Source organism: Saccopteryx leptura, chromosome X, assembly GCF_036850995.1.
Source record: "Saccopteryx leptura isolate mSacLep1 chromosome X, mSacLep1_pri_phased_curated, whole genome shotgun sequence".
NCBI classification, from domain to species: domain Eukaryota; kingdom Metazoa; phylum Chordata; class Mammalia; order Chiroptera; family Emballonuridae; genus Saccopteryx; species Saccopteryx leptura.
This window is the reverse complement of record NC_089516.1, coordinates 35,081,582-35,142,511: the sequence shown is the minus strand read 5'-3', so window position 1 is coordinate 35,142,511 and position 60,930 is coordinate 35,081,582. Positions and strand designations below refer to the sequence as shown.

The following is a 60,930-nucleotide window of genomic DNA, read 5'->3' as shown; positions in this document are numbered from 1 at the left end:
TTTTTTTTACAGTGATTAAAGCCTTTAAGCAAACTCTTGGCCAATACAGCAAGAATCCATAAAAGAGTAGTGTCCTTAACATGTTCACCAAGTCCAAGTTGGCACCAACACCATTCCAAATCCCTGCAAATGCAACCCAACCCCAGTTCAGTCCGTTAGAAGCTGTCACAAGGAGCAGGAGTCCAGGAAAAGTCCACATCCAGGAAAAGTCCGCATGGCACTGGAATTGTTGTCACAATTCTATACTTTGCAGCTCACGTCCAAGTCCCAATGACCGCTGCTTCTAGCTGGTAATGATTCAGGTAGACTGGAAAAGCCATTTGCAGCATGTGTGGAGATGGAGCTTCTGTTCTCCTCTGCCTGGAGAGATGAGACCAGGTTGCTTTTCCCTGGAGCTCTGTGACTGTGGCGTGGTAAAGAGAACCTTGGGATACACTAAGCCGGGTGGCAAAGGTAAATTCATAATAGAAGTTGGCAAAAGGGGGAAAGAGAGCTCTACATTAGGAGTAGGTCCCAGCCTGAAATATGAGTGGGGCATTGAGGTAGGAGGAATAAAGGAAACACTATATATTAAACAAAGCAGCAGAAAATAGGACTATCAACACCCACAACAGAGATCTTCGAGGGAAGAATAAAAAACCTGACTATTCAGGCAAGACATAGTTAAGTGGCCCTTGTGCAAGTGAGATCAGTTTACCTGCTTCTTGGAAGAAATACCCTAGGCTCGTCCACAGTGTCGTAGATGGGGCTGACGGCCCTGGGCCCCTCATGTTTTTGCTTGGTTAAAAGGTAGTGCATTGCCTGACCAGGCGGTGGCGCAGTGGATAGAGCGTCGGACTGGGATGCGGAAGGACCCGGGTTCGAGACCCTGAGGTCACCAGCTTGAGTGTGGGCTCATCTGGTTTGGGCAAGGCTCACCAGCTTGAACCCAAGGTCGCTGGTTCCAGCAAGGGGTTACTCGGTCTGCTGAAGGCCCGTGGTCAAGGCACATGTGAGAAAGCAATCAATGAACAACTAAGGTGTTGCAACGCGCAATGAAAAACTAATGATCGATGCTTCTCATCTCTCTGTTCCTGTCTATCCCTCTCTCTGACTCACTCTCTGTCTCTGTAATAAATAAATAAATAAATAAATAAATAAATAAATAAAATTTAAAAAAAAAGGTAGTGCATTGAAATTTTTTGTTGATACTCTTGACTCAAGAAAAATCCTGCCCTTATGAATGCTCCTACTTGCAAGAGTACATGAGTGCTCACTCACATCCTCACCCACATTGGATATTGTTAGCCTTTTTAACGTATGGCATTCTGAAGGATGAGAAAATTATATATTTTTTTTGTATTTTTTGTATTTTTCTGAAGCTGGAAACGGGGAGGCAGTCAGACTCCCGCTTGCGCCCGACCGGGATCCACCCGGCACGCCCACCAGGGGGCGATGCTCTGCCGCGACCAGAGCCACTCTAGCACCTGGGGCAGAGGCCAAGGAGCCATCCCCAGCGCCGGGGCCATCTTTGCTCCAATGGAGCCTCAGCTGCGGGAGGGGAAGAGAGAGACAGAGAGGAAGGAGAGGGGGAGGGGTGGAGAAGAAGATGGGCGCCTCTCCTGTGTGCCCTGGCCGGGAATCGAACCCGGGACTTCTGCACGCCAGGCCGACGCTCTACCACTGAACCAACCGGCCAGGGCCGAGAAAATCATATTTAATCATTGCTTTGATTTATGTTTGCCCAAGCTGCTGGCGGTTTGTACATTTATCATATGCTTATTGCCATTCATAGCCCATCCTTTCTAATGGGCTAGTGCTCTCTCTTATTGTTTTTATATTGGATTATTTCTCTTTAACTTCCTAATTTGTAAGACTTCTTTGTGTTGATTAGCCTTTTATTGATTAGAGATATTACAAATCTTTTCTTCTCAATCTATTGCCTTTTAAAAACATGTTAACAGAAATACAGTGTGTCTGTAAAGTCATGGTGCACTTTTGACCGGTCACAGGAACAACAAAAGACGATAGAAATGTGAAATCTGCACCAAACAAAAGGAAAACCCTCCCAGTTTCTGAAGGATGACGTGGCAGCATGTGCGCATGTGCAGATGATGATGTAACACTGTGTATACAGCGGAGCAGCCCACGGCCGTGCCAGTCGAGATGTGGACGGTACAGAAGAAAGTTCAGTGTGTTCTGTGGCTCGCTAAATTCGAATCCGTGACCAAAGTGCAACGTGAATATCGGCGCGTTTATAACGAAGTGCCACCACATAGGAATAACATTACTCGGTGGGATAAGCAGTTGAAGGAAACCGGCAGTTTGGTGGAGAAACCCCGTTCTGGTAGGCCATCAGTCAGTGACGAGTCTGTAGAGGCTATACGGGATAGCTACCTAAGGAGCCCTAAAAAATCTGTAGGTAGGTGGGATATAAAAGTGAGACTAAGAGACATTGATAAGAGTGTGGTGGTTACGGGGGGAGGGGGGAGAGGGAGAGGTAAAGGGGGAGGGGGAGGGGCACAAAGAAAACTAGATAGAAGGTGACAGAGGACAATCTGACTTTGGGTGATGGGTATGCAACATAATTGAACGACAAGATAACCTGGATATGTTATCTTTGAATATATGTATCCTGATTTATTGATGTCGCCCCATTAAAAAAAATTATTAAAAAAAAAAATCTGTGCGTGAGCCCACATCGAACTGCACTGAATAGGTATGAAACTGGGAATTTTCCTTTTATTTGGTGCAGATTTCACATTTCTGTCACCTTTTGTTGCTTTCCTGTGACCAGTCAAAAGTGCACCATGACTTTACGGACACACTGTATATGAATATAGTTTATTTATTTATTAATATTTTATTTATTGATTTTACAGAGAGAAGACGGGGTAGAGGGGAAGCAAGAAGTATAGTTCCTTCACTTTAGTTGTCCATTGCTTGCTTGTTGCTTGTCATATGTGCCTTGACTGGGCAAGCCCAGGGTTTCGAACCTGTGACCTCAGAATTCTGGGTTGGTACTCTGTCCACTGTGCCACCACAGGCCAGGCTGAACATATTTTAAAGCAGGGGTCAGCAAAATTTTCCTGTGAAGAGCCAGATAGTAAATATTTGAGATCATGGGAGCTCTGTTGCAGCTCTTCAACTCTGCTATTTTGGTGGCACAAGTGCAACCGTGGATGATATGTAAATTAACAAGAGCAGGCTGTGTGCCAATCACACTTTGTTTATGGACATTGAATTTTGAATCTCAGCCCTGGCAGGTTTGCTCAGTGGTAGAGCGCTGGCCTGGCATGTGGAAGTCCCGGGTTAGATTCCTGGTCAGGGCATACAGGAAAAGCAACCATATGCTTCTCCACCTCTCCCCTTATCTCTTGCTCTCTCTCTTCTCTCACAGCCATGGCTCGAATGGTTCAAGCAAGTTGGATGGCTCTATGGCCTTGCTTCAGGCACTGAAATAGCTCAGTTGCCAAGCAATGGAGCAGCGACCCTAGATGGGCAGAGCATCACCCGATAGGGGTCTTGCCGGATGGATCCTGGTAGGGGCACATGTGGGAGTCTGTCTCTATGCCTCCCCACCTCTCACTTAATAAAAAAGTAAAGTTAAAAAAAATTTTTTGAATCTCATATAATTTTCACATGTCAAAAGATACTGTTTTTCTGATTTTTCTTTCTCTTTTTTTTTAAATGATAGGAGGGCAGATAGTGAGATAGATTCCTGCATGTCCCCCAACCAGGATCCACCTGGCACCCCCCCCCCCCAATCTGGGGCTGATGCTCAAATCAATAGAGCTAGCCTCAGTGCTACAGGCCGATGCTTGGACCAACCAAGCCACTGGCTTTGAGAGGGGAAGAGAGACAGAGGGGAGAGAGAGGGGAAGAGAAGCAGATGGTCGCTTCTTATGTGTTCTCTGACTGGGGATCGAACCGAGGACTTTGCACACCAGGCTGACACTCTATCCACTGAGCCAACCAGCCAAGGGCCTGATTTTTCTTAAAAACCTTTTTTTAATTTATTGACTTTAGAGAGAGGAAGGAAGGGAGAGAGAGAGAAACTTCAATTTGTTCTGCTTATTTATGTGTCATTGGTTCATTCTTATATGTGCCCTGACTGGGACTGAACCCACAACCTTGGTTTATAGGGACGATGCTCTAATCAACCAAGCTACCCAGCCAGGGCCTTTCTGGTTTTTTCAACCATTTAAAAATGTAAAAACTATTCTAACCTCCCACTTGTACAAAACCAGGCCACAATTTTCCAGCCCTCCAGTCCAAATAGTTAAATGGTTATAAGGTTTATAACAAAAAATAGCAACCCTTGGCTTTCATCCACTCAATTGTCCACTCTCCAGAATCAACCACTTTCTTCTACTCCTTTAGCTGTTTCTTTTGGCGTTTACCTCCAGTTCTCTAAATAAACTGTTTATGGTGCTATTTCTTTATTTTTTTACATTTTAGAAATTATTGAATGACTTCTAACTAAAGGACAATGAGGTAGCTCTTTCAATCCCCATCCTTCCAGTACGATATACAATGATTTGAGTTCAATCATTCCGTGGTGTTTACATTATCAAGTCCATGAAAACATTTGTCACAGCTGAGTCATTACTCTGATATGTTTCCTTTCTCTCCCAATGCTTTGTTTTCCTTAGAGTTAACACTTGTCTCCGCCACCCCTGTGTTGCTTGTTCTCTGCTACATAGGTCAGCACTTTTACCAACTGTCAATATCTCCTCTCCAGCTGGTCAGAGATGTCTGACAATTCATTCATTTCATTCCCTTGCAGTGCTCTCTCCTGGAGCCTTTGGATTTGCCCGCCAAGCCCTCTGCCCAGCTGCCAGCCTAGGCTCCCCTGCCATCGTCCTGGAGATTGCATTTGCCTTTCTTTTGGCTCGGGGCCCCTGTTTCATAGATTTCATCTCTACCTCCTTCGAAGGTTCTTCTCTGGTTTTGGTGAAGTACCTTCTCTGGTAGTTTCCAGAGAAAGAATGCACAGGAGATAAACTATCTGAGTATTTTCATATTGGAAAATTGACATTTGGATGTAGCACTTAAAGTTGGAAATTGTTTTCCCCCCAGATTTGGAAGGCATTAGCTCATTGTTTTCTAGTTCCTAGTGTTTTGCTAAAAAGTTTGAAGACATTCTGACTTCTGATTTTTTCAATGTGATCAATTATTTTCTCTCTGACTGTTATTCTCTCAGCATATTGAAGATGTTATTCAACTATTTTCTAGATCTCGTTGATACCAGTAAAAAGTCAGCTCTCAGCCTGACCAGGTGGTGGCGCAGTGGATAGAGAATCGACCTGGGATGCTGAGGACACAGGCTTAAAACTCTGAGGTCGCCAGCTTGAGTGCGGGCTGATCTGGCTTGAGTGCAGGCCACCAGCTTGAGTGTGGGGTTGCCAGCTTGAGCATGGGATCATAGAAATGAACCCATGGTCACTGGCTTGAGCCTAAAGGTTGCTGACTTAAAGCCCAAAGTCGGTGTCTTGAGTAAAGGGTCATTGGCTCAGTTGGAGTCCCCTGGTCAAGGCACATATGAGAAGCAATCAATGAACAACTAAAGTGCCACAACTAAGAGTTGATGTTTCCCGTCTTTCTACCTTCTTGTTTTTCTCTCTCTTTCACTAAAAAGATAAAGAGAGAGAGAGAGGAAAAGAAAAAAGAAATAAAAGTCAGCTCTCGGTCTAAAAGTCATGGTTTTAAATGTAATAAGCTTTGCCCTAGCCAAGTATCTCAGTTGTTTGGAACATCATCTCCATATGCCAGGGTTGCAAGTTCGATCCCTAGTCAGGGCACATACAAGAATCAGCCAATGAATGCATAAATAAGTGAAACAACACAATTGATGTTTCTCCCTCTCTCTCACTCTCTCTCTCTCTTGCTTGCTCTCCCTTCCTCTCTCTAAAAATCAACCAATAAATAAAAACTTTAAAGGCCCTGGCAAGGTGCTCAGTGGATAGAGCATTGTCCCCATGTGCCAGGGCCATAGGTTTGATCCCCAATCAGGGCACATATGAGAAGCAACCAATGAGTGCACAATTAAATGGAACAACGAAGTAAAACAATGAGTTGATGCCTCTCTCCTTCTCTCTCTCTCTCTCTCTCTTAAATCAATGTGAAAAAGATTTTTTTCGTTAAAAAATATAAAGGTACTGGTAATCAGTTTTTTTCCTTTTTATTGAATTTACTGTGGCGACATTAGTTAATAAACATATAAGTTTCAGGTGTACAGTTCTATACTACATCATCTATGTTCACCACCCCAAGTAGTAATCAGATTTTTTAATCTGACAGCTGTTAAGATTTTATGTGTAGATGTAGATCTTTTTCTGTTCTTCCTGTTTGGGATTTATTGGGCTTCTTGAATTTGTGGATTTGTGTTTTTCATCAGTTCTGGAAAATTCTTAGTGAATATCTCTTAAAATCTTGCCACTGCCTCATTCTGTCTGTCTTTTCCCTGTGGGATGGCAGATCAATTTTTGTTAGACTTTCTGTCTTTCGTGTCTTCTATTAAATTTTTTTTTTCAAAAATTCTGTTTCTTTGTGCCTCTGTGCTACATTCTGAATGCTTTCTTTAGCTGTTTTACAATTAATTTTCTCTCCAGCCATTTCTGATTTGCTGTTAAATCCATCTATTGAACATTTTAAAACTTTCAAAAATTGTGAAATCTGGCATATTTACATAAAGTACAGAGAGCATCAACATACAGTTTAGAAAATAATGATAAGGTGAACACACATTTAACTACTACTCATGTAAAGCACTCTGGCCATGTGTCTCTTCCAATCCCCATCCCCTTCTCCAGCCCTAGTGGGAACCACTATCCTGACGTTTGTGCTACCAGCACACCTGCTTTTCTTTATAGCTTTACTGATTTTGTATATATCTCTAAACAACATCATTTTTTTTTTGTATTTTTCTGAAGCTGGAAACGGGGAGAGACAGTCAGACAGACTCCCGCATGCGCCCGACCGGGATCCACCCGGCACGCCCACCAGGGGCGATGCTCTGCCCACCAGGGGGCAATGCTCTGCCCCTCCGGGGCGTCCCTCTGCCTCGACCAGAGCCACTCTAACGCCTGGGGCAGAGGCCAAGGAGCCATCCCCAGCGCCCCGGCCATCTTTGCTCCAATGGAGCCTTGGCTGCGGGAGGGGGAGAGAGACAGAGAGGAAGGAGGGGGGGTGGAGAAGCAAATGGGCGCCTCTCCTATGTGCCCTGGCCGGGAATCGAACCCGGGTCCCCCGCACGCCAGGCCGACGCTCCACCGCTGAGCCAACCGGCCAGGGCCAACAACATCATTTTTTTGTGTGAGAGAGAGGTAGTCAGACACGGAGAGAGATGAGAAGCATCAACTTGTAGTTGTGGCACTTGGAGTTCATTGATTGCTTTCTCATATGTGCCTTGGCTGGGGAGTTCCAGCCGAGCAGTGACCCCTTGCTCAAGCCAGTGACCTTGGGCTTCAAACCAGTGACCTTTGGGCTCAAGAAAACGACCATGGGGTCATGTCTGTGATCTCATGCTCAAGCCAGTGTCCCATGTGCACCCAAGCTGGATGAGCCCATTATCAATCTGATGAACTCGGGGTTTCAAACCTGGGTCCTCAGTATCCCAGATCAACACTCTATCCACTGTGGCACCACCTGGTCGGGCAACACATCATTTTGTTTTGCCTACTCTTAAACTTTATTTTATTACTGTTATTTTTTATTAAGTGTGTGGCAGGGAGGCAGGGAGTCAGAGAGACAGACTCCCACATGTGCCCCTACAGGGATCCACCCAACAAGCCCCCTACAGGGCAATCCTATGCCCATCTGGCGCTGCTGCTCTGTAGCTTGGCAACCGAGCTATTTCAGTGCCTGAGGCAAGGCCATCCTCAGCGCTTGGGGCCAAATTGCTGAAGCATTTGAGCCATAGCTGCAGGAGGGAAGGAGAAAGAGAGAGAGGGGGAGAGATAGAGAAAGAGGAAGAGAGAGAAGTAGAGGGTAGAGAAGCAGATGGTAGCTTTTCCTGTGTGCCCCGACTGCAAATTGAACCTGAGACTTCCACATGCCAGGCTGACGCTCTACCGCTGAGCCAACTGGCCAGGACCCCTGCTCTTTAAACTTTATATGAATGGAGCTATATATAGTATGGATTCTTTTGTGTTTGGCTTCTTTCATTCAACATTATACTTGTTCATTCATGTTTTTTTTTGTTTGTTTGTTTTTTGTATTTTTCCGAAGCTGGAAATGGGGAGGCAGTCAGACAGACTCCCGCATGCGCCCTACCGGGATCCACCCGGCACGCCCACCAGGGGGCGATGCTCTGCCCATCTGGGGGCGTCGCTCTGTGGCAATCAGAGCCACTCTAGCGCCTGAGGCAGAGGCCACAGAGCCATCCTCAGCACCCAGGCAAACTTTGCTCCAGTGGAGCCTTGGCTGCGAGAGGGGAAGAGAGAGATAGAGAGAAAGGAGAGGGGGAGGGGTGGAGAAGCAGATGGGCGCTTCTTCTGTGTGCCCTGGCTGGGAATCGAACCCGGAACTCCTGCACGCCAGGCGGACGCTCTACCACTGAGCCAACCGGCCCAGGGCCTGTTCATTCATGTTTTTAAGGCTGTAGTTTCTTTTCATTGCTGTATAGTAGTATATTGTTAAATATATTACAGTTTGTTTACACATTCTACTATCAATGGGCAAATGGATTGCTTCTAGCATTTGGTTATTGGAAACATTCGTGTCCCTGTCTTCCAGGGACATACCTAGGACTGCAATGCCTTCAACTTTATAGTATTACCAAATGCTTTTCCAAAGTGCTTGGACCAATTTCTCTCCCACCAGAAGTGATTGAGAGTTTCTGTTGCTCCTTATCTTGGCTAACATTTATTATTGTTAGTCTAAGTTCTGCCAACCTCCTAGGTGCATAGTGGTATCACTTTGTATTTTTTAAAACTGAGCTATAATTTGCATATAATAAAATACACAGAACCTAGCTATCTATTATAATATAATCACTCCTGACTTTCCACTGGGAGAACATTTTCAAATCAAAAACAGCCATGAAGGCACTTATGGTTAAAAAGTAGGAACAAAACAGGGGCTCTACCTTTTCAGATCCCATTGACCTCTCCTAGTTTACCACCATTTACTCTGCCCTGGTCCACTGTGTTCCAGCTACGCTGCTATGGCCATATTTATTTTAAAATTTTTATTGGCCCTAGCCGGTGGCTCAGTGGATAGAGTGTTGGCCCAGTGTATGGATATTCCAGGTTCGATTCCTGGTCAGAGCACACAGGAGAAGCAACCATCTGCTTCTCTCCTTCTCCCCTTCTTGCCCTCTTCCCTTCCCTCAGCCAGTGGCTCAATTGGTTTGAGTGCGGCCCTGGGAGCTGACAATAGCTTGATTGGTCTGAGTACATCAGCCTCAGGTGCTAAAAATAGGTCAGTACTCAAGCATTGGCTCCAGAAGGGGTTGCCAGGTGGATCCCAGTTTGGACACATGCAAGAGTCTTTCTCACTATCTCCCCTCCTCTCACTTTTATTTATTAATTTTTAGAGAGAGGAGAGAGAGAGAAAGTGGGGAAGGAGTGGGAAGCATCAACTTGTAGTTGCTTCTTGTATGTGCCTTGACTGGACAAACCTGGGGTTTCAAAGCAGTGACCTCTCAGCACTCCAGGTCAAGGTTTTATCCATTGCACCACCACAGATCAGGCTTTATTTTATTTTATTTTATTTTATTTATTTATTTATTTTGTATTTTTCCGAAGCTGGAAACAGGGAGAGACAGTCAGATAGACTCCCGCATGCACCCGACCGGGATCCACCTGGCACGCCCACCAGGGGGCATCGCTCTGTTGCGACCAGAGCCACTCTAGCGCCTGGGACAGAGGCCAAAGAGCCATCCCCAGCACCCGGGCCATCTTTGCTCCAATGGAGCCTCCGCTGCGGGAGGTGAAGAGAGAGACAGAGAGGAAGGAGAGGGGGAGGGGTGGAGAAGCTGATGGGCGCTTCTCCTGTGTGCCCTGGCCGGGAATCGAACCTGGGACCCCTTGCACGCCAGGCCGACGCTCTACCACTGAGCCAACCGGCCAGGGCCAGGCTTTATTTTAGATATGAGAAAACTAACCCTCTGAGCAGTTTGTTTTTTTGTTTGTTTGTTTGTTTGTTTGTTTTGTATTTTTCTGAAGCTGGAAATGGGGAGAGACAGTCAGACTCCTGCATGCGCCCGACCGGGATCCACCCGGCACGTCCACCAGGGGCGATGCTCTGCCCACCAGGGGGCGATGCTCTGCCCCTCCGGGGCGTTGCTCTGCCACGACCAGAGCCACTCTAGCGCCTGGGGCAGCGGCCAAGGAGCCATCCCCAGCGCCCGGGCCATCTTTGCTCCAATGGAGCCTTGGCTGCGGGAGGGGAAGAGAGAGACAGAGAGGAAGGGGGGGGGTGGAGAAGCAAATGGGCGCTTCTCCTATGTGCCCTGGCTGGGAACCGAACCCGGGTCACCCGCATGCCAGGCCGACGCTCCACCACTGAGCCAACTGGCCAGGGCCTCTGAGCAGTTTATTAACTTGCCCAAAGTTCCAGAGTGGTATAGTCAAGATTTGAGCTGGGGTCTGTCTCAAAGACAGTTCTCTTTCTGTTATTCTTCACCATCTGAGAGACTCATTCATTTGTGTCACAAAAGAAATTTCCAACCTGGACTGTGAGCAATATGAGAGCAATGAGTGTGTCTGGCTTCTGTACCACATGATAGACAATCAGGAAGTATGTGTTGAGTGAATGATTGGATAAAGGAACAAACCTGTTAAGTTGCAAAGCTCTGCCTATCTCTTTTGTCTGCCCGGCAGTAGCAATATAGCAAGGTGTATGGCTTAATGGGAATGAGTTTATTCCATACTTTATAAGAATAGGTTTTTAAAATTTTTAAATTCTTATTTTTTTTTCCAAGTGAGAGGAGGAGAGATAGAGTGACAGACTCCTCCTGCATGTGCCCTGACCAGGTTCCACCTGGTAACCCCCATCTGGGGCTGATGCTCTACCCATCTGGGACCATGCTCAGAACTGAGCTATTTTTAGTGCCTGAGGCAGAGAGGCATCATGTAGCCATCCTCGGCTCCCAGGGCCAATGTGCTTGCACCAATCGAGCTATGGCTGTGGGAGGAAAAGAGAAAGAGAGAGAAGAAGAAGAGGGAGGAGTGGAGAAGCAGATGGTTGCTTCTTTTGTGTGCCCTGAGCAGGAATTGAACTTGGGACATCCACATGCTGGGCCAATGCTCTACCACTGAGCCAACCGGCCAGGGCCAAGAACAGGTTTTTTTTTTGTTTTTTGTTTGTTTTTTTTTGTATTTTTCTGAAGCCAGAAACAGGGAGAGACAGTCAGACAGACTCCCGCATGCACCCGACCAGGATCCACCCGGCACGCTCACCAGGGGGCGACGCTCTGCCCACCAGGGGGCAATGCTCTGCCCCTCCGGGGCGTCGCTCTGTTGTGACCAGAGCCACTCTAGCGCCTGGGGCAGAGGCCAAGGAGCCATCCCCAGCGCCCGGGCCATCTTTGCTCCAATGGAGCCTCGGCTGAGGGAGAGGAAGAGAGAGGCAGAGAGGAAGGAGAGGGGTAGGGGTGGAGAAGCAGATGGGCGCTTCTCCTGTGTGCCCTGGCTGGGAATTGAACCCGGGACTTCTGCACGCCAGGCCGATGCTCTACCACTGAGCCAACTGGCCAGGGCCAAGAACAGTTTTTAATAAAATGAGATGCACAGTTGGTAACTCTTGGAAGAGAGGAAGCCCCAAAACAGAAGAGGTAGGTGTGGAGGGGGATCTACCCATCTGGGCGTCATAATGAGATATACCCATGGAGGAAGAAGTTGGGTGCTGAAAAGGATCCAGAGATAGGGGTCCAGAAGATGAACTTGACTTCTCTGGTTGAATGCATAAATCTTGCATATATATTTGTGCATATGTGTAAGTATTTTTTTCTTTTCTTTTCTTTTTTTCTTTTTCTTTTCTTTTCTTTTTTTTTTTTTTTTATTCAGTGAGAGGAAGGGAGGCAGAGACAGAATCCTGCATGTGCCCTGACTGGGATTCACCTGGCAAGCCCACTTGGGGGCAATGTGATGCCCATGTGGGACATTGCTTCATTACTCAGCAACCAGCTCTTCTTAACACCCGAGACCATGGAGCCATCCTCAGTGACTGGGGCCAACTTGCTCCAACCAAGCCATGGCTGCAGGAAGGGAAGAGAGAGAGAAGTGAGAGAGGGAGGGGAGGAGTGGAGAAGCAGATGGGTGCTTCTCTGTATGTCCTGACTGGGAACTGATCCCAGGACATCCACATGCTGGACTGACACTCTACCACTGAGCCAACTGGCCAGAGCCTGTGTAAGTATTTTTATAGAGTGAGACAACAACGTGTTCAATGCTCCTGTTTGCAGCTTACAGAAAAGGACTAGTTTTTTTATTTGTTTTCCAATGCAGGCAGAATACACCAAAATCCCAAGTGCAACCCTCACCCCCAACCTTTCCTTGTACAGGTCCCTGCCATCCAGCAAGGAGGGCCCTATTGTCCACTTCAACCTCTTGGATGGCAAGATGGCCAAGAACTTAAAAGATAGCATCAAGCTCCGCATCTTCTACCTCTCAGAACAGCTAAGAGTGGAGAAGGTCAGCCGAGATAAGAACATTGTGGGCTACCTCAGGCTAGTTTCCAAGGCCAATTGGCGTCAGGCCCCTCACATCCGGCAGGTCTTTGAGAAGGTGAACCAGCGTGCCTCTGCCACCATTGCCCAGATCGAGCGAAAGCTCCGCCAGTGTCACCAGCAGCTACAGGAATTGGAGGTGGGCTGCGGGTCCAAGGACTTAGCGCTGAAGGTGGAAAGCAGCCCGGACAACTGTCAGCAGCCCAGTGAGAAAGGCTCATCTTTAGAGCCCCCCAAGCCAGGTGGGAAAGACTGCATGTCCACCAACCTGTCCGACAGACACCTCCTTCTAGAGAGACCCTTCCCAGCCTTACAGCAGGGGAAGTCCTTAGCGACAAAGCGAAACTTGCTATTGCAGAAGGTGAAGGAAGAGCTGAAAGAAGTCGAGGAGTCCCACTTCAGCCTCCGGGAGTCCTATCAGAGCCTAAAGGAGAGGTACCTGGCAGACCTGCCGGTATCACTGCAGTCCCTTCAGGAGCAGAGATGCAGGTAAGGTGGAGCCCCCTTCAGCTACCTTGGCTCTGGGGACAGCCCCCAGAACTGTCTGTAGGACGGTGAAGGGGTGCCAGGGAGGGGTGAAGGAACAGCTCAGCGTGTCTCTTGGTGACTAGGACCGCCTACCTACCCTCCCACACACACACACATAGTGAAGAGACTTATCCCCCGCCTGCTGTTGCATACCAGACTGCCCCTCCGCTGGTAAATGAGGTTCCAGATTCAGGCCCCACCAGGTGGCTCTAACTGGAATGGCAGGAGACAGCCAAGGTGGTGGTGAGCCCAGCCCGACACCCATCATCAGTTAGGGAGGTGGTTTGTCATCCTGTCTGCCGGAATGCTGTGTAGGCAGGACTAGAGTCACATCACCATCCCTGATCCCTTTACCTGTGCTCGTGGCTGAGCCGGGGCACATTGTCACCTATGGAACATTTATTCTGAACATGACTGCCTTCTGGGAAATGCTTTCTCCACACTGTATGGTGAGTTGCTTTTATTTTCATTTAAGGCAAGACTAGTCCCCCCCCCCCCAAAGCAAACTCAAAGGACCTCCTCCATTCCTATTTGCTTACTCTCAGAGTATCACTGGCCCTCAAAGTTGCCACACTCCTTCCTTTGATGTCTGCAGTTTTCATGAACGCTAATCCTTTCTCTCCACTAGACTGAAAAAGAGGCTTTATCATGTCCATTTCTGTGTTCATCATATCTAAAACTGTGCCTGCCAGTTAGCAGGCGCTTAATAGATATTTGTTAAATAAATGGGAGAAAGGGGGAGGGAGGGATTTGCTTAGATGAGCCAAGATTCTCAGCATTTTCATGAAAGCAAGAACTCTGCAGTCCATTCAATCTGTGTTCATGGGGAGATCTTACCTGCATTTACACTGCTTGACAATTCCGTAAAGGGCAATTAAAAGAGTATTATGGGGCAACCCATTGTCAAGTAAGAGAACCAATCAGAATTACAGATTTCTTTTTTTTTTTTTTTCTGAAGCTGGAAACGGGGAGAGACAGTCAGACAGACTCCTGCATGCGCCCAACCGGGATCCACCCGGCACGCCCACCAGGGGTGACGCTCTGCCCACCAGGGGGCGATGCTCTGCCCCTCCGGGGCGTCGCTCTGTTGCGACCAGAGCCACTCTAGCGCCTGGGGCAGAGGCCAAGAAGCCATCCCCAGTGCCCGGGCCATCTTTGCTCCAATGGAGCCTCGGCTGCAGGAGGGGAAGAGAGACAGAGAGGAAGGAGAGGGGGAGGGGTGGAGAAGCAGATGGGCGCTTCTCCTGTGTGCCCTGGCCAGGAATCGAACCTGGGACCTCTGCACTCCAGGCCGACACTCTACCACTGAGCCAACCGGCCAGGGCCAGATTTCTTTTTTTTTAAGTGCAAGAGGGAAGATAGTGAGACAGACTCTTGCATGTACCCCAATCAGAATCCACCTGGCAACCCCCATTTGGGGTCAATATTCAATCAACCCAGCTATTTTTAGAGCCTGAGACTGATGTGCTTGGACCAATCAAGCTGTCTTTAGCGCCTGAGCCAACGCTCGAACCAATCTAGCCACTGGTTGTGGGAAGGGAAGAGGGAGAGTAGGAGGAGAGGGAGGGAGAGAGAAGCAGATGGTCGCTTCTCTTGTGTGTCCTGATTGGGAATTGAACCCAGGATGTCCATATACAGGGCTGACACTCTATCCACTGAGCCAACCAGCCAGGGCCCAGATTTCTTTAAGAGGAGATTTTCATAGGACATAGCAATGCAATCTAAAATCTTGGTACTCTTTTTTTTTTTTTTTTTTTTTAATTTTTTTTTTTTATTTATTCATTTTAGAGAGGAGAGGGAGAGACAGAGAAGAGAGACAGAGAGAGAGAAGTGGGGGAGGAGCTGGACGCATCAACTCCCATATGTGCCTTGACCAGGCAAGCCCAAGGTTTCGAACCGGCGACCTCAGCATTTCCAGGTCGATGCTTTATCCACTGCGCCACCACAGGTCAGGCAAAATCTTGGTACTCTTAAAACCCCTTTTGTCAAAATAACATTTCTGAAGTTGAATTTATATAAAGCAAACCAGAGCTTAGTGGCAGTTATACGTATCCTCATACATTTCCATACTGTCCAGGGCAATTGGACTGTTGTGCTTAACCCCTTAAGCAAATCACAATCTGCCAGCTGTATAGGGGAGTAGGGTGACCTACCTCCCCACCATACTCTGTGTGAATTCCACAAGCTTGCACTGCTGAACCAGCTCCCCTCACCATTGGACTGTGACAGGAGTGTGAAATAAACTTCATGTTCAGCTACTGAGGTTTTTCTGGTTGTTGGCTATAGCAGTTAGTCCACCCTAATTAATATACATTAGAAGCAAAAAAAAAAAAAAAAGACAGGTCTGTAGGACTCAGATTTACCAAGAGAGCCTGACTTGTGGTGGTACAGTGGGTAGACATTGACCCAGAATGCTGAGATCTCTAGTTCAAAACCCTGAGGTCACCAGCTTGAGCGCAGGGTTACTGGCTTGAGCATGGGATTATTGACATGATGCCAAGGACCCTGGCTTGAACCCAAAGGTATGCTGGCTTGAAGCCCAAGGTCGCTGGCTTGACCGAGGGGTCACTGGCTCAGCTTGAGCCCTCTGGTCAAAGCACATGATAAACAATCCAATAAACAACTAAAAGTGAAGCAACTACAAGTTGATGCTTCTCATTTCTTCCCTATCTTTCTCTCTCCCTTCCTGTCTCTCTCTTTATCTCAAAAAAAAAAAAATTTACCAAAAGAAATTGAGAACAGGCCAACGAAAACTTCACATAATAACTGACTACAAGGAGCACATAGCATTGTTCACCTGTAGTGTTCAGACGCCCACTGTACAGATGGGGAGACAGAATGTTAGAGAGGCACAAGGAGGCCACATAGGTAGGAAGTGCAGACCTGAGAGTGTGTCAACATGTCCTGGCCTGGCTATGTGGCTTTCTAAGTTGGTGTGTGTGTGGGGGGGACACACAAGAATTCATTACATTTAAATATATATATCCTTCAAATCTTTTAAAAAACTTTTTAAAAAACCTTTATATGAGTTAGATGCAGGCATAGAAAAGGGAATATGATGTGTGTGTTCAACTCAATGAAGCATCACCCAGTCTCCATGCCTGTGTGTTTACCACCCAGGCCTCTGAGATTGCCATGTCTTTTCTGGTGTGTCACGAATTGAGCTTTCAGACTGAAAAGTCCTATGATGCTTCCCACAGATAGATCTGTTTGTATTCAAGAGGGCTTTTTTAAATTTATTTTTTAACTTAGATGAAATTCACAACACATAAAACATTAAAGTGTATGATTCACTTTAATGGCACTTAGTCTATTCACAGTGTTGTGGAACTATGACTTCTATCTATTTCTAGAACATTTTCATCACTCCAGAAAGAGACCCCATCACTCTCCACCTCTTGCAGTCCCTGATAACCACCAATCTGCTTTCTGTTTCTATGGATTTGTCTGTTCCGACATTTCATGTAAATGGAATCATACAGTATGTTGTTTTTGTGTCTGGCTTCTTTCCCCCAGTGTAATAATTTTCAGATTCATCCAGGTTGTGTGTAGGAGCAGTTCACTCCTTCTCGCTCAGCAGTATTCTGTTGTATGGATGCACCAGAATTTGTTTACCCATTCATCTGCTGCCAGTTGGGGCTGTTATGAATAAAACTGCTATGAACAGTCTGGTACAAGTCTTTTTGTGAACATACAGGGTGGGGCAAAAGTTGTGAGTACGTGAAACACAAGAGTTTATCCTTCTATCATTATTTAATAATTACTGTATTATTTTCCCTATGAACAACTGTAAAACTACTTTTGCCCCACCCTGTACACTTTCATATGTGGAATAATAGGTTAGATGTATATTGTACTTTTAAAGAAGCTGCCAAACTGTTTTCCAATGTTTTATATTCACACCGATAATGTATGAGTATTCCAGTTGCCCCACACTCTGGCCTACACTTGGTATTGTCAGTCTTTGAAATTTTAGTCTCTTAGGCCCTGGCCGGTTGGCTCAGCGGTAGAGCGTCGGCCTGGCGTGCGCGGGACCCGGGTTCGATTCCCGACCAGGGCACACAGGAGAAGCGCCCATTTGCTTCTCCACCCACCACCCCCTCCTTCCTCTCTGTCTCTCTCTTCCCCTCCCGCAGCCGAGGCTCCATTGGAGCAAAGATGGCCCGGGCGCTGGGGATGGCTCCTTGGCCTCTGCCCCAGGCGCTGGAGTGGCTCTGGTGGATGTGCCGGGTGGATCCCGGTCGGGCGCATGCGGGAGTCTATCTGACTGTCTCTCCCCGTTTCCAGCTTCAGAAAAATACAAAAAAAAAAATTTTAGTCTCTTAAATTCAGCCACAACTGATGACCCCTAAATTCCAAATTGTGTCATCCTAGCCCAAGTTTTTCAACTACAATACTATTGACATTTTTTTTTTTTACAGAGACAGAGAGAGAAACAGACAGATAGGAACGGAGAAATGAGAAGCATCAATCATAGTTTTTCGTTGCGCATTGCGACACCTTAGTTGTTCATTGATTGCTTTCTCATATGTGCCTTGACCGCGGGCCTTCAGCAGACTGAGTAACCCCTTGCTCGAGCCAGTGACCTTGGGTCCAAGCTGGTGAGCTTTTGCTCAAACCAGATGAACCCATGCTCAACCTGGCAACCTCAGGGTCTCGAACCTGGGTCCTCGGCATCCCAGTCTGACGCTCTATCCACTGAGCCACCGCCTGGTCAGGCCTATTGACATTTTTGACCAGATGACTCTGTATTGTCGGTGCTGTCCTGTGCATTGTAGGATGTTGAGCAGTGTCCCTGATCTCTACACACTAGATGCCAGGAGCACCCTGGAGGAGTTTCCTATATCTGTCATGACAAACTGCCCCAAACTTGGTGACTTCAAACAACAGAAATTTATTCTGTCACAGTTATGGAACTCAGAAGTCTGAAATCAACTTTACTTGGCTGAAGTCAGGGTGTCAGCAGGGCAACGCTCCCTCTGGAGGTGCTAGGGGAAAAGCTATTCCTGGCCTCTTCCAGCTTTTGGTGACTGCCAGGCTCCTTTGCTTGTAGACACATCACTTCGGTCTTCAAGGCAAGCATCTTCACATCTCTCTCTGTTCTGTCTTCACACATCCTTCTTCACTGTGTGTAAAGGCTCCCTCTGTCTCTCTCTTATAAGGATGTGTGTGATCGCAATTAGGGCCCACATATGCTCACGAGGAACTCCTCTGTCTGCCGCATTTCCCAGTCCTACCCCTGCTCCTTGATCACCCTGCATCTGTTTCTCCATCTCATATTTCTCCTCCAAGTTGTAGGCCGCTAGGTTCTAGCTCATTTTGCCAAAAAGCCAATCCTCAGGTATACTCAAAAGTATAATCTTTTGCAACAGCAATATAATTTAGGACAATTTGCATTGGAGAGGACAGCCTTATCAGCTTTGGAAGATTTAGGGGGCGTTTTGGTTGACTGGTCATCATTTTGTCTTTGTAAGAGCGTTTTTCAGAGTGGTCCAATTGCCTCTGTGACTGTAGGAGCTGAACAGAGATGGGTCTTTGATTAAAAGAGGGACAGTGAGGAGAGTCAGCTGTGTCACAGCTAGGACACTGCTGCCAGAGGGTAAGAAGGCTGGGGGCAAGGGAAAGAGAAACTGAGAGAATATCTTTGAGAATTAACATCTTCTAATTCAATAATTTATTCAAGATTATATTTATAAATTCTTATGAATACAGTGGTATCTTGACACGTGAGCACTTTAAATCATGAGCCATTTGAGAGACAAGCACTCACTCACAGGATTTTTTGCTTTAAGTCACAAGCGGATATTTGAATCACGAGCTTCCGCCACCCTCCACTAGATGGCCTGCCGAACGTTCTGAAAGGGAGGAAGAAACAAACTTCCATGGAAAGGTTTTTATTGAAATGGCCTCTAAGCGAAAGTGAGGAAAGTGTGGCAAAAAAGGCAAAAGTCAGTGAAGAAAATGATGATAATTAAGCAAAGTAAAAAAAATAGCAATTACGTTTAGCGATAAAGATGCATATCATACATAGTATATAAGTTAAAATTTGAAATTAAATGTAGCTTTAAGTGTGTAGAGACTAAGTTATGTTAAGTGGTAGCGCACAAAATGAAACCCTCCTCCACCAGTCTCCCCCCCTCATCTTCACCTGACCTTGAAGGTAAATACACTTGATAAACCAGTTTATTTCTTTACATTCTCTCTTATTATGTATGTACATATATATATGTATTTGTCATTTATAAAGTACATTTTCTTATTTAAAAGCATATACAACAAAAAATTCATGTGGTTTTTGGAGGCTGGAACGCATTAATTGCATTCCCATTAATTTATTTTTATTTATTTTTTGTATTTTCCCAAAGTTAGAAGTGGGGAGGCAGTCAGACAGACTCCTGCATGCGCCCGATTGGGATCCACCAGGCATGCCCACCAGGGGGTGTTGCTCTACCTATCTGGGGCATTGCTCCATTGCGATTTGAGCCATTCTAGCACCTGAGGCAGAGGCCATGGGGCCATTGTCAGCGCCCAGGCCAACCCTTCTCCAGTGGAGCCCTGGCTGCAGAAGGGGAAGAGAGAGACAGAGAGAAAGGAGAGGGGGAAGGGTGGAGAAGCAAATGGGCGCTTCTCCTGTGTGCCCTGACTGGGAATCAAATCCAGGACTTCCACACACCAGGTTGATGCTCTACCGCTGAGCCAACCAGCCAGGGCCACATTCCCATTAATTTAAATGAGGAAATTCAATTTGACACATGAGCAAATTGAATCACGAGCTCAGCCATGAAACAAATTAAACTCCTGTGTCAAGGTACCACTGTATATCAATGAAGAATCTATTAATTGACTATATTCATGAAGAATATATCCATGAAAACATACTTGAACATAGTTAATATCTTGAATGTTGTCATGGCTGGATCTTTCATGGTAATGGAAATAAAATCATGGGGAATCTACTTTCAGAAAGGACACCCCGACTTTCTTCTTCTCTGTGAGCAGTAGCCTCGGCCAAGTTGTCATCTCACTCTCTTCTTCGTATTTTTAGTGTGAGAGAGACAGAGACAAACAGGAAAGGAGAGAGATGAGGAGCATCAACTCATAGTTGAGTCATATTAGTTGTTCATTGATTGCTTCTCATATGTGCCTTGACCAGGGAGCTCCAGCCAAGTCAGTGACCCCTTGCTCAAGCCAGCGACCTTGGGCTTCAAGCCAGCAACTTGGGCTTCAAGCCAGTGACCTTTGGCTCAAGCCAGTGACCATAGGGTCATACCTATGATCTCTTACTCAAGCTGGCGACCTTGGGGTTTCAAACTGGGGTCCTCAGCATCCTAGGTTAATGCTCTATCCACTGTGCCACTGCCTGGTAAGGCCCTACTCTCTTCTTAACAGGGAACAGGTCAGAGACTAATGGAATGTTCCTTGAAACACTGTTATGAATTGGGTCTTGATGAACTGGCTTTCAACAAATGAGTGTTGGGCTTATTAAGCTGCCTGGGAGAGAGACATCTCCATGAGGACGTCAATCAAGTTCTTGAAACAGGACCAAATTACCTCCTTGCCTCACATTCTGTCTGAATGACAGCGCCATTGGTTATGTTCTTGTGCATGTCAGGGCCACGGCCGTCAGCCTGGGCCTTCGTTGCTCTGTTCTCTATAAGGTTCCAGGCCCCAGACATTCTGTGTCTTCCGTGCTCTCCAGTACCTTTCCTCTTCTCCAGGGTCACTGCCCCTGGCTTGGGTCAAGTCTTCCTTGGCTCTTCCCTAAATGAAAGTGCTAGAAGCCACCTGATATCTGTCCTCCTGGCCTGTCATTCCTGCTGCCCAAATGAGGAACCTCAAAAGATTTTCTGAATTATGAAACTTTCCAAACCCAGGGGAAATGTAGAAAAATAACACAATCAACATTGTATACCTACCCCTCAGCACTCTCAAATCTTCATATTTACCATTTTTTTCCTCAAATCTTATTATTTTTTTTAAGAAATAAAACTTTAGCCCTGATAGGTTGCTCAGTAGATAGAGCATTGTCCTGGTGCGCCAAGATTGTGGGCTGGATTCTTGGTCAGGGCACATACAAGAAACAACCAATGAGTGCACAACTAAATGGAACAACTAAGTGGAACAGTGAGTTGATGCTTTTCTCTCTTTCCCCCTTCCCCTCTCTCCCCCCCTCTCTCTTTCTCTCTTTCTCAAGTCAATGGGAAAAAAATAAATAAAACTTTAAAAAACCCACTTGAAGCTCTCTCATTACCCATTTCCCCAGTCCCATCCACCTTCTCCCCACCTGGCTATTCTCATTGGGCACGTATCTTTTCCATACGTGTTTTTATACTTTTCCTACTGACATATGTAGCCATTAACCACAGGTAGTGATGTTTTGTTTGTGTTTTCTAACAGCTCCACTGAGATAGAGTTTACATGCCATAAAATGAACTGTCTTCACAGTACATTTTAATGATGTTCAGTAAGTTTACTGAATTGTGCAATCATTACCACAATCCTATATTTGTTTTTTGTTTTAATAATAAGCTTTATTGAGATATAATTCACATACCATCAAATTCATCCATTTAAAGTGTACAATTCATTAGTTTTTAGTATATTCACAGAGTTGTGCGACCATCTCTACTATTTCATTGCAGACCATATATTGTCATCACTCCAAAAAGAAACCCCATCCGCACTAGCAGTCACTCCCCACCTTTCCCTTCCCCAGCCGCCCACAACCACTTTTCTGTTTCTGTCTTTTTGGAGTTGTCTATTCTGGACATTTCATATAAATGAAATCCTACACTATGTGGTCTCATGACTACTCCATCTCTAGAATCCAGAGACTTTTAAGGAATAACTAGTGCATGCCAAACACTGGTGCTGGAAATACACATGGAATTTAATAGCATACGAGGATAATTTAGGTTTTGATTTTTACAACTTCTTGTCTATCTCTATTTTAGTAAAGCTGTTACAAAAGGGGAACGATGTATAGGAGATGCATGACTATCAGTGTGGGTTTGGCTGAGGTGCAGACCTGGAGGAGTAGACTGGGTTTGACTGGAGCTGGGGGCGAGGAGGAAGGCGGACCCTGAACCCAAGTCTGGTCTTGATGTACAGCCACTCACTGCCAGCACAAGCTCTGGGTGGGATACTCAGGTAGTATTGCTTTCTCTTTTGCTCCCAAGACGAACTTGGATGAAAGAACTGGTAAATGAACATCTGCAGGGGCACCTGAATGAGATTTACTGCCTCAAACAGAATCTGGCCTGCGCTGAAGAGAAAATGGTCTGTCTTTCCTATGAGAGAGCCAAGGAAATATGGGTGAGTTCCTCATAGGGAGCTTTTTGAGAAAGGGCCACTGAGAAGGATGTAGGGGTGAGAGAAGCAAAGGATGAGCGGATCTGTCTGATAACCTCCAAACCAAGGAAGGAGACAGATCTTCAAGCTGTACTTCTGCTGAGGGTTCAGTGGCAACTCATACATTTGGTTTAGAGCTAGCAGTGTCCAATCTTTATGTTCATGCCACACACACCCCCCACCTCCCGTTGCTTCTTCACTTAGCTGATCTGGGAACTTGGGCACTGTGGTTGTCACACTTGAATGTGCATCAGAACCACATGAAAGGGGTGCTGCTGAGGACCCAGGAGGTACTGGTGGTGCAGGGAACACCAGCTAGGAACCCCTCCTTTTGACCCTGGGGTAGCAAGCGTGGGTGAAGGACTCCTCTTTCCTGTGACAGATAGCTTCACTTTCTTCAGCACCCTCAGACTTTACACCCGCCCTGGGCCAGCTTTCTCATGGCTAGGCTCTCATTCTTAGGCCACAGTGGGTGAGGGCTGAGTCAGATGAGACCTTCACTGTTACTGGAAGCCAGGACCCTCCTAAGACGGGGCCCTGAGCATGTATGTGCTTTGGGTTCTCGACTTTCCTCCTAAATCTGCAGTTCACTAAAACTTGCTGTGCACTCCTTAGGAACTCAGATAAATGACTGTACTTTCCTTCTGACCTCTGATGAGAATACGTGTTTTTGTTACCTGCAGGAGGTCATGGAGACTTTCAGGAGTCGTATATCCAAACTCGAAACTCTACAGCAAGTGACTCAATCACAAATGACAGAGAACCTCAGGAGCTGTCCCCAGAAGTTTATGTGCCAATTTTTGAACTGGCTTCTCACATTGGCCACCATCTTCTTGGTCTTCATCTTTACTGTGTGTACCTGCCCCTTGTCACTGTTGAATTCACGCCTGCGCATGTGTACCATGCTTATGCTGATCGGGCTTGGAGCCCTGGCCTGGATGAAATGGCATGCCATCTCTGCCATGGACTGGCAGGCCTGGGTCCCCTCCGAATGGATACTGTATTTCAAGGCCCTTTAAGACCCAGGGTTTGTTAGATTCTACCTCTTCCAGATGTCAGGGCAGCCAGCCAGCCCTACCCTGATAGCTACTTCTCAGTTCTCCCTTTTGGATTTTATCAGCACCAGCCCCGTGAGAGGTGTGTGGATGCCCACCTTCCTCACAGTTCTCTTTCGCACAGTCCTTCCACGCCATCTACAGACATGAGGTTTGGAAAAGATTAAAGTCCATGAAGCACAGTGCTGCTCTCCTCTCTCAACCCCTCATGTGCTCTCATGACCCAGTGACTGAACACTCAGAGGCTCAGGTACCCCTCTCTGTGACTTTGTTGTTTTTGGCAAAGAGAAACTACATTTATTTCACAGGGATGGTGAAGAGGGGATGGTATGGGTGGTGGCCAAAGCCCAGGTGAATGGGACAGGGGTTACATTTTTCTGGTAGGAGGCAGATCTTTTTGTTGTTGAGGCTGGGATAGACTCATGCGGGTGACACCGAAGAGACAGATGAGACCTCCGTTTTGGAGGTGCTGGAGAATTCGGAGCCATCATCCACTTTCTTTCCAAAAAGCTGCAAGATGCAGTTTCGAAACTGGCAGGACAGAGAGTGTTATTCAGCAGAGCAAGAAGGGTCAATGTGCTGTGCTAAATTAAAGGGAAAGTGTAGGGCATTCAGAGGAAGGTATTCATTAAGTGTCACCTGGATGACTTAACACCTCTTCTTCTATCATTCAGAACCCTACAAAGTGAATGGAGGAAGGCTCAGGTTGTTCCTTGCACACGGGGATGGTTTATTCCTGATTATTTGGTCATCTAGTTTAGCAGCTGATGGTGACTATCGTGGGTCACATTGTGTCCCCCCAAAAGATATGTTCAAATCCTAATGCTTGGGGTCTGTGAATATGATCTTATTTGGAAATAGTCTTTGCAGATGTGATTAAAATATACATTGCTGGCCCTGGCCGGTTGGCTCAGTGGTAGAGTGTCGGCCTGGCGTGTGGAAGTCCCAGGTTCGATTCCCGGCCAGGGCACACAGGAGAAGCGCCCATCTGCTTCTCCACCCCTCCCCCTCTCCTTCCTCTCTGTCTCTCTCTTCCCCTCCCGCAGCCGAGGCTCCATTGGAGCAAAGATGGCCCGGGTGCTGGGGATGGCTCCTTGGCCTCTGCCCCAGGCGCTAGAGTGGCTCTGGTCGCAACAGAGCGACGCCCAGGAGGGGCAGAGCATCGCCCCTGGTGGGCGTGCCAGGTGGATCCCGGTCGGGTGCATGTGGGAGTCTGTCTGACTGTCTCTCCCCGTTTCCAGCTTCAGAAAAATACAAAAAAAAAAAAAAAATACACACACACACACACACACACACACACACTCACACTGCCATAAAGTCATGCTGGAGTAGAGTGGGCCCTAATCCAATGTTTGGTGTTCTTTTAAGTAGAAGGGAATTTGGACACAGACACACAGGCACAGAGGGAAGGCGGCCATGCAAAGGTGAAGACAGAGATCAGGGTGACTCGTCTACAAACCAAAGAACACAAGTACCCACCAGAAGCTAGGAGAGGGATCTGGAACAGATTCTCCCCCAGAACCCTGAGAAGGAGCCAACCCTACTGACACCTTGATCTCAGGCTTCTGGCCTACAGAACTGGGAGATAATATATTTCTGTTGCTTAAAGCCACTCAGTCTGTGGTAGTTTGTTATGGCACCCCAGGGAATTCCTACAGTGAGAAAGATGATGCCAGTTAAGGGGCTCATGCATAGTGACCTGTTTCCAGAATGTCTAGGAAGAGGCATTTTTAGTGAAAGGGAATGTGATTGTCATCTTGTTTCTATTCCATCAATTCTGAGGCTAGGTGAGGACTAGGTAGACAACAGTCTAGCCACCACCTCATCTTTTTAGCCAAGAGAGTCTTCTGACATCAGGAGGGCCTTGTTCTTTGATGTTTGACCCCTAAAAAGATCTGGACTGTATTCATTTCTCAGACTATATCTCAGATCATCACTGAGCTAACCACAATGCTTTGAGAATGCAGACCAGATGTGTTTCCTATATATTTCAGACCTATTTTTTTTAATTGAGAGGAGAGGAGGTAGTGAAACAGACTCCCACATGCTCCTCGACCAGGATCCACCTGGCAACTCTGTCTGGGGCCAATGCTCAGACCAACAGAGCTATGCTCAGTGCCTGAGGCTGGTGCTCAAACCAATCGAGCCTCTGGCTGCAAGAGGGGAAGAGAGAAAGAAAGGGGAGAGGGAGGAGGAGAGAAGCAGATGGTCACTTCTCATGTGTGCCCTGACCAGGGATCAAACCTGGGACTTCTGCACACTGAGCCGATGCTCTATCCACTGAGCAAACCAGTCAGGGCCTCCAGACCCATTCTTGACTACCTCTAGCTCCCTCCAATATCAAAACTCTCAAAAATAAAAAAAACATAATTGTTGAAATCAATAACATAAGAAATAGGCTGAACAGCAGAATCAACTCAGCTGAAGAGCTGGCAGGTGAGGCTGAGGAATTAATTTGACACATTCACTTAACATCTACCCACTTAGCACCCATGCTGTGCCAGACTGTGTCCTAGGGGCATCAGTAGGGATGTCCTCATGGAGTTTCATTCCAGAAATTTCTCTCAGAATGCAACAGGGAGGTGTAACAATGTGAAAAGGATGAAAGAAAAGTTTGAAAGCCTGGAGAGGTCCAGAAGTACAGACATCTGTCCAGGAGGGGGAGAATGGAAAGACTCAAGCAAAGGCAGTATTTGACAAGCTAGCCTAGGATTCCGCAAACAAAAGCCATACCTAAAGAAACCTATGTGAATGATAAACAAGGATCAGGGATAGATTTATACCCTGAGTATTGAGGTGCCAGGAATGGAATCCTGGGGAATCAGTTGTGGTACTGACCCTACTGAATATTTAAGCATTACCAAAAGAATGCATGCTTAAGGAACTCAACAGAGAGTCAGGGACAGGTGGGAGAGGGCAGAGCCATGGGGCTACAGTAAAATGGAGGAGCAGAGAAGAGCCAGTTGGGAGGATTAGACTGGGTCTGGTGAAATAAGAGGTCCCTGAGGGGGAGGTATTTCTGACCCATAGACGTCTCTGGTCACCATCAAGTCACATCAAAGGATTCACCTTAATGAAATGGACGTGATGGATTCAAGGAAGGATAAGGCAAATAGCACTTGGAAGATGCTGAACCTTAATAGTCACCTGTAATCTACAAAGAAGTCTAGGAGTCATGGGCAGTTTGCTGGGGGGGGGGGGGCAATATGTCAGCCCATGCTTGCTGCGATCTGGAAGGACTTTGGGTGGAACCACAGCCATGTCTGCCCTGAACTAACCTATAAAGCCACGAAAGCCACGGGTCAGTGCAACCAAAAAGGGCCTCTTTTATGTCCTGGTTGGAGTTAGGGTTTGAAGATGGAAAGATGAAGGTTGAGAGAAGAGTTGTGCACACCTAGGGTAAATGTGGCCGTGTTCAGGAAACCCTCTGGTGTTTGAGCTCTAGGATAGCCCTGAGGCCAACAGAAGGGAAGAGCACAGCTATAGGCAGGCGCTGGAAACGCCCACCCTCGGGCAGAGACCATAAAAGGAGCCAGAGGGAGGACTGCCTGGGATTGGGTAGCACGCTGAGCCTTCTCTGGTCATACCGGAGTCCAGACCTGATTCCAGGTGGGAGCCATCACAGGGTTCTTTCAGGGTCTATTTTCTAGATTGCTTTGCCTACAGTGTGACTTACCTGCCGGTTCATAAAGACATAGATAATGGGATTGTAGATAGTGGCACTTTTGGCAAAGTAGGCTGGCAGGGCAGCCATCAGAGGGTGGAAAGCATAGCCCGGGTGGGCAGCAGCAAAGCATGCAAAGAAGGTGTAGGGCCCCCAGCAGAGGCAGTATGCCAGGATCATCACCACTACCATGCGTGTCACCTCCTTCTCGGCCTTCTGGGTAGACTCAGATTCTTTCTGCTGCTTCGCCACCTGGGGGAGACAGTCATGCCAAGGGATGGTGAGTGGGAGAGTCTCTCAGGCTCCGAATATGAAGTGACTTCATTGTTCCTATTGCTTGGGCAGCAAGTCTGGAAGGCAGTGAGTGACAGGTAGCCCAGGGATGGGGAGTCGTGGGGAGAAAGGAATGGGCCCACCTACTACTGCACCAGGCTAGCCAGCAGCCAGCTCCCACCTCCCACCCGAGTGAGTGCATGCCTGGCCCCGGACAGCCTCGTCAGAGCTGTGCAGGCTTTGAGACAGCACGCAGCTGAACCTGGCTGAGATGGCCTGGAGCTGGGTCCTTCCAAGCTCTTGGCTTAGTTTGGCTCCTGTAGGAGTTTGGGCAGGAGCTAAGGAGACTATTTTTAGCCTTACCTGATCCCTTATTAGCTTGTCCCCTCCTGTAATATGTCTGAGGGGCTGGACAGGAGAAGGCATAGGGCTGGCCACTGCCTGCTATGGGCAGGGACTGATGGCAGGCAGCTGAATGGGCATGAGGAGTAACTGTGAGGGCAGGCAACACGTTCTGGAGCCTGGGCTCCACAACTCAGACCTAATGTGGCCCAAGCCAGAGTTGGACACCGGTGGGAGCCAGTTAAGTTGGTTCTGATCCCTGACCACCAATAGGGTGGGGGGAGAAAGGAGGAGGATATCACAGGCTAAAGGTAGTGAGATGAGGTGAGCTTATCTTGAGCCCATGGCCTCCACTCTAGAGAGAGCTTATAAGCACATGCTGATCCGATTGTGAGCACAAGCAGCTTCATATAGGAAAGGCACCACCCCAAAAGGCCTTCTACCACCTGTGCCAGGCAGGATCCCAACAGGAACAGATGGCACATCCAGATCAAGCTAATTGTAGCTTAGCTAATTGATAAAGGAACAACTTACTTACGGTGTTCAGGAGACTACAAAGGGAGCACAGCGCTCTCAGCGCCCCAGGACCCAAACTCAGTCTCCTGTCTTGCTCCAGTTTCCTGCAAGGGCTCCCCATGGTGACCCAGGTTGCGCAGGGAAGGGAGATGTTTGTGGCTGTGGACAGGATCAACTTCCCAGGGAGGAGGAGAGTGAAGAGTGGGCACTGGACGGCTGATGGCACATGTGAATCCACTCCTTAGCCAGTCTCAACAGCCCTCGGGTCTTTTAAAAACACTTCTTAGTTTGCAGATTTCACTTGCAAATCTGGCTGCCCCTGGAACTGGCTCAGGGATAATGCAGTTCTGCTCCCTTATTGGGCCCCTCCACTGGTGGGTGGGGCGATCCTTTCCCATTCTATACGGACAAGGGCAAGGGAGCCAGGGCTGTAACTGCAGTCCCAAAGAAGCTGCCAGATTCACATTTGGTTTGGGGGCAGGAAAGCAGTCTGGGTGACCCTCTGTCCTTGCCCAGACATTCCTGGCCTTCATGATCCTACCAGCCAGGGGTGAAACCAGGAGGGCATGGGGGCTTACAGCTCTGATGGCCAGCCACACTTGGAGGTAGCAGAGCACGATGACGCTGAGTGGGATGATGCAGCATGTGATCATGAGGGTAATCATGTACGACTGTACCCCAGGGTACGAGCTACCGCTGAACACGTCCGGGCCACATGAAGTCTTCAGGCCATGGGGCCAGTACCTGGATAGAAGGGCCGGCAGCTTGTTCTGATATGGGCAAAGCAACCTGGGACTCCCCAGCCTGGGCATGGCACTGACTTAGGTAGGTTTTCTTTCTTTCTTTCTTTCTTTCTTTCTTTCTTTCTTTCTTTCTTTCTTTCTTTCTTTCTTTCTTTCTTTCTTTCTTTCTTTCTTTCTTTCTTTTAAGCGAGAGGAGGCAAGAGAGTGAGACAGACTCCCACATGCGCCCCTACCGAGATCCACCCAGCAACCCCCATCTGGGGCCGATGCTCAAATCAACCAAGCTATGCTCCGCACCTGTGGCTGACCATTGGCCTAACTGAGCTATCCTCACTGCCCAGGGCCAACGCCCAAACAAATCAAGCCACTGGCTGCGAGAGAGGAAGAGGGAAAGGGAGGGGAAGAGAAGCAGATGGTTGCTTCCCCTGTGTGCCCTGACTGGGGATCAAACCTGGGACATCTGCATGCTGGGCCATTGCTCTATCCACTGAGCCAACTGGCCAGTGCTTTGTTTTTTTTTTTAATTGAGGTAAAATTCACATTACATGAATTAACCATTTTTGAAATGAACAGTTCAGTGGCATTTACTACATCCATTGCCACTATCTGGTTTCAGAACACATTCATTACCTTGATCACATCCCCTTTTTTCACAAAGGGAGGGTGAGGCACCCTCTTGTCTTCTAAGAACACCTGTGAATACCTGAATCATTTTTCTGGGGTCAACTAGGTCAGCCCATAGCCTGAAGTTGTAGGCATTTCTCCATGTGCTCCTATGAGCAGCTCACACTGGGGAGAAACTGACCTTTCCAGAGGCTTGGGGACCACGGGGCCCATGTAGCCAGCCAGATTCATAAGTTCATAGACAATGCACTCTTAAAAGGGTCTCAGGGAAAGTCGGGTCCATCCACACTCTATTTGTGGGGCTGTGGAGACCCAAAGACAGAGAGCTACTTGCCCTGAGGCCACAAAGGGAGTCTAACCTTCCCCTCTCTGTCCTAACAAGCTGCCTTCCTGGAAATCTGGCATTCTTACCTGCTCCAACCAAAGATAGGTGGGGCTGTCCACACAGCAGCCCAGACCCAGGAGAAGGCGATGCCTGCAATGGCCAGCTTGGCATCAAATCTCACGTTGCCAAAAGGCTTGCAGACCACCAGCCACCTCTCCCAGGAAATGATAGCCAGTGACCAGAGACCCGTGATCCCTGCAGGAGAAAGAGGAGACAGGTGACAACTTTGAACTCCGACGTCACTTCTTCCATTCGGACCAGTGAACAGGTTTCCAGAGGGAGAGGCACTCCCCAGCTACCTGCACAACTTCATTCTCCAAAGAGTGTTTTCAGGTCCAGGGGGCACTGGATCTCTAGGACAGTTTCTTTTTCTAACACCTGCTTTCCCGTTTTTTTCCCATGGGGCTTCTCCTTGCCCCCAGTTCAGCCTCTTGGTCCACCTTGCTTCTCCTTTCTTCTACTTGGCCATCAGCCTTTCCTCTGATGCCATTGAGGTAACCCCGATGGCCATGTATACACCAGCATGACACTGACATGCTATGATCCTAGCCAATAGCTGTGTCCCTCCTCCCTCCTGCCAGTATGTAAGCACTCTTTTAGGTGCTCGGAACCCTCTCCCTGGTATCCCACCACGTTCCTCCACTTGCCAGGTAGAAACAATGTCTCCTGTCCCACTTGGACCCCAAAGGTCTGTGCACAGAATTCAGAAGCGCATGAACTGGGGTGGGAAACTGATATTTTTGTTTCCACTAACCTCTAATAGACATTGGCATTTCCTTTCATTATGAGTGTGGTAGCATTAGCAGTGCCCATGACTTGGTCACTTTACAGAAGTGGCAGACATTTCTCAATATCACTATGTTCATTTCCACTTTTTTTTCTTTAAGTGAGAGAAAAGGAGATAGATTCCGCATGCACCCCAATTGGGATCCACCCAGCAACCCCTGTCTGGAACCGAAGCTCAGACCAACTGAGCTATCCTCAGCGCCTGGGACTGATGCTCAAACCAATTGAGCCACTGGCTGTGAGACAGGAAGTAAGAGAAGGGGGAGAGGGAGGGTAAAAGAAGCAGATGGCTGCTTCTCCTGTGTGCCCTGACCAGGGATCAAACTTGGGATGTCCGCATGCAGAGTCAAACCTCTATCCACTTAGCCAACCGGCCAGAACCCCATTTCTACTTTGAAAGTTCAATGGCTGTCAGGCCAGATCCAGTTGACACTTTAATAAATAATAGTATCATTAACACTTCAAAAAAGACTTCTAATACTATTTATTTAATTGTAATTAAATTTAGTATTATGACTTTAATACTAATATTTTTTTTAATTTTTTTTTTTTTCTGAAGCTGGAAATGGGGAGAGACAGTCAGACAGACTCCCACATGCGCCCGACCGGGATCCACCCGGCATGCCCACCAGGGGCGACACTCTGCCCACCAGGGGGCGATGCTCTGCCCCTCCGGGGCATCGCTCTGCCGCGACCAGAGCCACTCTAGTGCCTGGGGCAGAGGCCAAGGAGCCATCCCCAGCGCCCGGGCCATCTTTGCTCCAATGGAGCCTTGGCTGCGGGAGGGGAAGAGAGAGACAGAGAGGAAGGGGGGATGGAGAAGCAGATGGGCGCTTCTCCTATGTGCCCTGGCCGGGAATCGAACCCGGGTCCCCTGCACGCCAGGCCGACGCTCTCCCACTGAGCCAACCGGCCAGGGCCAATACTAATATTTTAAATGAAAGACTATGTTGCTAATTACTGTTTAATACTTTCATAACTATATTTCAATATCATTGTAGTCCTTTGTAATTCTATGGATATTGTGTGTATTTGCAAACATTCTTCTGAGATGGGGTCTATCTATATGTTTTCCTTGAGGGCCAGGGGCGCCCGTGGCACCAAAACTGGTTCAGAAGTGCTGGCATCATGTTAGCACCTACTTAATAAGGTTATGGGAGGGGTCAATGTGTTTATTTAAATCTTTCCCCAAGTTCTGCTCCCACTTTACAGATGGGAAAATAGAGGAAGAGCAGAGAAATAAAGCAATTTAGTCGAGTTTATACTACTAGTAATTCAAATCCGGGGCCAGGCTCCCCTCCTCCAAATCCCTCCTATCTTAGTGTCTCTTTCTCTTTCTATTGTTCACCTTCTTAGCATCCGAATTGGACATCAGTTTAGATGGCAATGAGACAAGCCCAAGTTAGCTGTGGGAACTAAAGACCCAGGTCTGGTGACCTGGTGGCCCTGGGAAAGTTTAAAAATGGGACAGCAGCTGCAAGTTTCATCTGGTTTGACAGCCAAGGGCCTGGAGACAGGCTGCACGTGCTGAGTGCCATGGCCCTTGGGTTCCTGACATCCTGAGCGGACACCAAGGCTGTGAACTTGCAGCCCTCTGTTCTCTCACGCGGGCATGATACAAGAGTTGCTGGAGGGGACCTGGGCCTCATCAGGCCTGCTTATCCTTCTCTTCCTTGTGTATCTCTGAGAAGGAAACTGGGCCTCGTGCCAACCACCTCGCCTCACCAGGCGCCCAGTGTGTGACAGATTCAACTTCTGCTCTAGACTCCGCGATACTCCTGTTGATGTGGCTTTGGCTCCCTCAGACTCCCTTCCATCTTCCAGCTTCTTGGATCTTCCCCTCCAGTCCTTTCCTCCCATAATCAAGTCCCTGCTCCTGAGTGTGCCATCCCAGACTTGCCCACCTCTTGTCACCTGCTCTGCATTTGCTCACCAGTTGCCTGCCCACCCAACCACTGACTGTGTCCAGCTTTCCTCAGCCACCTCGCCCCAGCCTCCTTCTCATTCTGCTGATTCCAGATTCAGCTCCTCCAGTACACAGTCTTTTGAGAAGACTGATGGCACTGTGTAGTCACTATCTGCGATAGGGTTACCTCTTCCTAGGCCTTGGGAACACCTCAGGGCTGGGACCCTGCGTGCAGCATCCTTTAGGTCTGGGCCCAGGACAAAGCCCAGCACACAGGTATTTCTCAGCCGATGATAACCTGAATGGAGCCACTGCCCACAGAGATATTACTGATGGGGATGGGAAAACATATCTGAGAATTCTTCTTTTCCTGGCAAAAAGCCAGCACAGGTGAGCTGAAAGGGAACATGGCCCTGATTTCGGTGGGTGTTGTGTTTGGGGTGCCCAGAGCCCTCCCCTCCCACATTGTTCTGGCTCTATATCTGTCTCTTCACCTGCCAGCTCCAGGGCCCCAAACTGGCCGCCCCCAGGCAGAACCTACCTCAGACCACTCACTTAGGGTGTGTTGGACTGTACAAGTCTCTACCTCCACCCTAAATGATGACTCTGGCCCAGTTTCCCCTGCAGGTCTGTCTCCCTTCGGACATGGGCATTGCAGGCACACCTGGGAGTTTGCTGTGTGAGTGTTCCCTTTACGCACAGCAGGCTGAGTCTGTCCCGAGCCTGGGCCCTCAGCTGGCTTACCGCACAGGGAGACAGTGTAGCCTTCCAAGACGCACAGAGGGTGGCCCAGAACAAAGTAGCCATAGATCTGGTTCACAACGCTGATGGTGCTGGCAATGATGGTCTCTGCCAAGTCAGCAACCGCCAGGTTCACCAGGATCCAGTTCAGAGGGTGGCGCAGCTTCTTGAACCTCATGGTGGCCACCAACACAAGCCCATTGGTGAAGACAGATGCAATGACCACAAAGATCATCCAGGCACTGGTGACGTGGTACACCCATCTGGGAGCAATGTGGTAATTGGGGCCTTCAAAGGGGCCTGGAGGCAGGAGGTACAGAGTAGGAAGCAGCATTACCCACCTGTGCAGCTACCCCTATCCCTCCCCACCCTCCCCTGCCAGAGCCTGCCTTCACCTCTCCCACACTCCTGCCTGCCACCTTTGCAGCTGGCTCCTACCCTCTAGCTTTGCCCATCCGCAAACAACCTGCCCTCCACCCTGTCTCTCAGGCCAGAGAACATGGCTTGCTAGACAGCTACATGGGTATCTTCGAACTCAACAAAGCAAAACTTCTCATCATCTCCTGGGTATCTCTCGCTTTTCTGATTCACCACCCTCAGTTTGCTGGGCCAGCCCCTGCAGTGCTGTGAGCGGGCTTCCGCTCCCCTGCATCCCCTGACTCCCTGCCTTGTTTTCCTTGTGCATTTTACGTCTTTCTGTTGTTAGATCTTTTCTCACACTCTCCCCTGAACCTGGGTCCTCTTCCCTTCCATACCATAAAGCAGGGGTCCCCAAACTTTTTACACAGGAGGCCAGTTCACTGTCCCTCAGACCATTGGAAGGCTGGACTATAAAAACCTATGAACAAATTCCTATGCACACTGCACATATCTTATTTTAAAGTAATAAAACAAAATAAGAACAAATACAATATTTAAAATAAAGAACAAGTAAATTTAAATCAACAAACTGACCAATATTTCAATGGGAACTATGCTCCTCTCACTGACCACCAATGAAAGAGGTGCCCCTTCCAGAAGTGCTGCGGGGGCCGGATAAACGGCCTCAGGGGGCCGCATGTGGCCCGCGGGCCGTAGTTTGGGGACCCCTGCCATAAAGCCTGATTCAGATGCCCTTGGCTTCTGGGGGCCTTTCCAGCTTCCCTAGCTGAAAATCAGTCAGCTCAGCCCCTTGGGATTACCAGGATGTGACTCTATGATGTTCTAATATATGTTTGAGTTACCCGGAAAGAACAGAGCTTTAGTGTGAGAATAGCAACTGGAACTGTGAGGTGCTTGGAACATTGCAGTTTGCAGGTAATGCAAGGGGCTGGAGCAGTTTCAAAATGAGACAGCTTGAGTGGCCTTCCTGGACAACCCATGGAGTCAACATTGGGTGCAGGGCAGGGACAAGAGGGACAGGGCAAGGACAAGGGCTGTGCATGGTAGTGGGGGGACAGGATCACTCTGAATGTGGGAGGCCAGAGAAGCGGGCCTCTAGTCAGAGGCGGATTAAGGTCGGTTGAGGCCCCGGGCACAGAAGAAAATATTGGACTCCTTAAAAAAAAAAAAAAAAACAAGAGAAGGGAAAAAATTACATGTTAACCGTATTTTTAAATAAATAAAAAAATATTATGTACTATTCATGTTAAAATTGCACCTATGAAACCAAATTTGGTGTCATTAGAAAAGAATGTAAAGTTGGGGTTTTGCAGGGCCCTTCAGAATCAGGGCCCAGGACACACGCCTGGTGCACCTGCCGTTAAATGTGCCTCTGCCTCTAGCAGTGCAGCCATGCAGGTGCCCCGGCCGGCTCCTCCCTCTTTTTTTTTTTTTTTGTGTTTTTCTGAAGCTGGAAACAGGGAGAGACAGTCAGACAGACTCCCGCATGCGCCCGACCGGGATCCACCCGGCAGAGGCCAAGGAGCCATCCACAGCGCCCGGGCCATCTTTGCTCCAATGGCTGCGGGAGGGGAAGAGAGAGACAGAGAGGAAGGGGGGGGGTGGAGAAGCAAATGGGCGCTTCTCCTATGTGCCCTGGCCGGGAATCGAACCCGGGTCCCCCGCACGCCAGGCCGACGCTCTACCGCTGAGCCAACCGGCCAGGGCCCCGGCTCCTCCCTCTTGAAAGCTCTGGGACTCCTAAACATGAGAAGGGTATCACAGTCAATGCCCGAGTAAAGGTATTCTAAAAAATACAGGGAGGCAATCACATATGGGGAAAGGCAGAAAAACAAGATTCCTCAAATAGACCTTGTTTTCTAGATTTTAATTTGGAACCCTGTAAATATTTTACTACATAATTATAAAACAACATTAAATTTTAAAAAGCAATCCCTGAAAATAAAAAAAAAGTGAAACAAATGGACTTAAATGCATGGCCACTTGTTGGCATAATCACACAGAGAAGGACTGTTCTAAGTGACTTGAAAAGATACTAGTTTGACTGTGTGAACCTAGTGGCATATCCCTAAAGATAAAAAGACCGGTCCAAATGTCCCGATTCTGGTAATCAGGCTGTTGCCAGTTATGTTGATGTCATATTCTGAGACCAGTGAACGTGTGTGGGATAAAAGCAAATGATTAATTAAATGATATTCTATTCTTTTCACCCAAAGCCCTTGAGAACATAATGCTTGGTGGGAAAGGAGACACAGAGGTTCAACCCAGCTGGCTACATTGGGGAACCAAGTCATTATTTTGAAATGAGAGAGAGAAAAAGGAAGAATCAAGCATTTCTCCTGCCTTTCCAATACTCACTCCCCCGAGGGGAACACAATAGTAGGTGAGGGCATGTTTCTCTTTATTGAAGTAGTCCAACTAACAGATGATGACAATCAGAATGCTATTTTTGTGATCTCCAGTGGTTTAATGGGTCCAGGCATTGGGCTTCAGCAGCTGCCAACACCCTGGAATAAAGGACACCCTTGTAATGGAGCGCTCTTGCCAAAACACCTGACAAATCCAGCCAGCTTCTCGGCAGACCTTCAGATCAACTGCCAGTTTTTACAGAAACAGCCTGACAAAGGCGGTGGGAGGGGCATGGGAAGCCACACATGAGAAGACATCTGCAAAGTCTGAAGTGGGTGACTCCAGGGACTTATTTTCTTTAACAGTTAAATTGCAAAGATGTCAAGGGAGAACCTCTACCTTCAAAAAGGATGAAAAGACCTATCAATTAATAGGAACGTGTGGGCCTTATTTGAGCCCTGATTTAAGTAAACTAAAAATATGTGTAAAGGCGACCGGGATTTGATGATATCAAGGCAGTGTTACCTTGTATGATAATGGCATTGTGGTTACGTTTTCTAAAGAGTCCTTTCCGCCTGACCAGGCAGTGGCGCAGTGGATAGAGCGTCAGACTGGGATGTGGAGGACCCAGGTTCAAGACCCTGAGGTTGCCAGCTTAAGCGCGGGCTCATCTGGTTTGAGCAAAGCTCACCAGCTTGGACCCAAGGTCACTGGCTCAAGCAAGGGGTAACTCGGTCTGCTGAAGGCCCGCGGTCAAGGCACATATGAGAAAGCAATCAATGAACAACTAGAGTGTCACAATGAAAAATTGATGATTGATGCTTCTCATCTCTCTCCATTCCTGTCTGTTTGTCCCTATCTATCCCTCTCTCTGACTCTCTCTCTGTAAAAAAATAAATAAAAAAAAGAGTCCTTTCCTCTTAGATACTTACATACTTACATACTGAAGATTTATAGAGAAAATGGTGTGATGTCTTAGATCTGCTTCCAAAAATCAGGAGGAGGGCTTAGTGGTGAGGGTTACAGATGATCGATACCCAAGGGTTCACTATACTTTTATCTCTACTTTGGTAGAAACTGGAAATTTTGAAAAAAAAATTACAAAAAGGAACCTTGGGCATTGATGAGCCCCAGGGGCCCCCAGGGGGAGTGTTGTTCCATCTCCATCAAGGCTATTCTGAGTGAGGCTCTATCAGTCAGGTCGAGGCGAACCTCAGGGTTCTCAACCAGTTTGGCTCGGGAACGCTGTTGCTGATCACTGCCCGGACCATCAAGAGAGCAAGGCATGTGAGATGTTCTTGAAGGGACTAATGGTCTTTGGTTTGGATGGAGGACCTGGGGAGGGGTCCAGAGCTGAGGATCACTAGTGTCCTCAGCTCTTTGAAGGGCTTACAAGCAAAGCTTTTTGACTGGGCCATTCCTGGGGCAAAACTCAGCTTCCTTCACAGAGCTTTCAGTTTTGGGGGCCTTGGCTCTCTTTCTCCGTGAGCCAACTCTAAGCGGAGGGGGGGCAGGAGTGGAATGAGTTTCTTTCCCCAGCATGTGCCCTGTAAGGCTATGGGCCCTGAGCATGGAGTTGGACAGGTTGGGTCAGGCTCCTCTGACCCTAAGGTTGTAGTCATCACTCACCTCCTCCCCCAAGCCTCCTGCTCCTGGAGCTTGCCTTCTTTCGGCTTCAGAACATGCAAAGATGAGTCAGACCCAGGTACTTCCCCAGACTTGAATGTAATGAGTGTTCACTAGCAGTATGGGGCCACAGGAAAATGCAATAAACTTTCATGGGACAGGGATTCTCAACGGTTTAGAAAGCCTACAGGGTTTGAAGATGCATATTTGGTATTCTGATATCCTTTTCTTTTTGTGACAGAGACAGAGAGAGAGACAGAGAGAGGGACAGATAGGGACACACAGACAAAAGGGAGAGAGATGAGAAGCATCAAGTCTTCGTGCGGCTCCTTAGTTGTTCATCGACTGCTTTTTCGTATGTGCCTTGACCGGGGGCTACAGCAGACCGAGTGACCCCTTGCTCAAGCCAGCGACCTTGGGCTCAAGCTAGCGACCTTCGGGCTCAAGCCAGTGACCATGGGGTCATATCTATGATCCCACGCTCAAACCAGCGACCCCATGCTCAAGCTGGTGAGCCCAGGTTCAAGTTGGATGAGCCCACACTCAAGCTGACGATCCTGGGGTTTTGAACCTGGGTTCTCTGCATCCCAGTCCGATGCTCTATCTACTGTGCCACCACCTAGTCAGGATGATATCCTTTTCTATTCATAAAGGAACCCTCTCATTTGTGTCATCATAAAAGCTAAGGGAGTAGACCCTTTTGGCTGGTGATGATGTACAGAAGACTCTTTTGGCTGGGGTGGGTGCTAGCCCCCCCCCCCATATGGCCACTAGGGCCTGTTGTCATAGGGGGGCTTCTTCAGCCTTTGTAACCCAGCCTCCAGGGCACCTACATTCTCACCTCTGGTGGCGTTGCTGTTGGTGTAGGTGAAGATGCTCGCCTGGGTGCTGTCCTCAAAGCCGGCCTGCAGATGCCCACCTGCAAGCCCTTGGGGACCCCACTGCTGGGCCATGGCTCCAGAAAGCCCTGTCCCTGATGTTCACTTGCCCTGGCGCTGCCTGGGGGTTACAGCGCTTTATACAACCTGCAGGATCAGCCTGGGCCTCCTCGACCTCAAAAGCCCCCAAACCCTTTACCATCTGATCTCTTAATTGGGCCCTGGACTTAGACCTCCTCCTCCCCCACTCCTTGCTTCCTGGCTCCTTAGGTGAGCCTCTGAGGGCAGCTCAGAGGATTTGCTTGGAATCAAACTCAGAGTTCCTGGCTTTCTGAGCTGGCTGCAGGAGCTGCCATGGACCCTCGATCCTGTTTATGTGTCCACTGTTCTCTTCTACTGCCCAGCACTCACTTGTGGGTCCAGTGAGCCCAAGGGTCAGGATTTTCAGATTTGGGGAACAACCCAAAGCACAGTGTGCCTTTTCCATCTGGTTTGCCCCAGAGTCCTGGGAGTTAGGGGGTTTTGGGGGGCTTTGCAAGGCTGACGCCTGGAAATGGAGCCTCCTCGAGGGTCAGGCCATCTCACTGGACCCACATGGATACAAGTTACCATGGTGGGTACTCCTCCTCATGAGGGAAGGGGCAAAATTGGGGGCGGGGCAACTCCATTGTGCATATTGTTTTCTGCTTCCCCCTCCCCTTGCTCCCTGTGAACTGCATCTCCTTCAGTCACCAAGGTGCTCATCTAGGAAACCCTCATGTAGTACCTGAAGGTGCCCACAGACATTTAAACCCCACCTGCTCAAGTCTTCCTCCCGAGTTCATGACCTTTCCTTGGACTGCCCTTGACTACAGCCTCCCCCTAGAGCTGCCTTCAAAAGTAAACCTCTCTTGCCTGACCAGGTGGTGGTGCAGTGAATAGAGTGTTGAATTGGGAGGCAGAGGACCCAGGTTCGAAACCCCAAGGTTGCCGACTTGAGTGCGGGCTCATCAGCTTGAGTGCGGGGTCGCTGGCTTGAGTGTGGGATCATAGACATGACCCCATGGTCACTGGCTTGAGCCCAAGGGTCACTGGCTTGAGCAAGGGATCACTTACTCTTCTGTAGCCCCCTGGTCAAGGCACATATGAGAAAGCAATCAATGAAAAACTTAAGGAGCTGCAACAAAGAATTGATGCTTCTCATCTCTCTCTCTCTCTTCCTATCTGTCCCTATCTGTCCCTCTCTTTGTCTCTCTCTCTGTCTCTATCATAAAAAAATAAAGTAAATCTCTCTTGGCCCTGGCCGGTTGGCACAATGAATTGAGCATCAGTCAAGCATGTGGACATCCTGTGTTCAATCCCTGGTAAGGGCACTCATGAGAAGTGATTATCTACTTCTATTCCCCTCTGTCTTCCCCTTCTCTCTCTCTTCCCCTCCCAGTGGCTCAATTGGCCCCAGGTGCTGAGGATAGTTCAGCTGATTCAAGCATCAGCCCCAGACAAGGGTTTCCGGGTGGATCCCGGTTTGGGTGCACGTGGGAGGCTGTCTCACTATCTTCCCTCCTCTCACTTAAAAAAAAGTAAACTTCTCAACAGTGTTCCAGATGGGGTTACCTCTGCTGTTCCTCTTCAGCCACTGCAGTCTGGCTGCTGCTGGCTCTGCACTTGGCAGGGGCACCAATTACTTGCTAATTGCCCAATTCTGCAGCCTTACCTGTTTCTAATGGAGAAAGGCCCTGCCCTCCTTCACAGGCTCTCTTTAGGGAACACATTCTTTCTTCTGACTTTCATTAGCTTCTCTCTACTCTGTCCTGAAATCATATACCTCTTCTAGGTTGACATTAAGCTCAATAAAATAAAAAAATGAGCTCATGGCCTCACTTTCCTGTTCTCAGTGCCATGACTCTACAGCACTCCATGCTAAAGCTCCTGGTGATACGGCCACTCCTGCAGGTGGCTGCCAAGCTGCGTGGAGCCCCAGCTGGCCACCCATGGCAAGAATAAGCTGTTAGCATTGGTCAGTGCCTGCCACATGCCAGGTGCTGGGTTAGGGGCTCTGCATGGAATTGAAGGAAATATTGCATGAACACAATCTTGCCAGGGCCCGTTGGCAGCCTGGAAACCTGGGCTTGCTGTCCAAGAACACCTGGAAAGCTGTATGTTCTTAACTGCAAGAGAAAGTGCACCCAGCACTTCCACTCTTAGGTATTTACCCAAGAGAATTGAAAGCATGTCCACACTTGTACAAGATTCCCATAGCAACACTATTCACAAGAGGTGAAAAGATAGAAACAGTCCAAAAGTAAATCAACAGGTGAATGAATACATACAATGTGGGCTATTCATGCAATGGAGTTCAGCCATAACTAAAACTTGAGTTCTGACTCATGGTACAACATGAATGAACTTCAAGAAACATGATGGTGAGCAAAAGAAGCCAGCCACAAAAGGCCATATAGCAGGGGTCCCCAAACTTTTTACATAAGGGGCCAGTTCACTGTCCCTCAGACCGTTGGAGGGCCGTCACATACAGTGCTCCTCTCACTGACCACCAATGAAAGAGGTGCCCCTTCCAGAAGTGCGGCAGGGGCCGGATAAATGGCCTCAGGGGGCCGCATGCAGCCCGTGGGCCGTAGTTTGGGGACATCTGGCCATATAGTGTATGATTCCATTAATATTAAATGTCCAGAACAGGCAAATCCATAGAGACAGAAAATGGATTAGTGGTTGCCAGGGGCTGGGGGGGAGGGGGGCAATGGGGAATGACAGGGATTCCTTTGGAGGTGAAGGAACTATTCTAAAATTAGATTGTGACAGAGCAGCTGCTGTGGAAAACAGCTTGGCAATTACTCAAAAAACTAAAAATAGAATTACTGTATGATGCAGCAATCCCACTTCTGGGTATATATCCAAAGACATGAAAGTAGGGGCTTGTAGCACAAACTTAGCGTGTTCAAGTGGCTCACAGTGTAGCTTAATGTAACAATGTCAGACCCCTAGAATTCAAGCCCAGGTTATTATGACTTCCAAATCCACACTTTCCCCTCTTCCTGGGTCCCAGGGAGCTCTGTCTGCCTGTCTCCACCAGGGTCAAAGAATCAGAGCATCCAAGAATTTGAGAGCTGAAAGTGGGGCTCCTCTGAGATTGCCTGCCTCGCCTGGTCCCTTCTGAGCACTGGACACAGGACCACCTCTTCCCAGCACCACCACAGACTGGCTGGGTGGCTTGGATAGGGCGACCCCTCTGTTTTGGGTCAGGTTCCTCAGAGATGACCAGTCCTGCCTGCCCTCTCTCCATGGGGTTGCCACGTCATTTGGAAGCTCTCTGAGAACAATGTGAAGTGCGGTCTCAGTGGGGGTCCAGCATAGGAAGATCAGGACATCTGGGGGAAGCCTCCAGCTTGAGCCCTGGAGGTGGTCCACCCCTTGTCAGGCCCACTTTTGTCTTAGCATTACACTAATCACTGAGCTCAGTCGTGGGTCTGCCCCAAGACCTTGGGAAAAGGAGAAGAGACGGCAGAAGTGGGAGGAGGTGGAGATAGCAGTGATGTCTGGACCATCACTGTCTCTGCAGAATAGGGTGCTAATTGATGATTAGGGCTAACAGAAGATCAAGTCCTGTTTTAGCAGAAAGCAGATTACTGCCCTGGAAAGTCAGCCAGCACCTGAGTGCACACGTGTGCTCCCCGAGGCCCAGTGAAAGCTCACTCAGGTCCTGCGCTATGCCAAAGGGTGGATGGAAGAGGAGAAGCACTTGAGAAGGAGATGAAAAACAAGTGGAGGGAAATGTGGGTGAAGATCATCAGGAGAAATAGGAGAGGCCTTCCACTGTGCCCCCATCTCTTTCATTCGCTGCCTTCTGGGGCCGCCCTACCAGGCTGGAAGATAAGATGGCCAACTTGTCTAATCCGACTACACCTAAGTGACTGGGAGGGGCCATGATTAGGAGCCTTGGAGGCTGACTGTCATCTTGATTCAGTTCTGGCTCTGGCTGGCCAGCAGTCAGTGGCTGCTACAACTACAAGGCAGAGGACCACGAAAGCCATTTACCTTTGACTTTTTTATTGTAATAAAATATGCATAACAGCAAATTTATCATCTTAACCATTTAAAAATTTTTATTTTTCAACTAAAGTTTACAGTCAATATTATTTTGTATTAGTTTTAGGTGTACAGCATAGTGGTTAGACAATCATATACTTTACAAAATGTTCCCACTGATATTTCTAGTACACACCTGCCATCATACATAGTTATTACAATATTACTGACTACATTCCCCATGCTGTACTTTACATCCCTATGACTATTCCGTAACTACCACTCTGTACTTCTTAATTCCTTCACCTTTTTCTCCCCCTCCCCAACCAACCTCCTCTCTGGCAACCATCAGTCTGCTCTCTGTATTTATGAGTCTGTTCTGTTTTGTTTGTTCATCCATATTGTTCTTTAGATTCCACGTAAAAGTGAAATCATATGGTAATTGTCTTTCTCTGAATCACTTATTTCACTTAACACAATACCTTTAAGGTCCATCTATGCTGTCGCATATGGTTAAGTGTTCATTCTTTTTTATGGCTGAGTAATAGTCCATTGTCTATATGTACTATTTTATCCAGTAGAAGTGGATATCCACTATTTATAGGCAATTGGATTGCTTCCATATCTTGGCTATTGTAAATAATACTGCCATGAACATAGGGATGCATATACTCTTTTGAATTAGGTTTTGAATTAGTTTTGGGTTTCTTTAGGTATATACCCAGAAGTGGAATTGCTCAGTCATAAAGCAGTTCCATTTTTAATTTTTGGAGGACCCTTCACTAGTTTTTCCCTAGTGGCTGCACCAATCTGCACTCCTACCAACAATGCATGAGGATTCTCTTTTCTCCACACCATTGCCAACACTTGTTGTTTGTTGATTTATTGATGAGAGCCATTCTGACAGGTGTGAAGTGGTATCTCATTGCGGTTTAATTTGCATTTCTCTGATGATTACTGATGTTGAAAATCTTTTCATATGTCTTTGGCCATTTGTATGTGCTCTTTGGAGAAGTGTCTATTCAGGTCCTTTGCCCATTTTTAAATTGGATTATTTTGTTGTTGTTGACTTTTTAAAGTTCTTTATAAATTTTAGATATTAACCCCTTACCAGCCTGACCTGTGGTGGCACAGTGGATAAAGCATCAATCTGGAAACACTGAGGTTACCAGTTCAAAACCCTGGCTTGCCTGGTCAAGGCACATATGGGAGTTGATGCTTCCTGCTCTCTCTCTCTCTCTCTCCCCCCTCCTCTCTAAAATTAAAAAAAAAAAAACCCTTACCAGATGTATCTTTGGCAAATATCTTCTCTCATTCAGTAAGATGCCTTTCATTTTGTCAATGGTTTCCTTTGTTGTGAAAAAAACAGTTTAGTTTGATGTAGTCCATTTGTTTATTTTTTCCTCTTTTTCCCTTGCCCAAGGACATATTATCAGAAAAAATATTAAGAGAAATGTCAGCGATTTTATTGCCTATGTTTTCTTCTAGGAGTTTTATAGTTTTGAGACTTACATTTAAGTCTTTAGACCATTTTGAGTTTATTCTTGTATATGGTGTAAAAATGTGATCTAGTTTCATTTTTTTATGTATGAATCTGTCTAATTTTCCCAACACCATTTATTGAATAGGCTCTCTTTACCATTGTACGTTCTTGCATATTTTGTCAAATTTTAATTGACTATATAGGTGTGGATTTATTTTGGGGCTCTCTAATCTGTTCCATTGAACTATATGTCTATTTTTATGCCAGTACCATGCTGTTTTGATTACTATAGCCTTGTAGTACTGTTTGATATCAAGTAGCATGATTCCTCCAACTTTGTTCTTCTTTCTCAAGATTAATTGCTGTGGTTATTTAGGGTCTTTTGTGGTTCCATTATAAATTTTTATATTATTTGTTCTAGTTCTGTTAAGTATGCCATTGGTATTTTGATAGGAATTGCATTGACTCTAAATTATTTGGGCAGTATGTACGTTATAATGATGTTAATTCTTTTTATCCATGAGCATGGTATATGTTTCCACTTATTTGTTTCTTCTTCAATGTCTCACAATTTTCTGAGTATAGGTCTTTTACCTCCTTGGTTAAATTTATTCCTAGGTACTTTATTTTTTTATGCAATTATAAATTGGATTGTTTTCTTAGTTTCCCTTTCTGATAGTTCAGTATTGGTGTATAACAAACCATTTGTAAGTGTACAGTTCATTAGCATTAAGCACATTCACACTGTTGTACAACAATCACCACCATCCGTCTTCAGAAATTTCCATCTTCCCAAACTGAAACTCTGTCCCCATTAAATGCTAGCTTCCTATTCTTTCCTTTCTATGCCACCTTATTCTGCATCCCATCAGGAATTCAAGCATAAATAGCCAACAAGAGGAACGAAAAGGAGCCATCACCTTGACCCACAGACATTCAAAGAGAATTTACTGAACAACTTTATCCCAGTCAATGTGAATATTTGGATGAAATGGAGAAATTCCTAGAAAAACACAACTTCACAAAATCACTTGAGAAGAAATGGAATATCTGAAGAGTTTTGTATCTATTAAAAGCCCTACTTTTAAACCTGACCACAAGGAAGTTTTCTATTCTGCTTCTGACCCACACAGGCTTTAGGTGATTTTCAGACTGGATATGCCTTTTTTGTATCATCTTCACTAGGAATTCTCAGACCTTTGCAGCATATCCCCAGAGGTCTTTAGTTCCACATGAACAAACTGAATCAATAATAGAAAGTTTGGGTGCAAATATCTAAAATTTGAATGGATTAAAACTCATCATACTTCTGCCCCCATTTCTGTTTGCTTTAGTAGCCACATGATCACCAGAGAAGAAATACAGTTTTGTTTGTTTATAATATTATGAAACTTTACTCCAGAAAAACCTGTTGGGCTTTTGTTGCTTTGTCATCTCCTCCTCCTCCTCTTCCTCCTCCTCCTCCTCCTTTTCTTCTTCTTCTTCTTCTTCTTCTTCTTCTTCTTCTTCTTCTTCTTCTTCTTCTTCTTCTTCTTCTTCTTCTTCTTCCTAGTTTTTTTCCTTTAATTTTTAAATCAATTTTTGTTATTTTTACTTAAAAATAAAAAGGTGTTTTATTTCCAATCTGACTCATAGTTACAATCTAGTTCAGAACCAAACCTTAAACTGGGCAGAATTTGCACTATAATTAAACTATGTAGACTGACCTGTGGTGGCGCAGTGGATAGGGCCTCGACCTGAAATGCTGAAGTCGCCAGTTCGAAACCCCAGGCTTGCCAGGTCAAGGCACACACGAGAATCAACTGCTTTAAGTTGATGCTTTCCTCTGCCTCTCCTCCGCCCTCTCCTCTCTCTGAAAATCAATAAATTTTTAAAAATCTTAAAAAAACAACAACTATGTAGTGTGTTTGGTTTATGCAGAGACAGGGTGCTCACGTGGGGGTGGCCAGCTGGGAGGCTGCCATCTCATTCTGCATCTGCCTCCCCGCTGCAGGCCTCTCTCTTCACGTCAGTATCATTACGTCAAAACTGACCTCTTTGTATTCTGAGACAGACAAAATGAAATTCCTTTCATAGGTCCTAATCTCTAAGGGTAAAAAAAGGAGAGGTGTAGTATTGTGTGTCAATTGGAAATTTCGATCTAAACTCATTGTTTTAAATACACATGTATAGATTTATATATTTTATGCATACTTCCCAGTATTATGTATTCGAAGATATACAAGGTGAGCCTGGCACATTTCTGTTGTGCCAGGAAACTGTGGGTAATGGCAAAAGGACACGGGAGCCAGCTTGAGGGGACTCCTACTGGCCAAACTTGTGACAAATCGAGCATCAAAAATAATTTCTGACAGAAACAGAGTCTATGCAAGCCCCTGACTCTGTACTGGCGCGAAAAATGCCTCACTGTTTGTGTTCCAACGACTTCGGTTTTCCATACTGCCTGCCGGCTCTTAGCGCAGGGACCCTTTGGAAGCAGGAAGGGGCCACAACTAAGCCTGCACTAGCTCTCGGGCGTCCTCTTCTGGCGCTGCCGTGCCTCTCTCCCAGCTAGATGGCACTGCGTGGCGGCTTGGGACCCGTTTCGCTTTCTTTGCCTTGTTTATCTCTCCTCCAGCGCAAGTCTCTGTCCTGATTCTTTTCAGATCTCTCCACAGCTGTTTCTCCGCAGGATCCACCTGCGGGGTCAGTGCATCATGGGTACCGCTGAGACCCTTTGTACCACCCCGCTGCCCTGCCACACCCTAGTGGCTTCTGGTCCTACAGGTTCTTCTATAATAGATATCAGTTATCTGCTCCGTGGTTTCAGGAAACATGTAGATTGGGGTAGGAATGAGGGGTGTTTTGCAATCTTCCTGTGTTTTTGTGATTTTAGAAGTTGAGGAATTCAGGGTTTTTGCTACTTTCCTCCTCCTACCTGAATCCAGAAATCTCTTCATTATTTCTTTTTTCTTTTAAAAAGTTGGGTTTTAAATTGCAGTAAAATACCCATAACGTTAAATTCAGCATTGCGACTATTTTCAGGTGTGCAACTCAGTGGCATGAATACATCCGCATTGTCTTCAATTACATTTATGGTCCAGTTTGTTTCTTTTTCTCTCTCTCACAGACAGTGGCAATCAGACAAAAGCTTACACAATATATATACAATTAAAATTATCAACAAGATGTGCACATACAATATGATTCCCTTTAACTGTTCACCACTGTTATGGAAAACATTCCAAACAGAAGCCCAGAGTGAATCCATTTTAATGGTAATATTTCCCGTAGCTCAGGGCCAGGTGTTTTAATTGTGTGTATTCCCTTTATCTGTTATTGTGTGTTTGTTTCTTTTATCTGTCCCAACTTTTTTGACACAGTGCAACAAGAGATATGCTTTGTTTCTAGAAATGTTTTTACTGCCTTTGATTCTGGGACAGAAAACTTGTCTCCACTGGGTCCAAATGTAGGGTACCCCTACCTCTGTGGAGGAGTGACTTGTCTCTCTGAACGGCTGTGATCCTCCATGTTAGGGGAGGCCCCAGGTCATTTCTTGTGAGGTCCAGCCTTGTTCTGTAAGGCTGGGTGTCTGAATCTAAGCTTTACTTATACAAGTGACATTTCTGGTGAGGTTGTGATTACAAATTCAATGTAGCCAGTAGTCTGGGGGGCAAGCGGCCCAGTTGGGATTAACTAATGCAAGTAACTGCTTTGCTCTGAAGGCCAGGGGCTTCTAGAAAGAGGCATGGCCCACAGTTGCCACCACAAGCTCAGGGACAAGCCAACTGCCTTCGGTCAAGTTCTCTATTGACTTGTTATAAATTGCACCTGAAATTAGGTTTAAATGTATTATAATTTTAATGTGATCTCAATGTTTGTTTCCTCCTTAAATTCATATGTTAAAATCCTGATGCTCAATAAGCTGGTATCAGGAAGTGAGGCCTTTGGGAAGTGGTTAAATCATGAGGGTGGAGCCATCGCAAATGAAATTATGCCTTTATAAAAGAGGCCTGGGAGAGAACCCTTCCCCTTCTGTTCTGTGCGGATACAACAAGAAGTCTTTGGGGACCCAGAAGAGGGCCCTCATCCAACCATACTGCACCCTGATCTTGGACTTCCAGCTTCCAGCACTGTGAGAAATAAGTTTTTGTTGTTCATAAATCACTCAGTCTATGGTATTTTGTTACAGCAGCCTGAACAGAATAAGACATTAAATTGATACTGAATGGTGCGGGTGCTGCTGTAACAAATACATACAAATATGGAAGTGGCTGTAAAACTGGGTGGTGAGTAGAAGCTAGAAGATTTGGAGACAAGTTCTAGAAAAAAAATCTGCATTGCTATAAATGGACCTTTAAAAGCAATTCTGGTAGTGATCCAGAAGTTAAAGAGGAGAGTTGTAGAGAGAGCCTCGGTCTTCTTAGAGAAAACATAAAGGGTCATGAGCAGAATATTAGCAGAAATATGGATGGTATTGGCTACTCGGATGCAGTCTCAGACTGAAATGAGGAATGTTATTGGAAATTAGAGGAAAGGCCATCCTTGCTAGGAAGTGGCAATAAACTTAGCTGAGTTGCAGTCATGCATTAATGTTTTGTGGAAGGTAGAATATGTGAGCAATGAAATTGAGTATTTGGTTGAGCAAATATCTAAATAAAGTGGTTAAGGTGTGATTTGGCTTCTCTTGAATGCTTACAGTAAAATGTGAGAAAAGAAAAATGACTTAAAGATGAAATGGTTAATCAAATGCATAGCAAGCCACTCCAAAAGTTAGTGGCCTAAAATAACAATGATTTGTTGTTGTTTTTTTATGAGTTTTTGGATTGACTGAGCTCTGAGGGGTGGTTCTTTGTTCTTCATGGTGTTGGTTGGGGTCTCTAATGTGACTTCATTGGGAGTTTAGTCAAGGCTGGAACATCCAAGATGACTTCAGTCCCGTTTCTGGCATGGTGCTGGCTTTAGCTGGGTTGTATTATTCACTTCCACATAGCATCTCATCCTCCAGGACCTCTTGAGCCAGACCTCTTCTTTCCATGATACTAGCTTCTAAGAGGGAAAATATGGAAACTGCAAAGCCTCTTCTGGCTTAGGCCTGGAAGTCACTCAGAGTCACTTATGCCACTTCTATTAGTCAGAGGAAGTCACAGGGCCAACGAACCCTGGTCAACAGAAGGGGAGATAGACTTTATCTCTTGTTCAGAGGAGGAGTGGCCAAATTATATTGCAAAAAGACATGCAGAATGGGAGCGATTGCAGTGGCTATCTCTGGAAACAGCCCACTCATCTCAGAGAAAACCCAAAAGACAATAAGATGTTAAACAGTTGGCATTGAGGGTTCTGATAGGGGAAAGTGTGGGTCTATCACAATGGCACTGCCCCTTCTCAAGTATTGGTGTCCGTGTTGCCACCACTTGACAAACCTTGATGTAGATACAGTAACTAGGCTGTATACCATGATACTGTCCTGCTGGGCCATTTGTTTCTAACCACTTTGGGCCTGACAATCTGTCCATTTTGTGTATCACTAAACCTATTAATAAACAAGGGGAGTTTAACCTTGAAATATGATTTTTCAGAAGGTATTAAAGTTACTGTGCTCAGAGTGCCTGTGTTAGATCTCACATAAAAAATAAGCATTTTAGCCTGACCAGGCGGTGGTGCAGTGGATAGAGTGTCAGACTGAGATGTGGAGGACCGAGGTTCAAAACTTCAAGGTCACCAGCTTGAGCGTGGGCTCACCAGCTTGAGGGCGGGCTTGCTGGTTTGAACATGGGATCATAGATATGATCCCATGGTCGCTGGCTTGAGCCCAAGGTCGCTGGCTTGAGCAAGGTGTCACTAGCTCTGCTTTTGCCCCCCAGTCAAGGCACATATGAGAAAGCAATCAACAAACAACTAAGGAGACTAAGGAGCTGCAACAAAGAACGATGCTTCTCATCTCTCTCCCTTGTCTGTCTGTCCCTATCTGTCCCTCTCTCTGTCTCTGTCACAAAAAATAGATAAATGAATAAGCATTTTAAAATTCATCTTTAGAAGTTATGCAATTATGAAAACATATTTTAACTTAAAAAAAATTTTCCATTGATTTGAGAGAGAGAGAAACATCAACTCGTTGTTCCACCTAGTTGTTCCATTTAGCTGTACACTCATTGGTTGCTTCTCATCTGTGCCCTGACTGGAGATTGAACCCGTGACGTTGGCGTGCCAGGTCGACGCTCTATCCACTGAGCAACCTGGCCAAGGCCTTAAGTTGTTTTTATAACAAACATCTTCTGCCTGACTGGTGGTGGCTCAGTGGACAAAGCATCAACCCAGAACACTGAGGTCTCCAGTTCAAAACCATGAGGTTGTAGGCTTGAGCGTGGGCTTGCTGGCTTGAGCGTGGGATCCTAGACATGACCCCATGGTTGCTGGCTTGAACCCAAAGGTCACAAGCTTGAAGCTCAAAGTCCCTGGCTTGATCAAGGGGTCACTGGCTTGGCTTGAGGCCCTCTTCTCACCTGTCAAGGGCACATATGAGAAGCAATCAATGAACAACTAAAGTGAAACAACTACGAGTTGATGCTTCTCACTCTCTCTCTCTCCTCTCTCTCGTTTCCTTTCCTCTCTCTCTCACTCTCTCCCCCTCCCTCTCTCTCTCTCTTTCTCAAATCCATAAATATAAAAAAGACTTCAAAAAATAACAGGCTCATTCTGATTATGCCTCATTATTTTTAGTAACTCCTCCCCTTTATTCACATGTGCCTTGCAATGGGGCATGCAAGCCAGACCAAGGGGCAAACTTGGCACTACCAAGGATGGTGACATGGAGAAGACCCTTGTTAGCATTGTTATTAATTTAAGGACTGACCTCGGAGAAGGCCAGTATGAAAGAGAGTTGTGATTGGAAACTGATCAGTTGCTTGATAACAGCGTAGGTGCCCTACACCCAGAAATGCCCATGGCCTTGACTGTGTAACCAGAGTCATAATATTTGATAACAACCCACAAGAGAAAGTTACATGATAACCAAGTAGGAATTTTAGCTCCTCCACAAAAGAAGAACCTTGGCTGCTTGTTTTGTTTGCTTGCTTATTTTCTTGTAATTGGCCTCAGTTGTGAAATAAACCATGCTGAGGGCGAGGGATGGCAGAAAAGCACTTCCGTTGACAGAATTTTGAGCTGCCAGTTCCTGCTACAGTAAGAAAAAGCTCCTGCCCTCTGGGTAGAATACCAGTGCTGAAAAGATATGGATTACTTAAAGACCCCTTTACTGAGCACTCAGGCCCCTCTACTATACTATATACATAAACTATTGATTTATTTTTACTAAGTGAGAGACAGTAAACAGACTCCTGCATGTGCCCTAACCAAAATGCTAGAACCATATGAGCCATAACTGTTGGAGGGGAGGGGAGAAAGAGAGAGAGAAGGAAGAGGGGTGGGGAAGCAGGTGGTCATTTCTCCTTTGTGCTCTGACCGGAAATCGAACCCAGGACTTCCACACACTGGGCTGATGCTCTACCGCTGACCCAACCGGCCAGGGCCGATACATAAACTTTTTTAAAAAATTATTTATTTAGTCACTCATTTTTAGAGAGGGAAAACAGAGAGAGAAGGGGTGAGAAGCAGGAAGCATCAACTCCCATATGTGCCTTGGCCGGGCAAGCCTGAGGTTTTGAACCAGGACCTCAATGTTCCAGGTCGAGGCTTTATCCACTGCACCACCACGGGTCAGGCCTGATACATAAACTTTTAAAACATTTGCTGACTTAATACATCATTATATGTGTTATGAAATTTACACTTATATACAGTCACAATAAAAGATGTTCAGATGGCAATATTATTTAAAGCTCTAAGACTTTTAGCTCCTAGGGTTAAAATATAATTAAAACAATCAGGTAGAGCACAAAACAATGTTTCTTTTTTGTTTGTTTGTTTGTTTAGAAAAAAAATCTAACGGGGAAAGACAGACAGACTCCCGCATGCGCCCGACCGGGATCCACCCGGCACGCCCACCAGGGGCGACGCTCTGCCCCTCCGGGGCGTTGCTCTGCCGCGACCAGAGCCACTCTAGTGCCTGGGGCAGAGGCCAAGGAGCCATCCCCAGCGCCGGGGCCATCTTTGCTCCAATGGAGCCTTGGCTGCAGGAGGGGAAGAGAGAGACAGAGAGGAAGGAAAGGGGGGGTGGAGAAGCAGATGGGCGCTTCTCCTGTGTGCCCTGGCTGGGAATTGAACCCAGGACTTCTGCACGCCAGGCCGACGCTCTACCACTGAGCCAACCGGCCAGGGCCAAAACAATGTTTTACCACAGTAATTTTCTGAATTTAATCAGAATGTTATGAAGGGCAATTGTGTTTACACACAGACAAGAATATGTAAGTAAAAAGTAGCTATGCACTTCTGCATTCTCTGTCTCTATGAATTGTAATTCCTTCGGAAATTGCCCAGATAAAGCTTACTCACTAATTACCTCAATGTATCTATTTATTTATTTCAACTTTTAAATTTTATTTAGTAATATACTTTAACAGGGTGACATTGATCCATAAGAGTACATAGGTTTCAGATGAACATTTCTATAGCATTTGAACTGTTGATTATGTTGTATACCCATCACCCAAAGTCAAGTCATTTTCTGTCATCATATTTATTCCTCTTTACACCCTTCCCCCCAACTCATCCCTCTTCCCCTACCCATATTCCCTTCCCCCTGGTAACCACTTCACTTTTATCTATGTCCATAAGTCTCGGTTTTATATCCCACCTATGTGTGAAATCATATAGTTCTTACCTTTTTCTGATTTACTTATTGCACTCAGCATAATGTTCTCAAGGTCCATCCATGTTGTCGTAAATGTCACTAGGTCACCATTTCTTATGGCTGAGTAGTATTTCACTGTATATATGTACCACATCTTCTTTATCCAATCCTCTATCAGGGGACATTTTTGTTGTTTCCATGTCTTGGCCACTGTGAATAATGCTGCAATGAACATGGGGGTGCATGTGTCTTTACATATCAGAGTTTTCAATTTTATTTATTTATTTTTTTTATTCCTCTGAAGCTGGAAACGGGGAGAGACAGTCAGACAGACTCCCGCATGCGCCCGACCGGGATCCACCCGGCACGCCCATCAGGGGCGATGCTCTGCCCCTCCGGGGCGTCGCTCCGCCACAACCAGAGCCACTCTAACGCCTGGGGCAGAGGCCAAGGAGCCATCCCCAGCGCCCGGGCCACCCCTGCTCCAATGGAGCCCTGGCTGCGGGAGGGGAAGAGAGAGACAGAGAGGAAGGATGGGGGTAGAGAAGCAAATGGGCGCCTCTCCTATGTGCCCTGGCCGGGAATCGAACCCGAGTCCCCCGCACGCCAGGCCAACGCTCCACCGCTGAGCCAACCGGCCAGGGCCTAATTTCTACATTTTTGTGGATTTCTTTACTTCCTTTTTACAGTTGAATTCTAATTTCAAAGCCTTATGATCAGAAAATATGCTTTTATATATAATTTTAATCTTCCTAAATTTGTTGATGTTAATTTTGTGGCCCAACATGTGGTCTATCCTTGAGAATGTTCCATGGCACTGGAGAAAATGTATAATCTGATGTTTTGGTATGAAATGTCCTGTAAATGTCTATTATGTCCATTTGGTTCAGAGTATTGTTTAAGGCCGATATTTCTTTATTGATTTTCTTTTTGGATGATCTATCTAAAGCCGTCGATGTTGTGTTGAAATCTCTGAATATGATTGTGTTTCTGTCTGCGTCTCTTTTTAGATCAGTTAGTAGATGTCATATATTTTGGTGCTCCCTGGTTCAGTGCATACATATTAAGAAGTGTTATATCTTCTTGATACAATGTTCCCTTTATCATTGTAAAATGTCCATCTTTGTCTCTGGTTACTTTTTTTTGTCTTGAAGTCAACATTGTCAGATATGGGTATGGCTTCAGCTGCTTTTCTTTGGATATTATTTGCTTGGAGAATCATTTTCCAACCTCTTGCTTTGAATCTACAGTTGTCCCTCACCATATCATGGTTCACTTTTTGCAATCTCACAGTATCACGGGTTTTTAAATTGTATATATCTAATTTTGTATCACGGATTTTTTGCTATATTGCAGAATTTTGTGGTACATAAGTATTTTTATATGTTTATTATTTTAATTATTTTTGTGGTAAAATAAGCATTTTTCTAGCCTAAAAAATTGAAAACAATATAAAAAGAGTGTGGGAAAGGTTAATAACAGTGTGGGAAAGGTTTATAAGAGTGTGGGGAGGGTTTATAAAGCCTTAAAATATATATAAATAATAAAATAAATATAAGGTTGCTACTTCGTGGATTTTCACCTATCACGGGGGGTTCTAAAACCTAACCCCCATGATAGAGGAGGGACCACTGTACTTTTGTCCTTGCAGCATAGACGTGTCTCTTGAAGGTAGCATATGGTTGGGTTTTGCTTTTTGATCCAATCTGCTACTCTGTGCCTCTTTATTGGTGAGTTCAGTCCATTTACATTTAGGGTAATTATTGACACTTGAGGATTTCCTACAGCCATTTTATATTTTATTTTCCGGAAGCTCTGTGTCTTGTTTGGTTCTTCTATTTTTTGTTTCTGTCAGTTGTTTTTGTTTGGTAGTATTCCAGACTTCTTTCTCCTGTTTCTTCCTTTGTTAAGGTGCATATTTCATTAGTGGCTTTTTCGTGGTTGATTACTATTAGGTTATTAAGAGAAAAATGTTCATATGTACAAGAGACCTTTGTCTGATGAGTGATTTTGCACTCCATCCTCCTTTGCTACTGCTGATCTTTATCCTCTCCCCTTTTATGTTATTGTTGTCACAGATCATCTTTATTGTGACTTTGTTGGAGCTTTTTCTCATAGTTTTGATTTGTTTTCTTCTTTGTGTCTGGTTGAATAACCCCTTTGAGTATTTCGTGAAATGGGGGTTTTCTGGTGATAAATTCCCTCAGCTTCTGTATGTCTGTAAAAGTTTTTCTTTCTCCTTTATATTTGAATAGCTTTGATGGAGATAGTATTCTTGGCTGGTAATTCCTCTCTTTCAGTACTTTGAATGTGTGGGTTCACTCTCTTCTGGTTTGTAGAGTTTCTGCTAAGAAGTCTGATGATTACCTAATAGGCTTTCCTTTATATATTATGTTCTTTTCCCTAGATGCCTTGAGGATTTTTTCTTTGTCAGTAATTTTTGACAAATTTATTACGATGTGCCTTGGAGTAGGACTGTTTGGGTTGTGGTACTCTGTGTTCTGTTTGCTTCTTAGATTCAAGGCTCTAACTCTTTCTATAGGCTTGGGAAGTTCTCATCAATTCTTTGTTTGAATAGGCTCTCCATTCCCTTCTCCCTCTAATCTTCTTCTGATATACCTATTATTCTTTTATTGCTCTTTCTGATGGAGTCAGACAATTATTATTATTATTATATTTTTTAACAGAGAGTGAGAGTCAGAGAGAGGGATAGATAGGGATGGACAGACAAGAACGGAGAGAGATGAGAAGCATCAATCATCACTTTTTCATTGCGACACCTTAGTTGTTCATTGATTGCTTTCTCATATTTGCCTTGACCGCGGGCCTTCAGCAGATGGAGTAACCCCTTGCTGGAGCCAGCGACCTTGGGTTCAAGCTGGTGAGCTTTGCTCAAACCAGATGAGCCCGCGCTCAAGTTGGCAACCTCGGGGTCTCAAACCTGGGTCCTCTGCATACCAGTCTGATGCTCTATCCACTGTGCCACCGCCTGGTCAGGCAGAGTCAGACAATTTTTATAGAGCTCTCTCAATTTTTAAAACTCATGAGTCTCTCTCTTCTTCTCTCTGTAGCATGGCTGATTGCCTGTCATTGATGTCACTGATTCTTTCCTCTATGTGGCTTGTTCCATTAGCTAAACTTGCTACCTCAGTCTTCAATTCAAGTATTGAGTTCTTCACCTCTGGTTTTGTTTATGTGTGTGTGTGTGTGTGTGTGTGTGTGTGTGTGTGTGTGTGTGTCAGAGACAAAGAGAGTCAGAGAGAGGGACAGATAGGGACAGACAGACAGGAAGGGAGAGAGAAGAGAAACATTAATTCTTTGTTGCAGCTCCTTAGTTGTTCATTGATTGATTTCTCATATGTGCCTTGACCGTGGGGCCACAGCAGACCGAGTGACTCCTTGCTCGAGCCAGCAACCTTGGGCTCAAGCTGGTGAGCCTTGCTCAAACCAGATGAGGTTCACCTCTGTTTTTAAAGTTTCAATCTCCTTGGTGAGGTATTCATTTGTTCAATAATTTGTTTTCTGAGCTCATTGAGTTGCCTATTGGTGTCTTCTCACATCTTGTTGAGGATTTTCAGAACTTTAATTTTGAATTCTCTGTTATTTAACTCCAAGGTTTCCATGTGATTGAGATTTTTTTCTGGAGATTTAAAATTTTCTTTCTGAACTACATCTCTGTCTTGTGTAGCTACAGTATTTGATTTTTTCTTCCTTGATGGCATTTGAGAGTGGTATTGTTAAGAACCCTAAAAAAATATATAAAAATTTAAAAAATTATAAGTAAAAAAACAGAATAAAAGATTAAAAGCAAACAAAAAGATAAAAAAACAAATAATAAGAATAAAGAAATGTAAAAATTAAAGAAAAAGAGATTCAAGAGAAGAAAGTAAGAAGAGTCACTAGGCAGTGGCTCAGTGGATAGAGCATCCAATGGGAACACGGAGGAGCCAGGTTTGAATCCCCGAGGTTGCCAGCTTAAGTGTGGGTTCAACAGCTTGAACGTGGGTCGTTGGCTTGAGTGTAGGATCATGACATGACCCCATGGTTGCTGGAGTGAACCCAAAGGTCGCTGACTTGAAGCCCAAGGTCGCTGGCTTGAGCCCAAAGTCACTGGCTTGAACAAGGGGTCACTTACTCTGCTCTAGCCCCCCGGTCAAGGCACATATGAGAAAGCAATCAATGAACAACTAAGTTGCTGCAATGAAGAATTGATGCTTCTCGTCTCTCTCCCTTCTTGTCTGTCTGTCCCTATTTGTCCCTCTTTCTGTCTTTGTCTCACACACAAGAAAAAGAATAAAGGAAAACTAAAGAAAAATAAATTTTGGTTTTGAGATATTTCTTCCTGTCCTCCACTGAGAAGTTGCTGTTGCAATGATGTAGATGGGGCTGCAGTCATGTTGGTGGGTGGCGTGGGTTGTGAGAGCTTTACAGCTTCAGCCTTATGGCTTCAGTTTTCCCACTTTATGGCTCTAGCAATAGTGATCTCAGGCTTCTGGGCACTCTTTCCCACATCTCAACAGACCTGGGGACCAAACATGGAGCACCTTTGTTTTTCAGGAGAGAGAGTTGGGAGAGCCAGCTGTGGGGTTGTTCTCTGCCACTCTTCATACCTCGAGGTCAGGGAGGAGGGATCTGGGAGGTTGAGAGGCTGCATTGTAGTTTTCTCTGTCTCTGCTGAGTGTGGGCTACAGGCAGACCACAAGAACACTGGCTGTGACCCTGCACTCTGGCCGCTTTGGTTTATCTCCCTCTCTTCCCCTTTATCTCCCTACTCCTCCTGCAGAACAAGACCCAGTCACTCCAAGTTTCTCACTCTGTATCCCTCAGACAAAATCCAGAGAGCCTGAGCTTCCCCCCCATACCATAGTCCAGTAGAGAAAAACCCCCACTTACTCCAAGTTTGTCTCCTCTTCTTTCTAAAGTCCACCACAGATGTGTTTTGTCTCCCATCCCCCTTTTCACCCCCTCCCCCCTTTAGTCAATTTGGCGCATGGATCTTTCAGACATGACTGTGAGCCCAGCTGGGATTCTTTCACTGCATTACAATTGTTCATTTTGTTGAAATTTCAAGTGGAGAGATCAAGAGTATCTCTCACACCGCCATTACTCTGAACTCATCCTAATTACCTCAATTTATTATTCTCCCAAGGTCTCAAAATCAATGGACTAGGATTAGAGGTTATAGTAGGTTGACATTGAAGAACAATACGATCACAATTGTTCAATGAAAATTACTGACTTTACAAAGCCCTAGCTTTGTAGGGCTACATAACTAGCGTTATTGCTGGAAATTTAAAAGGATCAATTTTTTAAATAAAGACAGTTATTTTAACTCAGTTTAGTTCAACTCATGTGTTTACATTTATGTAACCATAGATATTTAGCATAAGAAGTAATATATGTGATCTGAAAGCTAAATATCATGAGTTTAAAGATTTTATTTATTGACTTTTTTAGAGAGAAGAAGGAGTGGGAGCGGGAAGCATACACTCATAGGAATTGTTTCTCATATATGTGTTGACTAGGCAAGCCCAGGTTTCAAACTGGTGACTACAACATTCCAACTTGACTCTTTTTTTTTTAGACAGAGAGAGTCAGAGAGGGACAGACAGACAGAAAGTGAGAAAGATGAGAAGCATCAATTCTTCGTTGTGGCATCTTAGTTGTTTGTTGATTGCTTATTCATTGATTGCTCTCTCATATGTGCCTTGACCGGGGGGGCTACAGCAGAATGAATGACCCCTTGCTCAAGCCAATGACCTTGGGCTCAAGCCACAAGCCTCATGTTCAAGCAGATGAGCCCACACTCAAGCTGGATGAGCTTGCGCTCAAGCTGGCAACCTCAGGTTTCGAATCTGAGTCCTCCATATCCCAGTCTGATGCTCCACCCACTGTGCCACCACCTGGTCAAGCCCAACTTGACTCTTTATCCACTGCATCACCATTGCTCAGGTGCTCCATTCATAAGTATCATGAGTTTAACATTTTCCATTTGATAAAGTTTCTTGTAAGAAATTAATAATAAATACATCTCAAACCTTGCAAAAAAAACCACCCAAATGTAGTGTTTACATTATATCTTATACTGTGATCAAATTAGGGAGAAGAAAGAGCTATTTTTAAAATGAAAACTAACAAAACATTAATTTATTTAAGGATTTACCTTGCATAGAAATGTTGAAGGAATTTGAAGTTTCAGATTATTTTCTTGGCTTTATTTTCCCAAGCAGTTACAATCAAGGCCACAACTTGGTAAGTAAAGTCCAAAAGCTTTATCACAAAAAGTGAGAAGTTGTGTGAGTCATTTGGCAATGAGTGCAATAACCATGGCTTTTGCAAACCAAGGCTACTCAGTTCCCAGCTTAAGTGGCCATAGAATTCTGTGATTGGTGGGGACTTGAGTCTCTCAACTGCTGGCACTGGACGCTTGGTTTGTGGAGGCATGTGGAGCAGAACAAACTTCAGGGGTCAGATATTTCTTCTTTACTTTTCCATTCCCATCAGTCTCACAAGGCCACTTCCCCATTTTTCTCTTTTGTTTTGCTAACACCCACAAAATATTGGTGAGTGTGTTTAGTACAGAAGGGTTCCTGAAGTTTCTTTATTACTGTTAATATTTGGCTTGATAGCAAAGTGCCTTTCCTTGTTCTTTATTCTGTAACTTAGCAACCAGGACATTGCGGCAATTAAAGAAAAAAAAATTCCAGTTTTCATTTTCTCTCACCCAAAAACCTTTTTAGAGAAAAAATGAGTGTATTAAGGAAATGGGATTACTGTTTACTCTTTTACTAATAGCCTAGTTGGTTTTTTTTTTTTTTTTTTACAGAGGCAGAGAGACAGGGACAGACAGACAGGAATGGAGAGAGATGAGAAGCATCAATCATCAGTTTCTCTTTACGCGTTGCGACTTCTTAGTTGTTCATTGATTGCTTTCTCACATGTGCCTTGACCGTGGGCCTTCAGCAGACTGAGTAACCCCCTGCTGGAGCCAGCGACCTTGGGTCCAAGCTGGTGAGCTCTTTGCTCAAGCCAGATGAGCCCGCGCTCAAGCTGGCGACCTCGGGGTCTCGAACCTGGGTCCTTCCGCATCCCAGTCCGACACTCTATCCACTGCGCCACCACCTGGTCAGGCATAGCCTAGTTGGTTTTATATGGTTATTTACACATATTTTATTTTTAACCTAGCAGACCAGCAATTTTCAAAGTGAGCCGCAAGATTTTTTAAAACGTAAAATACCTGATTGTTTAGTAGATTGTCAAATGAAAAATAGCAACAGCCAACATATTGTCTGGTGTGATGGATCAAAATTATACCAATTTTTTTGTCAGATCAACAAAAAATATCATATATATATATTTTTGTGTGTGTGTGTGTGTGTGTGTGTGTGTGTGTGTGCCACAGGATTTTAGTAATTAGTTCACATATGCCATGGGATAAAAAAGATTGAAAATTGCTGTATTAGAGTGTAATAACCAAAAATTCTATGATTTTAATTTATTATTTTTATATTTTTTGAGCATTTAGTAATTGTTCTTGTGCACAGAAGATATTGTCCCCACAAGATTAATTTTTAAAATTTATTTAGTATCTAAACAGGTATACCACAGATCTACATTGTATGGGGACTGAAGTTTATACAATTTGAGGGTTTTTTTTAAGAAAAAGAACATAAAGTTCCAATGTGTGTATTGATTTAGAAAAAAAAAAAATCACAGAAAATTACAAATTTAAAAAAAACTGAAAAATACCACAAAAATAACAAAGGCTAGCAAAACACTATTGTTGTTAGCTTTTCTACTGGACATATTTGCATTATCTTTTTCTTCAAACATTTTATCTGTGTACTCTTTGATCACATCTTTGTATGACAGTGATTTTGAAACATATTTTTTTGT

The 60,930-nt window shown here is 45.9% G+C and overlaps 2 protein-coding genes across 2 annotated transcripts; one reads left to right on the top strand and one right to left on the bottom strand.

Moving 5' to 3' along the window:
* The first annotated feature begins 12,428 nt into the window (after positions 1–12,428).
* TEX28 (testis expressed 28) lies at positions 12,429–23,743 on the top strand. Its single transcript, XM_066357061.1, has 3 exons — positions 12,429–13,144; positions 22,363–22,498; positions 23,218–23,743. The coding sequence occupies exons 1-3, from the start codon at positions 12,429–12,431 to the stop codon at positions 23,551–23,553; spliced, it is 1,188 nt and encodes a 395-aa protein (XP_066213158.1). The 3' UTR covers positions 23,554–23,743.
* A 129-nt stretch (positions 23,744–23,872) lies between these two features.
* On the bottom strand, positions 23,873–38,903 carry LOC136385808 (long-wave-sensitive opsin 1). The gene is made up of 6 exons (XM_066357063.1): positions 38,767–38,903; positions 33,573–33,869; positions 30,163–30,331; positions 28,963–29,128; positions 27,266–27,505; positions 23,873–24,120 (listed from the first exon to the last, which is right to left on the bottom strand). Exons 1-6 carry the CDS (start codon positions 38,876–38,878, stop codon positions 24,010–24,012), a joined length of 1,095 nt encoding a protein of 364 aa, XP_066213160.1. The 5' UTR covers positions 38,879–38,903; the 3' UTR covers positions 23,873–24,009.
* Positions 38,904–60,930: the final 22,027 nt, after the last annotated feature.

What these genes read in the sequence shown, in the direction of transcription:
- LOC136385808 (XM_066357063.1), bottom strand. Translation starts at nt 38,878, where the DNA reads ATGGCCCAGCAGTGGGGTCCCCAAGGGCTTGCAGGTGGGCATCTGCAG. An exon ending in CCTATCTTTGGTTGGAGCAG is followed by an intron (nt 29,129 to 30,162) that starts GTAAGAATGCCA and finishes CCTTCTATCCAG; the next exon opens with GTACTGGCCCCATGGCCTGA. An exon ending in TGTGGCTGGCCATCAGAGCT is followed by an intron (nt 27,506 to 28,962) that starts GTAAGCCCCCAT and finishes TGTCTCCCCCAG; the next exon opens with GTGGCGAAGCAGCAGAAAGA.
- TEX28 (XM_066357061.1), top strand. Translation starts at nt 12,429, where the DNA reads ATGCAGGCAGAATACACCAAAATCCCAAGTGCAACCCTCACCCCCAAC. An exon ending in CTTCAGGAGCAGAGATGCAG is followed by an intron (nt 13,145 to 22,362) that starts GTAAGGTGGAGC and finishes TTTGCTCCCAAG; the next exon opens with ACGAACTTGGATGAAAGAAC. An exon ending in AGAGAGCCAAGGAAATATGG is followed by an intron (nt 22,499 to 23,217) that starts GTGAGTTCCTCA and finishes TGTTACCTGCAG; the next exon opens with GAGGTCATGGAGACTTTCAG.